This window comes from Gracilinanus agilis, chromosome 2 (genome assembly GCF_016433145.1).
Source record: "Gracilinanus agilis isolate LMUSP501 chromosome 2, AgileGrace, whole genome shotgun sequence".
Classification (NCBI taxonomy): domain Eukaryota; kingdom Metazoa; phylum Chordata; class Mammalia; order Didelphimorphia; family Didelphidae; genus Gracilinanus; species Gracilinanus agilis.
Window position 1 is genome coordinate 719580019 of NC_058131.1, and position 72089 is coordinate 719652107.

Sequence of the window (72089 nt, forward strand, 5' to 3'; positions counted from 1 at the left end):
GACCTCAGGGAGATACAGTTCAGGGTTTCAAACCTATTGGTTTTTTTTTTTTTTTTTTGCTTTAAAATTTTCTTCCCTGAAATTTAGATTCTTGGAAAGATGTCTAAAACATGGATAAAATGAAATGTACAGAGTCACCCATATCATAAGCATCCCCAGAAATAGTCCATTTTAAGGCAAGATATGTTAACTAAGTAAGATGCTATTTAGAAAAATAGAGTCCATTGGCCATTTGTAAGAAATGAATTATGGATCTCTTAACCTGCTGATTTAATCTATCCAGGAAATCTGTATATCTTTCCTCTGTGCCTTGTTTAATCTCAGCCAACCCAGCAGCTAGCCCCTTGAATACTGGGATCCTTTTCCAGGCAGTTAAAGCATAGGATGTGCACTGAAGTAAGGCTTGTTTAGGCAAATTAATCTGATCAGCATGTAATTCCCATTCATCTTCTCTGAGTAACATTTCTTTGGTAATTCTGATGCCCTGTTTCTTATTAATGGCAGCCTCTTTTTTGCTAATTCATCAAATTCTGCTTTCCAAGAAAGGTAGTCCCCTCTGGAAAGGGAACATTTTGTGGTTTGAACCCAATCATAGGGGGTCATTCAGTTCTCTCCTAAAGTGTCCGCCAGAGCTAAAGTGTATGGAGAAGCAGGACCATATGAAGCACAACCTCTCTTAATTTCTTTTAACACTTTGTAGGAAAGAGGCTCCCATGTGGGAGCTACTTCTTTTTCATCATCCAATTCATCTACTCTAAAAATAAATGGGCAACAGAATGACATATCCCTTTCCTCTGAGCATTTTGTAAGATCCCTTTAAAACCTGTGTTCTGGAGCTGGTGCTGCAGAGCTGGAGCTCCGAGTGGCAGAGGCTCCTTTCCTTTGCTCTTTCTTTCCTCTTTTGAAGAGAGGTTTTTAAGTGGGGGAGGGTCCTCTGATAGTGGCTTTTCCAGTTGAATTTTAAAGCCCCTGTTTGATTTTCAATGAGCTTCTTCCTCCTCGTCTAATTCTAACATGAAAACCTTAAAGATTTCATTCTAAGAATTCTGTCTAGATAGCAAAGGTGTATTTTCAGTTGTTGATGAGGTTTTACTAGCACTTGTTCTGGTCCATGTCCAGTGTAATAATTTCTCAAATCATGGCCAACTTTTTGACAGATTTCTAAGGGAATCTATGGGCTAAAAATTTGAATAAAATAAAGAACCTCAGTAAGCTGTTCTTTACTTATTTTTACTCCCCATTTCCTGAGGTTGTACTTAATTATATCAATGAAAAGATTTCCTTCCTTTGATTCACTGTGCCACATCCTGTTAATCTTTTCTTCACTTCTAGCATCCTCCCTTATGGGGAGAGTTCTGTAAATCCTTGGACTATCATCTCTGATAAGGAGAACTCCGAAAACTCTGGATTTCTTGCCCTTCTTTGGGCAGAAACTAAATCATTGTTATTTTGGAGTATGTCTGGGGAGGGAGTTAATCTTACCTGTCAGATCTTTCTGTCTCAAGCCTGTAAATTCCCTGTAAAGGGGTCCCACAATTGTTGAAAGCTATCCTACAGCTCCAGGAATCTGATAAGGGGCCAGTTTAGGTGAGAAAGAATGAAACTGGAGACTGTCTGTCAACTCATGGCTGCTGCTTCTACCAGCAATGAGCTTGAGATTTTATTTTATACAATTTTCAACAAAACCCCTCTTCACCCAAAACCCAAAGAAGTTTCACAGCTGTGCAGACACAGAATTACCTCATCACTGGTATATAGCAGTGACGGTCAAACTATTCCACATGGGCCAGATCTAGGCCATAGTTTGGCCATCACTGCCTTAAGCAATTCCTTAATCACTACACCCCCACATCCAGATGTAGTGATTAGGGAATTGCTTAAGGCAGTGATGGGCAAACTATGGCCTAGATCTGGCCCATGGGGAATAGTTTGACCATCACTGGTATATAGTTTTACAAAGAATTTTCTCATGAAGATAATGCTAGATGAGAAAAAGTCCCAAGGTTAAAAATGAGCCTCACTTTATCTAAAAGTGGAATTTTGCCTGAGCTTGCTACTCCCTGACCTTGGGACTCCTGGAACAGTACCAGAGATATATCTACAGCTGCAGCTTTACTCTGCTGAGTGAAAAAAGGCTGTTAACTCATTAAGTGCTGCTTTACTAAGAACTTAAAACTTCCTAGAAAATCAGATTATAATGCTTTCCAATAAGAAAAGGTGTGGATCATAAAAGGAATCAAAGAGAGGAGTTTCAGATTTTTATCTTAGATAGCCCATCCTGTCTGTGTTCTGACTTCCAGAGAAGAAAGGTCAAAGCATGGCCTTACCAGACTGCATTGATCTTTTGATGGGGTCCAGATGAAAATATCTATTATAGACTCTGTTTTTCTCAATGACTTCCAAAAAAGGATCCTTCAGGAGGGGTCAATTATTTTGTATTAACCAACCTGCTAGTAGCCCAGCCTTTTGGTCTTAGGTTACTAGAATCAATCACAAAGCTGTATCAGCCATATTGATCATGATGGGAATCCAGATAAAAGGCCCTATCAAAGACCCCATTTCTCTGATTGGCTTCCAACAGAAAGGGGAAGAAATAGAAAGTTAAGGAAGAGAAAATCATGGAAGATTCACCTGAGGTCAGAGTTCATCAGATTCTTTCTCTTGAAAAGGTAGTGTGTAGGAGAAAACTCATTGGATTTGTCATTGTAGACCTGTGAAAGAAGTGAATTTAGTTGCTTAACCAGGTTGGTAAAGTCTGTTGATGTCATCTCCTCCCAGGCACAGAGAGGAAGATGGCTACCCTCAGGCCTGGAGTTCGTAATAATGCAATCTGATCATAGTTACCTTATTGACAAGAGGTTTAATGGAGTGTAAATCAAGGATTAGGTGAGGAAAGAGGGCTAAGGGAAATCCCTAAGCTAATACACTAATCTTATCACACCAACTATGAGACTTGCAGAAGGTCCCTCTCTTCTGTGTCTTCAACACTATCTGCAAATCTGCCTTGGCTGATCTATACCCCAAAATTCCTTATTCTTACTACCTAACTTTATAGCCTCTCCAAAAACAGTCTTGGTACAAGGTCAAAGAGCAAGTGGCTTGAATAGGGTCAGTGACCAAAATGACTTGGCCATCCAGGTGCAGGCTAATGCCTGGGGAGAAAGATTCACAGTTCAGGTAAGGATGGCTTTCTCTATCAATGGATTTCAGTTTGAATTAAAATGATTTGATCAGGCTGGAATATCACAGGAACCAATAAAAAACAAAAAAAAAAATCATACACACACCACCACAAAGGATCCAAGAGAGGGAAAACATCCACCTACTAGAATTTTTTCCCACAGCTCCCACTGCTGCCCTGTTGGCAATTTTCCTTCCCAGCAGTCCACTCAGAGTTCTGTGAGAATTCCCTCTCTTCACATTATGTTTGGAACCTTTCTCCTCTGCATTCCAGTCAAGATATTTTTTCTTTTGCACTCTGTATGCCATTGCACTTTGCTTATCTGTAATTTCTTTCCCTCACCTGAAATCAGAATTTCAACTGGCTAACTTTCAAATACTGGGTAGATATGAGTTATTCTTCCTTCACATGCTTTTTTCCCTTTAGAGAAACACTTACCTCATCTTCTACATTTGCAATGAATATTGCAATAGAAGGTCAGCTCTTAACAAAAACATCTCCTACTATAGATCATTTGTATTTTCAAGATTTCTTCCAAAATGTAGAGAAGTAACTATAGGGAAGTTTTTTTATTTGTCAAAATATAGCATCAAAACTAGGTTTGGGTTTTTTTTAGGTTTAGGTTTATGCTCCTGCTTCATATGCATAATGCTTGGAGTCAGACCAGTGATGTGAAAGACATTGACTTTGCCTTGGCTTTTACTTAGCTTTTCTTCTCATGCAGATTTACTTGCATCTCATGTCAGAAAGGATATTGGATATTCAGTGTCCCTTGGAGCCTATCCTCCACAATAACCTGAGAGGTTTTTTCATAGAGATCTATGAAATGGATTTTGGGAGTTGAGGATTCCCATAAGGGTGCTAGGATTAATGACCAAGAATAACAAATTTCAATTCAGACACAGACATTAAGGGTTTTGAACAATCTTAACTTGAGATTGCAGTGCATGATTTTCATTGGGCTCCTACTTGTTTGAATGTGGTTGCTTATAGTTTTGAAAATGGTCATTGCGTCATAGAAGATGATGAAGAGAGATGAGAGATATCAGAAAAGAAAGCTATGAACACATAAAGCCCAAAGGATGGTTAAAGAGAAAAACTCATTGACTTAGAAGTGAAATTTGTAAAAACAAATCAGAAGAGAACATAATCTTTTACAATGAATTGAAATGGCCAGCCTAGCAGAAAAGAAATAAAAACAGAAGGATGGCAACAAACTGGGAAGAAATAAAATTTCATACCAAGTCTCTCTAATAAAGATTTCATTCATCAAAAAAGAAAAATGAGTCAAATTTATAAGACTACAACACATTCCTCAACTGACAAATGATCAAAGGATATGAGCAGATAATTCTCAGATGAAGAAAATAAAACTTACAGGAAAAAATTATCTGAATCACTATTAACTAAAGAATTGCTAATTAAAATAATTATGAAGTACACCCTCACACTCACCAGACTGATTAAAAAGATAAAAAAGGTTTATGATAAATTTTGGAACAGATGTGGAAAAATTGAAAGACAAATACATTATTGGTTGAGCTGTGAACTGATACAATAATTCTCGAGAACAATCTGGAATATTATGCATACCCATTTATCCAGCAATGTCACTACTATATTTCAAACCCAAAGAGATCCAGAGATAGGGGAAAAGATTGTACTCATCCAAAAAAATTTATAGCAACTCTTTTTGTGGTGACAAAGAATTGGAAACTGAAGGAATGTCTATCGACTGGGTAATGGCTGAAGACATTCTGATATATGATTGTAACTGAATACTCCTGTGCTATAAGAAATGACAAAAAAGATGATTTCTGACCCCAAATCTGGAAAGATTTTTATGAATATAAAGTGAGGTGAACAGAACAAAAACATTGTACACAGTAACAATAATATATGATGATCAACTGTGAATGGCAACTATTATCAACAATGCAAGGATATAAATCACCTCCAAGGGACTGATAATGAAAAAGGATACCTATCACAATAGAAGGAACAAATGGGAGTCTGAATGGAGAATGAAAAATGCCAGAAAGGGACTATTAAAAATTGTATCCACATGTAATCCGAAAAAAAAATTAAAAATAGAACAGAAGGATGGCTAGGATAGAAAACATCAGTGATCTTATAGTTTCAGAGGTATAAGATCTTCTAAATTTAAGTTTCCTAATCACATAACCTCTCTAAATGTATACTCTTGGCTCTTGTCCTCTGGCATATGAATATGGATTCATGGCAAATAATTTTTCACATGTAATCATTGCCTGTCTTACTTATTAGTTTAATAGTTCTTTTACTTTCAATTTTATTAATTTCTCCTTTGATCTTTAAGATTTCCAATTTGATCTTTATCTGAAGATTTATAATTTGTTCTTTTTATAGTTTTTTAGTTGAATATTCATATTTGTTAATCTACTCCTCTTTTTTTGTTAATATAGGAACTCAGGGATGTACATTTGCCTCTGAATATTGCTTTGGCTGTATCCCATAAATTTGATATGTCATTTCTTCATTGTTGTTCTCTTCAGTGAAATCAGTAATTGTTTCTATGCTTTGTTCTTTAACCCACCAGCTTCATAGAATAAGATTATTTAATTTACAGTTAACTTTTAATTTGCCTCTCCTTATGCCCTTACAAATGATCATTTTATCACGTTATGATCTGAAAAAGTTGTGTTTATTATTTCTACTTTTCTGCATTTGTTTGCAATGTTTTTATGCCTTAGAACATGGTCAGTCTTTGAAAATATACCATGTCTTGCTGAAAAAAAAAGTATATTCCTTTTTATCCCTATTCACTTTTCTCCATATATCAATTAACTCTAATTTTTCTAAAATTTAATTCACATCTCTTACTTTTTTCTTATTTATTTTTTGGTTTGATTTATCTATTTATCTATTTGGGTTTTTAATTCACTCTGCTATTGCCTTCCATTTTATAATGAGTTTATCCCATTCACATTCAGAGTTATGATTACTATTTGTGTATTCCCCATCATTTTGATTTCTTCTTTTAATCCTACTCTTTCTTCTTTCACTATTTCTCTCCATACCAGTGTCCAGTCCCCCTTTTCCCCACTATTATTTTACATTTCTTCCCACCCTCTCCCTTTTTATACCCCTCCTATTTCTCTTTAGGGTCTTTTAATTACCCCCCCACACACTTTTCCCTCCCTTTTAATACTCCCCTCCCCACACATATCCTTCCTTATTCCCTTTCAACTTCTCTATAGGGTAAGATAGAATTCTGTACTATTAATCTGGCTGTTCTTCCCTCTCAGAACTGATTCCACTGAGAGTAAGATTTAAGTATTACCTGTTACCACTTTCTTCCTCCCCTTCTTATAATAGTATTTTATACCCCACACCCATGTGCCTCTTTATGTATGGAGATCTCTTTATCATCTCTGATAATCTGATAAGAAGAGTTTAGTTGATAAGGAAATAAGGACTAGACAAGGGAGTTGTCTTTTACCTCATGCTTCCAGCTCTGGCTCCAGGAGCATGGAGTTTATTATATACATTTCAAGTCTCATTTCACACAAAAGAACCCCCCCCCCCCGAAAGTTCGCAGATGCGCAGAAGTTACAAATGATGTGACATCAAAACACAAAACATTGGCTTCAGAATAGACCAAGGCCAAGGCTGAATTTTGACTGGCTTCTTATCAGGAAGCCAAGTTGGGAGTATTTTTCTCAGGGTCAAATTGCCCCTTGCTAAGATTTTGGCCTTGGCTATACCAGGCAGCAGCATTCCTTGCTTTGTTAACAGTGGTAACCCTTTAAATTCAGGTTCGATTATTGAAGCCCTATTGAAAATACTAGAAAGTGTTATATTTGGGATGCTGTAAAATGCCAGGGGTATGTGGCAATTAAGGTCTCACTAATCTTTTGGTTTATGGAGAGAACAGGCACAAACCCACAGGCTCTCCAACAGGCTTGAGTGAAGGGAGGGGCATGATCTTGAAGAGTTCTCCTTTACTTCCCCCCTCCCACTAGGCAGTTGAAAATCAGTTACTGAAAGACAATGGTGGACAGATTTGTTAAACACAGGGCCAGTTCAGTAACTTAGGAAAGGCTGAACTCCTAATGATGACAACTTTCTCTAAATTATTTCCCCACAGGTTTGAGTAGGAGAGAATAGGAGAAGCTTGATGTCTTTGAAGCTTTAAGGCACAGAGGAGAGGTCTTACTTTTGGGCTACAAGGCAAGAGGAACTCAGCTTGAGGAAGTTGTGAGCATTTCCCTAAAGATAACCAGGCACTGCTCCCAAATGATTAAAGATTTAATGATATGTGGGGAAGGGAAGGAAGGGAGATAAAATAAGGATTGATAAGGTCTGGGAAGCCCTAAAACTGTTATGTCCAAGCAGCCCCTCCCCCCAAAGGGGAAAGGTAACTTGATTTGCTAGTTAGCTCTCTAAACCTATAAATAATCTTCTTCACTATCTAAATAACTAAATATAGATAATTGTGATGTTGATTGAAGGTTAAATCAAGGTAAAGCAGGTTGACAGCTAGGAACTAAAATGGCTTTGTTCAGATTCAAGCCTCTAGCCCCTCAAGAGCAACCAGGACCTAGGACACAGCAAACAAAGTGACCTACTTGCTTCAAACCCAGGACTCAACTGCCCTTCAGTGCCCCCTCTCTCAGAGTTCTCAAGGGTCCCTATGGAATTCTGAGCTGTGGCCTGACCCCCTATCTCTGCAGCTAGAATTCCACTCTGCAACCTCAATCTCACAAAAGCATACAAAAACAATGCCCCTTCCTTAATAGAATAGGTAGTATTTATTTAAAACCAGAAGAAAAGATCAAGAATATTAAGGAAACTAATTTAAAAAATGTGAGGGATGGTGGTTTAATGGTCCCAGATCTTAAACTGTACTCTAAAACAGTAATTATCAAAACAATCTGTTATTGGCTCTGAAATAGAAAGGTAGAAAAAGGAAATAGATTGGCGTAATGACCTCAGCAACCTAGTGTTTGATAAACCTAAAGATCCCAGGTTTGGTGATGAAAACTCACTATTTGACCAAAACTACTTGGAAAATGGGAAGACAATATGGCAAAAATTAGTTATAGATCAATATCTCTCAACCAAAACCAAAAAAAGGTTAAAATGGGTAGATGATTTAAACATAAAGAGTAATATTATTAGTAAATTAGGGGAACACAGACTAGTTTATGTATCAGATCAATGGAGAAGGGAAATATTTATGACAAAAGATAGAGAACATTATATGATGTAAAATGAATAATTTTAATTATATTAAATTAATAAGTTTCTGTAAAAAAATAAAACCAATGCAACCAAGATTGGAAGGGAAAACACAAACTGGAAAAAATTATAACAAATCTATCTGATAATGGTCTCATATGTCAAATATATAAAGAACTATGTCAAATTTATAAGAATCCAAATCATCCCCCAACTGGTAAATGGTGAAAAGATATGAATAGGCAGTTTTCAGATAAAGAAATCAAAGCTATGAAAAAATGTTCTAAATCCTTCTTGATTAGAGAAATGCAAATTAAAACAACTCTGAAGTACCACCTCACACACATCAGACTGGCCAATATGACAGTAAAGGAAAATTATAAATGTTGAAGGGTGTGTGGCAAAATTGGGACACTAATGCATTACTGAAATAGCTTTGAACTGATCCATCCATTGTGGAGGGCTATTTGGTATATTATGCCCAAAAGGCTATGAAAGAATGTATACTTTTTGGTTCAGTAATACCACTACTATGTCTGTATAATAAAGAGTTTAAAAAATTGGGAAAAGACCTGTTTGTACAAAAATATTTACAGTTCCTTTTTTGTGATGACAAAGAATTGGAAACAAAAGGGATATCCCTCAATTGGAGAATGGCTGTACAAATTGTGGCATAGGGTGGTGATGGTATATACTATTGTGTTATAAGGAAAGATGAACAGGATGATTTCAGAAAGAACTAGAAAGACCTAAGGAAACTGATTCAGAGTTAAATAAACAGAACCAGAAGAATATTATATACAGTAACTGAAATATTATGGAATGATCAAATGTGATAGACTTTACTACTAACAGTAATACTTTGATCCAGGACAATTCTTAAAAAGAATGCTATCCACTTCTACAGAAAGAATTTTTGGAGTATAAATGCAGATGAAAACATATGATTCATCACTTGTTTATTTGGGTATTTGATTTGGAGATTTAGTTTTATAAGATTATTCACTTGAAAAAATGAATAATATGGAAATGTGTTTAGTTTGATAATACAGGTATAACCCAGATTGTATTGCTTGTCAATTCCAGGAGTGGAGAGGGAAAAATGGAGGGAGACCACATGAATCATATAACGTTGGAAAACTTGTGTGGAAATTTGTTATTAAAATAAAAGAATGATAAAAAATAAAAAGGGGAAAGAGTTTGAACAAAAATATAGCAACTCTTTTTGTGTTAGAAAAGCTTTGGAAACTGAGGAAATTGAGGAATGTTTGGACAAGTTGTGAGATATGATTGTAATGAGATACTGTTGTTCTATAAGAAATGATGAGTGGAAAGATTTTTTTTTTTAAAAAAAAGATGGAAATACTTACATGAACTGACACAAAGTGAGGTCAGCAGAAACAAGAGAACATTGTACATATTAACAAAGATTTTATACAATGATCAATTGGGAATAACTTTATTCTCCTCAGCAATACATGTTCTAAGACAATTCCAAAAGTCTCATGAAAAAATACTCTTCACAATCAAAAAAAAACCAAACAAAACAAACAACAACAACAACAAAAAAAAAAAACAAAGGAGTCTGAATAGAGATTGAAGCCTATTATTTTTCACTTCATTTTCTTCTGTTTTTTTATGGGTCTCCTTCCACAACATAACAAAGATGGACATATGTTTTGCATGAATAACCAATATCAAGTTGATTACGATATTGGGAAAATGGAAAGATACAGAAGAGACAGAAAAAATTCAAAGCTCAAAATTTTGATAACCAATGTTAAAATTATTTTACATAAATTTGAGGAAAAAATAAATATTATATTTTAAAAGTTGTTTCCTCAGCTGTGTATTTCCAGAGTCAACTTCAGAAGGTTAGCATCATTCTCCTTAGTTTGATAGTTGTTGCCATGCAATTTAATGTTCCTATATGAACGAAACATGTTAGGTTGTTCTCAGCTACTCAGAAACAAGTATATAGAAATCAATGACTACTGAGGTAGACACTAATTCATTTTCAAATTACTGAAGTGATCAAGGAAACTTTCTTCTGAAATTTTAACCATGTTCAGATTAAAAGCAAAATAAAACCAAACTTCTATGTGTAGAATGTGGACTATGTGGACATTTGGAGAATACCTTGATGCAACTATTAATAGCAATTGATAGAATTCATTTAATTTGATTCTCGTAATCAAATTAAATAGATGCTCTTTCTATTCCCATTTTATTTTTTTAAACCCTTAACTTCTGTGTATTGGCTCATAGGTGGTAGAGTGATAAGGGTGGGCAATGGTGGTCAACTGACTTGCCCAGGGTCACACAGCTGGGAAGTGTCTGAGGCCGGCTTTGAACCTAGGACCTCCCATCTCTAGGCCTGACTCTCAATCCACTGAGCTACCCAGACTATTCCCATTTTACAAATGAGAAAATAGGACTGGAAGAGGTTAAATGATTTGCCCAGAATTTCATAATTTTTTAAGAATTGGAGGCAGGATTCAAACTGAGCTGTATCCTGACTCCAAGTTCAAATAATCACTGTATCTCCCAACTGCCCTATTTCATATACAAGGAAAATAAGAAACAGAGAATAAAAGAGACTTGTTCAAGGCCACACAATTTGTTAGGGGTGGAACAGGGACTAGAACTCTGCATCTGTAATTTACCACCCATGGCTCAGAAATGTTATTGGTATTATGACAGAATTCTTTCTGCCTACCAAAACTTCCATTTTGTCAAAGAACACAGCTCTCAGGGATCTGACAAACTCAAGGAAAAAGAATGAAAAGAAAACCAGGAGAGGCTTTCATTGAAATGAGCCCCTCAGCATGTACCAGCTCAGTTGTCAGTTGTCTCCCCATGAATGTCAGCTGAGTGTTGTAAAGGTTAAAATAAGGGTTTTGACAAAATGAGAACAGCTTTTAATAATTTAAGTTTTAATGAGACTATACTAGAGTTGTCAATTAATGTTATCCCTTGAAGTCAGAGAAAAGAAACCTTCTAGCAGCTTTTAACAATTAATAAATTAGTTTAATTAAAACAGAGATGGTAAAAGAATATAGTAAAGGAGGGAAAGATAGAAAAGAAGAAAGAGAGATTATTAATCTTATACCCTATAAATATAACTAAAATTCCTAATAACTACCTAAAATTTCCTAAAACTGTGTCTAGTTGTCTTCTCAAGACAGGTTCTTCTGCCTGGTACACCAGGCTTACTCTACTATACTCTGTAAATTATTCACTAACTACCTAACTCCCTAAAATAATAGACAACTACCACTCACTCACTCCTTCAATCAGTTTTCTATAACAGCTCAACTGACAGCAGATCATTGCCTATGAGACAGACCTTCTGCTCTCTAGAGATCCCAGAGGCAAAAAGCCCTCTAAGGGCTAAAGCCAAAAGCTTTCTCAGTAAGCTCAGGCCTGCTTTTATATACCAGCAACTAAACACCAACCCACATTGGCCTTTATATACCAGCAACCAATTCCCCACTGACCAACTCAACCCCAGCAGCCAACTTCCCTGAAACTGCCAGCCCTAACTGTCCACAACTGACCAACCTTCAGCAATTCCCCTAACTCTCATCAACTGACAGCCTGCAACTGACACTGACTCAGCAGGGGGCTCCTGGGTTCCTACTTCCTGTCAATGTGGGCTGGTTAATCCCTACACATCTCTATAGGATTCCTATAAAGAATTCTTTTTTTTACAGTGTTCAAAATCAGGTCCCTATCTCTGAACTAGGGAGTCTAGTCTATCCAAGAAATAATATGTATGTTCTGAAAGAGCCACAGGCAAAAGCCAAGGACTGGCTTAACATAACATAACATAAAGGACTTGTCAGCCACTTTTACTGAGAGAATTCAGGAGCACCTAGAGAATTGGCTCACCTCAAGGTTTGGGCAGCCACCCACCATTCACTCCTTAGAATCTCATCGTCAAGTCTTTTGACAGCCAGAATACTGAAGAAATTAGTGACTGATTCTCTCATGCTTCAGTTGACTTCAAAATCCTTCGTCTGACCTGGGATTCCATAAAGGGAATACATTTCCTTCAGCTGAGAAATATTTCTTGATTTAAGACTGGAGATTGTTAAACATGGAAGGGACCTCAGATTATATAGCATGACACTCCAGTTAGAAAGAAGAGAATTCAAAGACCTCAAAAAAAGTGATTTACCCTAGATGACATAGAAAGCAAACAACAGTACTGGGAATTAAATCCAGATTCTTATACATCAAACCCAAATATCTTTCACTTGACACATACCTGATACTTTGGGCCTGCTTTTCCATAGGGAATTCTATAAAGGGTAAGGATATATGAATTTGCAATTTCGACTTCATGCTCTTCAAGTTGATATTACCAGGAGCAAATAATCTGGCTCTAGTGGGAGAAAAACTGCATTTAGTTCAGGGTATCGGCAAGTCCATTTTAATGATTATGATCCTGTTATCTCATTTCCTAAACTAAACAAGTTATTGCTCTTCTGTGTTAGTGCTCAAACTCTTAATCCATTTAAACACTTGGAATCATAGCTAAATCAATGAGATGAGTGTGATTTTTCCTAATAAGGTTAACTCTCACATCACTTCCCTAAATATAAGCATGTAAAGGTCTCTGAAGATCATAGGAACTAGATTGCATTCCCAGTTTCTGGATCATAAATGTTGCCATGACAATTTTTCAGGTTTTGTTTTCACCTGCAGCATGGGAATTAATGGTACTGTTTAAACCCTTGATAAAGGAGGAGAAACGACCTGGAGATCAGGAGATGATAACTTTTAAGAACTGAATAGGGTAATAGAAGCAGATGTAATGCACTTCAAAGGTGAAAAGTGAGAGTCTGGAAGTGTCAATAAGCACCAACTGAACACTGCTCTTCCTGGACCAGTATATATGTTGAGGTGAGGAGCTAACAAAGTAAGTAAGGGAGATGGAGAGGGAGAGGGGCATGGATAAGGTGAGAGAGAAGCAGAGAGAGAAGTGGTACATATCCAATATGTCCTCATGCCCAAGGATGGAGTACATTCTGGGAAAGCAAGATTTCTTAGACTTCAGGAAAAAGGAAGGAGCAGGAGAACAAATAGATACAAATGTTAGCTTGTATCTAAGCTAAATCCTAACCTAATGGATTAGATACTGCAATCCATTCTCATTTAACAAATATTTATTAAAGATTCACTGTGTGCCAGGCATAGATGTTAGATAGATGTTATGAATACAAATACAAAGAATAAAACATGTCTCTACCTTCAGTGGACTTCTATTCTAATGGAGTGGGATTCTGAGGTAGAAATAGAAAGTGCTCTGTTAAATGGAGCATGATTAGATCAAATGCATTTGGTGAGAAACACAAGGTCATTTTGATTGCATCACAGTGTGTTTGTGTGTGTGTAGTGGGTTGTGGGGTGTAATAATTACTGAAGCTGAAAAAAAAAGATGGCTTTCTGCCAGGCCAGGATAAAAAGAAAAACTAAACATTAAGAGATTTTAATTTTTCCTAAAGCAGTTGATAATATTACCTGTGTTTAAGTGAAAAGCCTTTGGAAGCAATAAATGAAATATCCTAGAGTGGGGAGGGATTTCATCAGGGAGAACAATCAAGAGTCTGTTACAAAAATCTAGGAGATAGGTGATGACAGCATTAAATAATAAGGTAGCCTTGAGTGGACAGAAGAGAAAGGCTTACAAAGATGTAAAAGAAGAAATGACAAGATCTCACTATTGATTGAATATATGGAATAGTGGTAAGTGAGAGTCAAGGTTTCTGCTGAGCTTACAAGCCTGAGAGATTAGATGGATGGTGGTGCCTTAGAGAGAACTAGAGAAGTTTGGAAAAAAGAAGTTGGGGGAAAGGCAATCTAGATTACAACAATTAACTGTAGGTATTCTCCAAACTTCAATCCAAGCTTCTTTTCTCTTTTCTCTCTACACCCTCTCTTCACTACTTCCTTGGCTCCTATTGGTTTAATTCTCTACCCAAGTGATTCCTATATCTTCATATTCATCCCCAGCCCTTTCCTCCCAATTAATATTTGCTGATTCAAAAAAAATTTTAGATAAGAAAGTTGGGGAATAGGGAAGTCAAATGACTTGCTCCAAGATACTGATCTCCTAAGTAGCAGACTGCTATGTTATGGGATCTCAGGACAATAGGTCTACCTCAATGGCCATAAAGTTCTATTTTACAGATAAGAAGAATGAAGCTTATGGAAATCAGTGACTTGCCCAAGATCCATAGATGGGATTTGAATCCACATCCTCTGATAACAAAGTCAAAGGTTTCTCCACATTTCACCAAGCCTTCAATTTTAAATACTTTTGTTCACTTTTTCATTCTTTACATGCATTTTATCCTTTCAGTCTTTACTAAATTCAGTTTTAAAGGCTGATTTTTTTTCTGGCAGCTATGGTAATGAAAGAAATTGAGGAAAGATAAGCATGTCCTAGAATGTCATCTATAAACTACCATGTGAGTTGAGAAGGGAGTTATTTGAAAAATTGGAGCAAGAGTAATTTCACCTGAACCCTTATCTTTAGCCATAGGAGATCTTAACAAGTTTCAAAGGACCCAGAGAATACCAAATTTCTTATCTTCTCCTCAATGTGCATGAAGCATTCCCAGATCAGTCAATGGCAGCATTTTCACTGGTAGTCAAGAAGTGATTGAGTATAGATGCCACAAGAAACCCAGAAATGAAATTCTCCAATACTGAAGGGCCACTTATTGTCACTTCATGAATGGGAATAAAAGGACTACTAGGAAGCTGGAGTACTGGATTATCCATGTGCTACATGTGTTCTCTAATGTTAGTCTACTTTCCATGGACTTTCCATGTTTTTGAAGGAAAGCCTGTCAAAGACTTTTACATGTATGTTTTATAACAAGAGATCCTACTCTGCCACCTTAGTAAACTTCCTCATCTTACGGATCAGAAGGAATACTTTAATAGACATTAGAATGCCTTGGCTACAGTCCCAGTCTGCCACTAGCCATGTCCCCATGAACAGACTACTTAATCTCTGAGAACCTCTGTTTGCTCATCTGTAAAATGAGATAATAATTTTCTACCCACTTCACTGGCTAGATGTGAGAGTAAACTGAAATAATAACTGAAAAAATGCTTTGGAAGCTGTGAATCTAATCAACAGATGTAAAATATGTCATTTGCTCTCCTTTAAAAGGATATAAACTCCTTAGGACCAATTTCATTTCTTGTCTTTATTTCTCCAAGTTAGCACAGTACTGTCATACCACAGGTACTTAAGAAAGGCTTGTGGACTCAGTTTCCTCAAAATAATAATGGTTATAGGTTTGTCTCTTCCATATATTATGAACTCCTTGAGGGGAGGGACTGTCTTTTGCCCTCCTTTTAAAGCCCAGTACTTAGGACAGTGTCTGGAACATGGTGAGTGGGTAGTAAATGCATACTATTGTTTTCATTGATGACTTGAATCAATAGCACATGTGTCCGTGCTTATCCTAAGAGCTGAAACTATTGAGCCTCTGGCCTCTGAATAACCCTGTCCTTATTATGAAAGCTCGGATTATATTAATTGCTCACAATCCTTGCTACATCTTTTCTCATTGGAGATTGTCTCCTATGCATCTTGTCTGCCCCTGATATTCTATGGATTTCCTCATTAGTTGTCATATATACATATTGTGCTTTTATCTCTTCATAATATATGGGGAGTCGGAATGCTCTAATGTTTGTTGCCAGCCATATGAAGGGTTGCCTTGTCATCCATTTCTCATAAGTTATATTCATGTTTTTTTAGTATTATGGGCAATAAAATGCAATTAAGACCAAAAGGTATTAGTAACAAAGAAATATGGAAATGCCTTCATGGAATAATACAAAACATGATAATGAAGAAATAAAGGCAGAACTAGAAAAATGGATTGAGTACAACTAGTCACCTGAGGGTAAAATATAAATGAGAGGGGAGGAAAAATTTACAGTGGAAAAAAATAACTAGCTCCAGAGTCTAGGAATTCTATAGGCTATGCAATCCTGAGCAAGTCACTGAACCTCCTTGGGATTCCATTTCCTACGCTCTTCCAATCTCTGGGCACACTCACTCAATAAAATGGCCATTTTTCAGAGAAGGTTTTCTAAGTGCTCACTTCTTATTAGAGTTCTAGAGGGTCTCTCTTCCACAGCTTTGATCTTTTATTTAAGGAAAAAAATGCCCCCCCATCCATTTGAAAATCAAAAAGAAAAATCTAATCATTTTCATATATGAACTCCTAGAATTTCTTAGCATTTAGTGACAAGAACACTTGCTTCTTCATCCAAGTAGACCCCAGATCTATTCTCCATCCAAACATCAGAGCCTGCTCAAGTCAGAAAGAAGGTCAAACTGTTGTTGGGAAGATTGAAAATCCTGCTTCTGATGGGTAATAACAAACATTACTATAATTATGCAATAGGCTTCTGACCAGAAAATAAAATGGAGGGAACTTGGGTTACATTATTCCTTCCAACTAGGCCATTTTAAATATTAATTAGAAAAAAATCTTTTTCTAATGAGTAATCGTTTCTTTGTATTTTTGTATCTACCAGAAGCATTCTGATTTTTTTTAAGTTTCTTGAAAAATTAAAGTTGTGAGTTCCTCAAAGGCAATGGATAACATCATAGTGAGAATGTAAATGGGTGGCAGAGAACTTGTGAAGAAGATAGATTTAGGAAAGGAAACATAATTTTAGGAGATGTACCAATACAAAGGGGTGTGGGCCAGATATGTAACCAGATAAATAAAGAAAGGAAGTTATACCCTGTCAGAGTTGTGTGAAAGGTAAATACCCAACCTGAATTAGTTGCCTTCAAAAGGGTGTGACATGATAGGGTTAATCCTAGCAGAATACAACATATCACCTATAGCTAAGTGGCGCAATAGATAGAGCATTAGCCTGGAGTTAGAACATGAATCATCCAACCTCAGCCACTTACTAACTGACGTTGTGATCCTGGGAAAGTAACAATCTTGTTTGCCTCATTTTCTCATCTGCAAAATGATCTGGTGGCAAACCACTCCATTCTCCTTGCCAAGAAAATCCCATATGGGTTCAAGAAGAGAGCTAGACAAGATTGAATGACTTTACAACTTTCCCTTACTCTGTATGGAAACCAGTGGATGAAGTAGAGAAGACACTAAGTTCACTGCAGATACACTTCAAAAGATGAGAGGACACTAGAGAGGATGGCTTCAGATATCTTCCACAACTGTAAAATTAAAACTAAGAAATATAATGAATTATAATTCTGAAGAAGAGGAAGTAAATTAAGTAAATTTGAGCACATACAAATCATAAAAACTTGGTAGGAGAAGACCCAAGATAATAATATGGCTCTAGAAGGAAATATATTACAAAGAAATACAATAGGTAAAATGTCAAGAGAGGGAGTGGCAGTGTTGTTATAGACTTATGCCAAGGTTTTGGGGTCCAAGGTAAGGATTAAGTTGTAGGATGTGAATGATTTAAAGCATGACTACCCCAAAGCAACACTGAAAGAAATCACTTAATCAATCTGGCCTTCAGTGTTGTTGTTGCAAAAGAAATAATAGGGTTTACCATCACAAAGAACCATAGATTAAGTCTACTGATTACTGTCTCTGGGAAAATTTTATATCAGTTAGAGTTAAAAGTCAGGGTAGTATGTTAGCATGTAGTTGTTACTAATATGAATGAATCTTAATGGGTAGGAAGTCTGGAGAGAGATTTGGAGGCCTGCATCTGGATGTCTTTGCTGAACATTCACTTGTATGTCTTTGTAAAGTTTTTGCTTAAATTTAGTAAAAAGAGATTTTATTATTCTTATTTGTATCACTCATTCCTTATTTCTATATATTATCAAGGTAACATAATATTGTCATTACAAGGAAGATAAGAGGAAAATAAAAGATAATACACAGTGGATAGAGCACTGGACTTGGAATCAGGAAGTCTCATATTTATGAGTTAAAATCCAATCTCAGATACTTTCGACTTGTTTGACCCTAGGCAAGTCACAACCTAGTTTGTCTCAGTTCCTCATCTGTTAAATGGATATTATATAAGAAAAAGAGACTCTGATGTAGGAGGACGAGGAAACATTTCTTAAGGAAAGGGGAAGTTCTAAGGAGGAGCCCACCAGCTTCCCTGAACTGCTAAAAGTATCCACGACAAAAAGATGGTCAAGAATCCTTGATCTGATTAATAAGGTAAATGAAATTCTAAAGAAGTTAAATATAGATGTCTGAATAAAACTGAATGGGAACATAATGAAATATAATTTTTTCTCAGCAATATGTGACACCTTCACAAAAATTAATCATGTAATAGTGCATAAAAACTTTATAGCCAGAAGCAAAAAATATTAAATTACATTTAAAAAACTACAAAAAGAAAGATTAAAAGATAATTTGGCAACTAAATAATCTTATCCTAAGAAATGAGTGGATCAAAGAATAAATCATAGAAAAAGCAATAGTTTCATTAAAGAGAATAATAAGAAGGAGATAACCTACCCAAACTTATGGCATGCAATAGCAAAAGCTGTACTTAGTGAGAAATTTATAATAAACTTTATACTTAACCTATTATAAATAAATCAATAAAATAGAGAAATAACAGGCAAGTGAATTTGGTATACAACTAAAAAAATAACAAATTGGAAGTCTACATTTAAACACTAAATTGGCAATAAACTTTACACCTGATTCCTGGCCTAAAATTAACTAACTAACTCAGTCTCAGGTTTCAATTCAAGGCAATCTCTCTCAAAAAAATTTCTAGGAATATTCTTAGGGAGGAAAGAATGATTACATCTCATGCTACTGGCTTGAGTCCTTATAAGTATGATTCTGCCCCTTGAAATAATAGGGTACACTGAAATGTACAAGATATCTCAGTGGCCCTCAGTGAAGTAAGGCTGATGGCCTTACCTACTGGGACCAGTGCAACCAGGCCTCCAAGCACTTGTAGGTATAAAAGTAAAAGATTTATTATTAATAAAACACAAGGTTAGGAAGGGAAGATTAAGGAATGAAGTTTCCCTGACCACTATGAAGTCTTACTTCCCTCTCCCTTTATGTTCCCTGCATGGGTTCATTTTTCTTGATGCTCCCTAAGCCCTTCCTGTCTATTGCTATTTTTTCCAAGCCCTCTCTGAATCTACCTGACTCTATAAAATCCCCCCTATGTGGTTTCTTAAGAGGTAACAGTATTTGAAGATGGAGTATGGATGAACCCTAGATGACTGAGTTCAACCCAGCTGGGCTGGGCCATGACCTTGGCCTCAGCCCTCACACCAACACTGACTCTTGATAACAAGGTCTTCTTAAGATGTCTCTATTCTTGTGAGGAAAGGCATTTCCAAGAAAGTTCAAAGGTTTCCCTTCAACCTCACTGTTAGATTTTTGTATCTCTAGGATCAACAGAGCTCAGCTACCTCCTCTCCTCTCAGCTCCAAGAAACAGGAAGCCCCCTTCAGTTGGTTGGTGTCCCCTCAAATCTTCTCTCCAGACTCTAGAATCTCCTGTCACAGCATTCCTAGCATGTGGCCAGACCAACCTCTGCAAAACCAAACTCTCACTATATTTAAACACATTTCCTTCTCTGTCATTTCCACATTAACACCGTACAATATGAATGGAGAATCACTTTAGAGGGTGAGCCCTCAATAACTTTTAGAAAGAGATATTTACTAAAGTGTTAGTATTGGAACAGTTGGTATAAAACATGTCCCTAAATGTCTGGGTCATCATCTACCTTGACTACATAGAGAATCTAGGGGAAAGCAGAATAGCAAAAGAGAGCACATGTAGCAGAGGGGCAACCCAGAATACCTGGCTACCAGAAGTTCTTTTCCTCTATTCATAAAATGTTCAGCAATTGGCCCTTAGATATAGTAGAGTTTCACTTCTCACTTCCTTGATGAATTTAGGCCAAGTCTGTCCTTAGTTGCCAATGCACACATCCTACAATTGACTGATCTGGGATCTGGGTACTTTCCACAGACACTGATGGGAATACAGGAAGTCCAATATTCTCCAGGCCCTTTAAAACTTGTAATGACCTCAGTTGGACAAAGGTAGGAGTGGAGAGAAGAAGACCACAACCGAGATTCCAGGAAGATGGAGGCTTAAACTGAGCAAATCTTAAAACCTCCCCACCCTTACACACTGAGATAGAAAACAATGAGCTTCAAGAAGAAAGAGGAACAAATCTAATAATGAGACAGAGCAGGGGGAACCCTACTGCAGCACAACTAAAGAGGTACGCCAAGAAAAAGTCTTTAATTCTTGAACTGTTGGGTCTGAGGGCATAGAAGGGGAATCCAAGGACACCTCCAACACGTGCTGTGTGGAGTCTCCAGCAGCCTGGGAAATCTCAGGGTACATGGACCAGTGGTCAGGAGAGAGGGCCTTGCTGGCACCTGACTCAGGGAGTTAAACACAGGCACTGGAGAGGTGACTGGAGGAGAAAACCAGAGAAACACAGCAAAAATGCCTGGAAGATCGTGGCTTAGAGAGAGCCAAACCCCAGACCACAGACAGCTTGGCTTACTCATACCAAGATAGAGAATGCAGGGCTTCAAGGGGAAAGAAAACCAGATCAAACACAGTGGACAGCACAGGGGGACTCCACTGCTGGAGAGCTCAGGTCACTGAAAATGCTCCTTCTTGTCCTCCCATGGTTTTTTTGTTTGTTTGTTTTTTTGTTTTTCCTTCCTCTTGAGGTTTTAGCCTCAAGGCAGATAAAGCAGTAAGATTAATTCAATCAATACAGGATAAAGCCCAACTACTGGACAGACAAGAAGTCTTCAGAGGGCAGAGAAAGTAACTATAAACCTCCATTGCCACCTGAGGGAAGATCTTTCATCAAAGATCATTAAATACATCTGCTCAAATTAGCAAAACAAGGAAGGGAAAAAACATGAGTAAGCAACAGAAAAAGAGAAAAGAAATAACAATTGACAGCTTCTTTCAAGGAAGTGAAAAGAGAGCAAATGAAATAAAAATAGAAGAGGAAGTAGCTCCAGCAAATTGGACACAGGCTTTGGAAGACCTCAAAATTCAATTAACTCAAGAACTTAAAATTCAATTAACTCAAGAACTTCTGGAACTCAAAAAGCAATCAAGAGGGGCTGAAGACAATTTGAAAAAGGAAATACATGAACTAAAACAAGAAAATAAAGTCTTAAAAGCCAGAATTGGCCAGCTTGAAAATGAAGCAAAGAAGGAAAAAGATAATCTACAAAGAAAATCAGACCAGAAGGAGAAGGATGACCAAAAAGCCAGAGATGAAATTCAGTCTTTAAAAAACAGAAATCAACAACAAGAAGCAAATGACTTCACAAGGCAGCCAGAATATATTAAACACAATGAAAAAAATGAAAAATTTGAGGAGAATATGAAACACCTCATTATTTCAACCAAAGAGCTTGAGAACAGAGCTAGAAGAGACAACTTAAGAATCATTGGTTTACCAGTATATCATGATAAAAGAAAAAGTTTAGATAGCATCTTATAAGAAATTATCAGAGAATATTGCCTTAAAGTTCTTGAACAAGAGAGAAAAGTGGAAATTGATAGAATCCACAGATCACCTCCTACATTGAATCCACATCTGACAACTTCCAGGAATATTATAGCCAAATTCAAAAACTACCAGACCAAGGAAAAAAATATTACAAGCTGTTAAAAGAAGTCATTCAGATATCAGGGAACCACAGATAGGATAACACAGGATCTGACTACATCTACATTGAAGGACCAGAAGGCATGGAACACAATATTCCGGAAAGCAAGAGAACTGGGTCTATAACCAAGAATCAACTATCTAGCAAAACTAACTATATTATTGCAGGGGAAAGTATGGTTATTCAATAAAATTGAAGACTTCCAAACATTCATCAAGAAAACTTAGACTTAAACAGAGAGTTTGCTGCCCAAACCCAGAACTCAAGAGAATCAGCATAAGGTAATTGAGAGAATGGGGGGAGGAGAAAAAATTCTTTTCTTTAAGGGACACAATAAGATCAATCAATTTATATCCCAAGAAGAAAAGAAGATATTGGCAAATATTAAAAATAGTTATTCCCACAGGGTAACTAGAAGAAGTTTACATAGAGGGAACAGTGACAAAATGTATAGGATGAAATGTCAAGCAATATATATGTATGTATGTATGTTGGTAGGTATAAGTATATTCAAAATGGGGGGGAAGATGATAATAATAAGAAAAATAGGAAAACAAACAAAAAGGAATAAATTTTTATTCCATAAAGAAGTGCATGGGACCAACAGGGGAAAATAACAATACACTGTAAAGGTAAAGAGGTTAGAGAGAGGAAATAAACAATACTAAAGTGCATTGAAATCAACTTAAAGAGAGAAGAACAATCAGATCCATTGGGGCAGAGAATTGATTCATGACCTATAGAGAAGAAGGAGGGTAACAAACAGACTGGTGGGGAGGGAAGCAATACTAGGAAGGGAGAGGGTTTTGGGGGAGTGCAGTGTGGCTTTAAAGAACAATGAGAGGGAAATAAGAAGGGAGGGGGGAGAAAGGGAAGTACAATAAGGGAGGGGATTAAAGGAACTGATTAAAAACAAAACACTGGTATAAAAGGAAACAGTGAAAGAAGAAAGGAACTAGGAGAGAGAATCAAAATGTCTGGGAATGCAGTTAATAACTATAACTCTGAATGTGAATGGGATGAACTGGTCCATAAAATGGAAGCAAATAGCAGAATGGATTAGAAACCAAAATCCTACCATATGTTGTCTACAAGAAACACACATGAGACAGACAGCACACATAGAGTGAAAATGAGAGGATGGAGCAAAACCTTTTGGGCTTCAAATGAGAAAAAGAAGGCAGGGGTGGCTATCATGATCTCAGACAAAGCAAAAGTAAAAACAGATAAGGTTAAAAGAGATAGGGAAGGTAACTACATCCTAGTAAAAGGCAGTATAAACACTGAAGAAATATCACTACTCAATATGTATGCACCAAATTGTATAGCTTCCAAATTTCTTTTCTTTTTTAAGCGGTATTTATTTTTTTTAAACATTTATTTATATTTTAGAAAAGTTAACATGGTTACATGATTATGCTCTTACTTTCCCCTTCACCCCCCGACCTCCCCACCTTCCCTGGCCGATATGCATTTCCACTGGTTTTAACATGTGTCATTAATCAAGACATATTTCAAAATTGTTAATAGTTGCATTGGTGTGGTACTTTCAATCCCCAATCATGTCCTCATCAACCCATGTATTCAAGCAGTTGATTTTCTTCTGTGTTTCCTCTCCTACAGTTCTTCCTCTGAATGTGGGTAGCGTTCTTTACCACACATCCCTCAGAATAGTCCTGCGTCATTGCATTGCTGCTAGTACAGAAGTCCATTACATTCTATTTTACCACAGTATATCAGTCTCTGTGTACAGTGTTCTTCTAGCTCTGCTCCTTTCACTCTGCATCAGTTCCTGGAGGTCTTTCCAATTCACATGGAATTCCTCCAATTTATTATTCCTTTTAGCACAATAGTATTCCATTACCAGCATATACCACAATTTGTTCAGCCATTCCCCAATTGAAGGGCATGCCCTGATTTTTCCAGTTTTTTGCCACCACAAAAAGCACAGCTATAAATATTTTTGTGCAAATCTGTTTATCTATGATCTCTTTGGGGCACAATCCCAACAATGGTATGGCTGGAACAAAGGTCAGGCATTCTTTTATAGCCCTTTGAGCATAGTTCCAAATTGAGCTTCCAAATTTCTAAAGGAGAAGCTAGTGGAGCTCAAGGATGAAATAGACAGCAAAACCATACTAGTGGGGGACCTCAACCTTCCCCTATAAGATCTAGATAAATCAAAACAAAAAATAAGAAAGAGATAAGAGAGGTGAATGAAACCCTAGAAAAATTAGAGTTAATAGACATATGGAGAAAAATAAATAGGGACAAAAAGGAATACACCTTCTTTTCAGCAGCACATGGAACATTCACAAAGATAGACCATGCATTAGGGCATAGAAACATGTCAAACAAATGCAAAAAAGCATAAATAATAAATGTAACCTTCTCGGATCATAATGCAATGAAAATAGTTATTACTAAGAATACATGGAGAGGCAAACCCAAAAACTAATTGGAAATTAAATAATATGATTCTCCAAAATAATTTAGTGAAAGAACAAATCACAGAAACAATTAATAATTTCATTGAAGACAATGACAATGATGAGACATCTTACCCAAACCTGTGGGATCCAGCCAAAGCAGTTCCAAGGGGAAAATTTATATCACTGAGTGCATATATTAACAAATTAGAGAGAGCAGAGATTAATGAATTGGGCATGCAAATTAAAAAACTAGAAAGCAAGCAAATTAAAAATCCCCATATGAAAACTAAATTAGAAATATTAAAAATCAAGGGAGAAATTAATAAAATCAACAGTAAAAGAACTATTGTATTAATAAATAAGACTAGAAGCTGGTATTTTGAAAAAACAGATAAAATAGACAAAGTACTGGTCAATCTAATAAAAAAAGGAAAGAAGAAAAACAAATTGACATTATCAAAGACGAAAAGGGAGACCTCGCCTCTAATAAAGGGGAAATTAAGGCAATCATTAAAAACTATTTTGCCCAATTATATGGCAATAAATATAGCAATCTAGGAGATATGGATGAATATTTACAAAAATATAAATTGCCTAGATTAATAGCAGAAGAAATAGAATACATAAATAATCCCATATCAGAAAAAGAAATTGAATAAGCCATCAAAGAACTCCCTATGGAAAAATCGTCAGGGCCTGATGGATTCACAAGTGAATTCTATTAAATATTCAAAGAACAATTAATCCCAGTACTATAAAAGTTATTTGATATAATAAACAAAGAAGGAGTCCTACCAAATTCCTTTTATGACACAAATATGGTACTGATTCCAAAGCCAGGTAGAGCAAAAACAGAGAAAGAAAATTACAGACTAATCTTCTTAATGAATATAGATGAAAAAATCTTAAATAGAATACTAGCAAAAAAACTCCAGCAAGTGATCAAGATGGTTATCCATCAAGATCAGGTGGGCTTTATACCAGGAATGCAAGGATGGTTCAACATTAGGAAAACCATCTACATAATGGATCATATCAACAAGCAAACCAACAAAAACCACATGATTATCTCAATAGATGCTGAAAAAGCCTTTGACAAAATGCAGCACCCATTCCTATCAAAAACACTAGAAAGTATAGGAATAGAAGGCCCATTCCTAAAAATAATAAACAGTATAAATCTTAAACCATTAACAAGCATCATATGCAATGGGGATAAATTAGAAGTCTTTCCAGAAAGATCAGGTGTGTAACAAGGATGCCCATTATCACCTCTATTATTTAACATTGTACTAGAAACACTAGCAGTAGCAATTAGAGAAGAAAAAGAAATTGAAGGTATTAAAATAGGCAATGAGGAGACTAAGCTATTACTCTTTGCAGATGATATGATGGTCTACTTAAAACATCCTAGAGAATCAACTAAAAAGCTAGTAGAAATAATCAACAACTTTAGCAAAGTTGCTGGATACAAAATAAATGCACACAAATCAGCAGCATTTCTATATATTTCTAACACATCACAGCAGCAAGAGGTAGAAAAAGAAACACCATTTAATTAAAATAACCCTGGAAAATATAAAATATTTAGGAATCTATCTACCAAACCAAACACAGGAATTATACAAACATAACTACAAAACACTTTCCAAACAATTAAAACTAAATCTAAACAATTGGAAAAACATTGAATGCTCATGGATAGGATGAGCTAATATAATAAAAATGACCATACTACCCAAATTAATTTACTTATTTAGTGCCATACCAATCAAACTACCAAAAACCTTTTTTTTACTGAATTAGAAAAAAACAATAACAAATTTTATTTGGAAGAACAAAAGATCAAGAATATAAAGGGAAATAATGAAAAAAATGAAGGAAAGTGGCTTAGCAGTACCAGATATTAAGCTATATTATAAAGCATCAGTCATTAAAACAATATGGTACTGGCTAAGAGATAGAAGGGAGGATGAGTGGAATAGATTTGGGGTACGTGACATCAGCAAAACAGCGTATGATAGACCCAAAGAGCCCAACTTTTGGGACAAAAATCCACTATTTGACAAAAACTGCTGGAAAAATTGGAAAACAATATGGGAGAAATTAGGTTTAGATCAACATCTCACACCCCACACCAAGATAAATTCAGAATGGGTTAATGACTTGAATATAAAGAAGGAAACTGTAAATAAATTCAGTGAACACAGAATAGTATACTTGTCAGATCTCTGGGAAAAGAAAGATTTTAAAACCAAGCAAGAGTTAGAAAAAATTACAAAATGTTAAATAAATAATTGTGATTATATTAAATTAAAAAGTTTTTGTACAAACAAAAACAATGCAATCAAAAGCAGAAGGTAAACAACAAACGGAAAAATATAACAAAAAATTCTGACAGAGGTCTAATTACTCAAATATACAAGGAGCTAAATCAATTGTATAAAAAATCAAGCCATTCCCCAATTGATAAATGGGCAGGGGACATGAATAGGCAATTTTCAGATAATGAAATCAAAAGTATCAATAAGCACATGAGAAAGTGTTCTAAATCTCTAATAATTATAGAAATGCAAATCAAAACATCTCTGAAGTACCACCTCACACCTAGCAGATTGGCTGAAATGATAGCAGGGGAGAGTAATGAATGTTGGATGGGATGTAGCAAATTGGGACATTAATGAACTGCTGGTGGAGTTGTGAACTGATCCAACCATTCTGGATGGCAATTTGGAATTATGCCCAAAAAGCGATAAAAGAATGCCTGCCCTTTGATCCATCCATACCATTGCTGGGTTTGTATCCCAAAGAGATCATAGATAAACAGATTTATACAAAAATATTTATAGCTGCGCTCTTTGTGGTGGCAAAAAACTGGAAAGCAAGGGTATGCCCTTCAATTGGGGAATGGCTGAACAAATTGTGGTATATGTTGGTGATGGAATACTCTTGTGCTCAAAGGAATAATAAACTGGAGGAATTCCATGTGAACTGGAAAGTCCTCCAGGAATTGATGCAGAGCGAAAGGAGAAGAGCCAGAAGAATGATGTACACAGAGACTGATATACTATGGTAAAATCGATTATAATAGACTTCTGTACTAGCAGCAATGCAATGACCCAAGACAATTCTGAGGGATTTATGGAAAAGAATGCTATCCACATTCAGAGGAAGAACTACAGGAGAGGAAACACAGAAGAAAAACAACTGCTTGAACACTTGGGTTGATGAGGATATAATTGGGGAATGTAGATCTGAAAGGACCACACCAATGCAACTATCAGTAATATGTAAATAAGTCTTGACTGACCACAGATGTTAAAACCAATGGAAATCTTAGTTAGCTATGGGGGGAGGGAGTTTGAGTGGTTGAAGGGTAAAGTAAAAACATGAGTTATCTAACCATGGAAAATTTTTCTAAAAATTAAAAAAAAAAATTAATTAAAAAAAAAAGACCACAACCAAGGCCATAGCCAAGAGCTCTCTTTTCTCCCAAGAGAGTTCTTCCTCAGATGTCATAAGGACTTCCCACCCTTGCACCAGTTTTTTCAAGTTATTCCCTTTGCAATTCACTTGCTAATTCATAGATGACCTTCTGGGGTATGATCACATGTCCTCAGCCTGGACTTTAGGAATAGCATTTAGGCAACTGGTGGCTCTTTGTTTCTAATTATTGGCTTGCTGTCAGGTATCCCCAAGGTCTATGTTTATTTAGTTAGTCAGCAAGCCTATATATTGTACTAATTCAGCCTAAAGCCTATAATTGATTGAAGCTGAATCTTATGACCTTCATTGAATGGTTGATTTCACCTGGTTACACTACTAAGGCATCTTATCACTTACTTTAAATGGGTCAGTGATATAATAAATCAACCAATACCTACATCTTTGTGTTGCCAACACCTAGCACAATCTACCCCACAAAGTGAGCACTTCATAATTCTTACTAATTGATTGGATGGAATATGTAAATTATCTTTTGAGAGGACATTTTAATAACCTAAAAGATAACAGAGAATGGAACACAAGACAAAAAGTTTATATTTATTTCTTGGATGGACAGGAGATTGGGTTATGCTACCCAAAACTCATTTTGATTCAACTTGTAGGTAAAAGGCTAAAGTATTGTGTTTTGTTCTGGGGGCCCAGGGCTAAACAAAGATGGAAAAGATGAGGAACTTGCCAAAAAGTCACAGAATTTAACTCTGACCTACTTTCCTAATCATTTTCACCCAGCCCAAGGGGAAAAATATGAGGAAAGGTATAGTCTCTTAAATTGAGTCATAGGGCAGATAGATAATTTTTTTCAAAGCATTGTTAACCCATTCCTTTTAATTTCATGCCTCAATTTCTTGTGAATTAAGCAGAGGATATCCTTTATTGATGTGAACATGTGATCTACCTCATCAGTATTTAGAGAGTTTCTGATCTGATGTATTATCACTGAGGACCAATGAAGGTATTTGAATTATAAGAACTTTGGAGACATCTTTTTCCTGCCTCCTAAAAGGTACTGATCCACATTCCTTATGAGCTCTCTCTTATCTCTTTAACTTCAGGCTCCCAGTACAATACTTTGCCATATCCTGCTTCTTTGTGTCTTCCATTTCAAAATTCTAAGAGGCTTCCAAGGACTTGCCAAGAAGATTCAAGCTGAAGTTTCCACTCTTTCTATAGCACAGGGAGCTCTGCTAAGGTAAGCTTCCAAATACTATGAAGACCATGAAGCCTTATTAGCAAATTTTTTTTTCCATTAAGTAGCCCAGAAAACTGCAGTATTAAATCAATGATTGTACTCATATGAAAATCAAAAGTTGGATGATGTTACTTATCACTGTGCTATCTAAAAATAATAAATCTCCCCAAAAGGAATTGAAGTTAGATTTAAGAAGACTGAAAAGATGAAATGCATGTAGAGAACAAAATATTGATTTAAGCTGTTTAAAACTGGAGACATTGTGGAAAAGTGCAGAAATCATTAGCTTTGTAATCAGAAGTTGTGGGTTCAAATCCCACCACTAGAACTTCTTTGTAATCTTGAACAAGCCATTTAATTTCCATTAGCCACATTTTTCTTATCTGTAAAATGGAACTGGATATCCATTGAGGTCCTTTCTAACTATTTCTAACTTTTCATTTCATTCACATGGTGACTCTACATTTGTAATGAAATCCAAAAATGCTCTCTCTCTGTTTCTCAATCCATAAATCCCAACTTTGGGATCTCTTTCTTCCTTCTTGACCCTTTGGTTAACTGGTTCCATGTTTCAACATCATCTACCCTTGAACCTTTGACTGCTTCTTCTGCCACTGGGCTTGTATTTCCAAACCCCAGATTTGGATATCAACAAACCCACCAGCCTTTCCAATCTTACTCCATAACATTGAACAATAATGGAGGAAGACCCAAAGCTCTTTCCTAATTGGCTTTTTATCATAATATCCACAGCAACAGTTTCAAACTTTCCTTTCTTTCCTTCAAGCTGCTAAAATTAACCACACTTTCTCCAACACACACTTTGTACAGGACCTTACCTCATTAATAAAATGAATACTCTTGTATCCCACATTCTATGCTCCATTTCCACTCAGTGTCATCCTCAGAATTTTGCTTGATTTTCTCATCAAGGTCAATCCCTCTACTTGTGCCCTAGTCCACATCCTCTCTAGATTCCCTGGAGAGTCTCCTCTGTGAACATCCCCGCTTCCTCTCTGCCTTTCATATTTTGTTATCCACTCACTCCTGATCCTGGTGTCTTCATGTCCCTTCATCTTATTCTGCAGTCCCAATAACTTACTATATTTCTCCATTACTAGCATGATCTTTTTGATCTATTCTTCTAAAACCATTGTCCTCAATATTTATGTAATGGCTCTCATTCTCATGCTGCAGGTGGAAAAAATAATGTGGAGACTTATCCTGATATTACTTGTGATCCAGGCAAAGGGAACTGAATGTAGTTCTCATGGTCTTTGGAGAGCTGTAAATCCTGAAGTTCATTTAGATGTTGTAAGTTTTATTCTTATTAAGAAAAAGTTAGACTCAACTCAATCATATATCTATGACCTGAAGTGTTGGGGTTAGTCTGACCTAATAAAGAAGGAGCCATGAATAAATCTCAAAGGAGATACTTCTGTGCTCTGCCACAGGTCATATGCAAGGTTCAGCCTGTTACAGGAGCTGGAGGTGGTCATCTGGGATGAACTCTTGGTCCCTTGAAATGTTTGGCCTTCTGGTACTGCCTCTTCATAAACAAGATTCTTTGGATTATCTGATAGACAGAAACACTTTTATGAGATGATGTTATGACACAGTGACTTAGCAGAAAATTTTCTATAAAGATATAACTCTAAGGATTATTAAACTGAGCTGTGTAAACCCTCTTTCCTGGCCCCAGCTTCATTCTCATCAGCACTTGCACCCTGACAAAAGTCACTCAGAGCTGGCACTGACATGTTTAAAAAGTTTAGGAGCTTGAGTAATAACACACAGGAGCAGTTACATGTTTATTTGTGAAATGAGATGCCAGGATTTTAACTAAATTGTAATGTGTGTGTAAATTGTAAATGTAAAATTGTAAAACATAAAATTGTAAAATGTAAAAAATGTAAAAATTGTCTGTGCCAATACCCTGAACTAAGTGAAAGTTTTCCTCCATCCAGAAAGGGATCATTCAATTCTGGTCATACCCTGTGGAAGATCACGAAGTTGTAACTGAAGATTCATATATCCTTACCCTTAATAGAATTCCATATGGAAGAACAGTCAATAAAGTATCTGGTATGTGTCAAGACAAAGAAACTCAGGTTTGGAGTACAAAGATTGGGATTGGAATCCCAGCCCTCTTGTTTCACTAGTTATGTGACCTTGAGTAATGGCTTCACTTAGGAACTACGTATTCTATTCTTTTCAATGAGAGGGTCATGACGGAAAATCTAACGTCCTTTTACTTCTCAGGGCCTCTGTTCTTAATTCAAGAGATATTTCTCAATTGAAGACTTTGTCTTCCCTTAAAGTCAGGAAAAGAACTGAAGCATGGAAAAGGGTTAGAAGTCTCATTTTTTGAGAGAAGTACTCACCAATTCCTGGGAAATCCTGGTCACATCACAGAAAGACCTGACAATGAAGTCCAAAGAAATGGAAAGTGGGTGGCTGCCCAAACTGTGGAGTGTGCTGATTCTCCAAGTGCTCCTGGGTTCTTTCATTGAGTAGATGACATGTCTTTTCTGTAGATCAATGCTTTACTTTTTCCCATGGCTCTTTAGGAACATGCTCAATATTTCCTTGATAGCCTGGAGCCCCTAGCTCAGAGCCAGCCACCTGACTCCACATTCAGCAGATCCCCTTGGAAAGACAACTGACAACTGAGCTGACGCAAGTTGAGAGGCTCATCTCAATGAAATCCTCTTCTAGGTTTCTTTTGTTTTTTTTTTTCCTTTAGTCTGCCAGATCTCCATGAACTGTGATCTTTGACAAAGTACAAGTTCTGGAAGGCAGGAAGAATTCTGTCCTTCTGCCAACATAACTTGAGACTTATAGGTGGTAAGTCACAGAACCACAATGCCAGTCTCAGATCCACCACTAAGAAGTTGGGTGGTCTTAAACAACATCTTTCTATTTTCTGTGCCTTATTGTCCTTGCCTATAAAATAGAGCAGCTAGGTCATACAGTGGCTATTGAATGGGAGTCAGGATAGATCTGGTTTTGAGTTTCTGACTCATTTACTTAATAACTATGTAATCCTGGGTAAGTCACTTAACTGCTTCCTCATCTCTAAAATAGGAATCATAGCAACTACCTTATTGGGTCATGAGGATCCATTTAGATTAACTATATAAATTGTTATTGCTATTTGCATCAAGCTATTCTCAAAAGCTATTCTGGTTCTACATATATAAGCTTTGTTTTATTTAATTTTTAATCTGAACATAGCTAGAATTTTAGAGGAAAGTTTCTTTGGTCACTTCACTTCCTTGAAAATGTGCCCATGCCAAGTGAGCTGCTACTGATTTCTGTGTGAATGATTCTAAATAGCTGATAGCAACCCAATATCCCTCATTCATAAGAGAACATTGGATTGAATGGCAATGACCATCAAACTAAGGAGAACCACCCTAACTTTCTGAAGTTGGCTGGGAATGCAGAGCTCAGGAAACCTTCTTTTTGAGAATATTTTCTCTTTCCTCAATATATATATATGTGTGTGTGTGTGTGTGTGTGTGTGTGCGTGTGTGTGTGTGTGTATGTGTGTGTGTAGAATTTCTAACATTAATAACCTAAAAAGTTGGAGTTTCAAACTGTTTCCCCCCGATCTTCCATGCCTAAGACAATAATCAGTTTGATTTAAGTTGTGCTTTTGTGATCATGGAAAACATATGTCCCTATTGGTCATTTTGTAGAAGAAAACTCATTTAAAAAAGGAAAATAAATGAAGAGAAACATAGAATGCTTTAGAGCAGTGATGAGCAAACATTTTAAAGAGGGGGCCAAAGGAAAGGAAATGCTCATCTGTAAATCTGTTTCTAAGACTCTTTCAAAGTTTCATTGTATTTTATCCTACTCATTGTATTCATCAGATTAGGAATAATAAGCATTTCAGGGGGCCACATCTGGCATGTGGGCTGTAGTTTTCCCATCACTGCTTTAGACTGTAGCCAGAGTCCATCAGGTCTTCCTCTGGAGTTGGGTGAAATATTATGTCTTATTTCCTTCAGTATTGTCTTGGATCATTATATTGCTCAGAATAGGTGTCATTCACAGTTGATCTTTGTACAGTATGGCTGTTATTATACAAAATGTTCTCCTGGTTCTACTCATTTCACTTTGCATCTGTTCATGTAAATCTTTTTGGGGATTTTTTTCTGAAATCCTCCTGCTCGTTATTTTTTAAACCCTTACCTTCTACCTTAGAATCAATATTATGTATTTGTTCCAAGGCAGAAGAGCAGTAAGGGCTAGGAAATGGGGGGTTAAATGACTTGTTCAGGGTCACACAGCTAGGAAGTGTCTGAAACCAGATTTGAACCTAGGACCTCTTGTCTGTAGGCCTGGTTCTCAATCCATTGTGCTACCCAGCTGTCCACTACTCATTATTTCTTAATGCACAATAGTATTCCATTAAGACAATTTAACACAATTTGTTCAGCCTTTCCCCAATTTATGATATTTCCTCAATTTCAAATTCTTTGTCACCACAAAAAGAGCTGCTATAAATATTTTTTTGGAAAAATAGGTTTTTTCTTACTCCTCTACTCTCTTTTTTCTCTTTGAAATAATGACCTATTATTGGTATTGCTAGATTGAAAATATGAATAGTTTTACAACTCTTTGGGAATAGTTCCAAATTGCTCTCTAGAGTGTTTGGATGAGTTCACAACTCCATCAACAAAACATTATTTTTCCAGTTTTTCCAAATCCCTCCAACATTTATAATTTTCCTTTTCTGTCATGTTGTCCAATCTGATAGATATGAGTTGATACCTCATTTTGTTTAAATTTACATCACTCTAGCTAATAATTATTTAGAACATTTCTTCTATCTTTCAGATAGATTAGATTTCTTCACCTGAAAACTGACTTTATATCATACCATCATTTATTAATTGGGAATTGATTTGTATTTGTATAAATTTGACTATTCTCTATATATTTGAGAAATTAAGCCTTTACCACAGACAGATTCTATAAAATTTTGTCCCAGCTTCCTGCTTTCCTTCTAATCTAGGTTACATTGGTTTTGTTTACCCAAAACCTTTTTAATATAATATAATCAATATTAACCCTTTTATTTCTCACAATGCTCTTTATTGCTTATTTACTGATAAATTCTTCCCTTATCCATATATCTGACAAATCAAATATTCCATGCTCTACTAGTTTGCTTGTGATATCACCCTTTATGTCTAAATCATGTACCTATTTGATATATACTGTGAGGTATTGATCTATATCCTGTTTCTGCCATATTACTTTCCAGTTTCCCCTGCCATTTTGGTTAAATAATAGGGAAACAGTTTCTTAAACAAATCAGTCTTTTTTTTCTGATGGCTGGCTATAAACCCACTTCTTAAATTTTGTCATCTATAGAGTTCAAAGGGAATCAAAAGCTCACAAGTCCAAAAAGCAATTTTTGATGTCAGTGTGGCAAAAATTTGGTTATGAGTGTTCACCATGCTTCTGTTTTAGGTCGTCAGCCTGTTGTGTTTTTGCAGCATGGCTTGTTGTCCTCACCTGTCAGCTGGATCTCCAACCTTCCCAACAACAGCCTGGCCTTCATTCTGGCAGATGCAGGCTTTGATGTTTGGATGGGAAACAGCAGGGGGAGTACTTATTCCCTGAAACATGCAACGTTGTCAACAAATTCCACAGAGTACTGGGCTTTCAGGTAGAGAAAATTCAAATGTGGGCTTCATGTCCCTTTGATTTTTCAATCAAATAGGACCAAGAGATGAAATAATTGTGTTTAGTTTCATTCAGTAAGAATTCTTTAAAAGTTTTACCTAGAAAAGCCATCCAGTCCTGTTGACATTCCTTCTAGGTATCTACTTTTCTGTGACACCTTGACTATTTGAAATGAAGTTCTAGATCAATGACATCAAGCTCAAAGAGAACCAGATCCCTGATGTTGTACATTGACTTAGAAAATCATAGATTAACATTATCTGTGTTGAACTGTATTTTCAATTATTTTAGTAAGCATTTCTCAATGACTTTTTAATTTGATTGTGGCTATACTTAAGAAGATTATTGATATAAGGCAGACACATCTATTAGACCACAGAAGATAAGGGAAGTTTGAAGAACAAGAATCAGATTTTCTTTTCACCTAGACAAAGAAGGGATGCAGTTAATATTGACATAGCCCTGATGTAGATCTGACTTTGTTTTTATTGTTTGTTTTTTGGCAGTTTTGATGAAATGGCTAGATATGACCTTCCAGCCTCCATTGACTACATTGTGAAAAAAACTGGGCAGAAGATATATTATGTGGGTCATTCTCAAGGCACTCTTATTGGTATGGTCAAACTGGGATCAGAGAACTTTCACCTAGTACTTCCTTCATGAAGTCTAAGTAAATGGGCCCTGGATGTAAGACTGGAGGAAAGAGGATGAAAGAGATGAAAGTTAAGGAGATGAGAGGAGGAATAGGATCCAGTCGCCATCTTTAGGTTTTTGGAGGGCTTGAGTGTGCAAGATGGAAAATTTTTCATCTTGGCACTAGGGGTGGAAGAAGGAGCAAAGTGAAAAATCTGCAGAAAGACAAACAAAAAGACTTCTTTAAGGAGGAATGGATTGATTCAGGATGTAACAAGTTCCCCTTCACTGCAAACCTTCAAGTGGAAGAAAGATGACCTTCTTTTCAGGGCTCTCAGTGTTGTCTTCTAAGGCTAAGTAAAATTGGTCTAATATGATTTATATATGAAAGCCATTAAAATAGTTGAAGGCTTCTCTTATGTCTCTCCTAAGTTTTCTCCAGGCTAATAGCTCCCTTCAGTCTTCTTGAGGAATGAAGCAAGGTCTTTTACCATCATGATAACCCTCTACTGTCGGTGGGGCTCTCTAGCATATGCATTCTCTTCCCCTAACATTATATTACAAATGAAGATGTGTTTCCAGGTGTGGTCTAACTAGGGAGGAGAAGCTTGTGATTATTTTATTGCTAGTGCTAGATTGTAAGCCTCTCAAAGACTGCACTAGTTTTTTGTTTGTTTTTCTTTTTTTCCTGATGGCCATATCAAATTGTTGCTTCCCATTGAGCTTTCATTCCATTAAAATTCTCAGATGTTTTTTCATTTGGATTAAGTCATGTTTCACCTATATTGTACATATGGACTTTATTTTTTGAACTCCCATTGCCAATTACATTTTTATTTCATAAATGGCAGATCCAATGACTCTTTCTCAGTCCTTATACTCCTTGACTTCCTTGGAGTTTTGTGACTCTTACCTTGTTTTGTTCTGTCCTTCTGCCTTTCTCAATCATCCTTTATCTCCTAAGTTGTATCATCATCCACATCATAGTACCTAAAGGTGAATGTTCCCCAAAGTTCACAATGTCCTTTCTCTCTTTGTTCTCACTTGGTGATCTCATTAGCTGCCATGGACTAAGATACGTATCCCTCCAATATATTCCCAGTATTCATCTTTCTCTTAAGAACAAGTTTAACATCATCAAACATTCATTGAACTGTTCAAATTGGGTATCCCATAGACATCTCAAAGTCAATGTCTTCAAAATGGAGCTCCATATCTCATAGCCAAGACTAATCCCTCTTTTTAACTTCCCTATTTCTGTCAAGAATGCCACTGTCCTTCCAGAATCCCAAGGCCATATTTTCACATCATCTTCTCTTCACTGTGTCTTAACCTGCCTATCCAAATAATTGCCAGTTCTTGTTTCTAATTTCATACTATTTCTCACATAAATGCCCTTCTCTTGCCTTGTCCACCCAACAGTAAGTTCAATCTCTTATCACTTCTTACTTAGACTATTAGGACATCATTCTTATGTTTCTCCTTCCTTTCAGGCTGTCTCCTCACCAATCCATCCTCTACATAGATACCAAAGTGATCTACATAAAGCACAGTTCAGAACATGCCTCATGCCATCCTCTGCTCAATAGAGGTTATTGGTTAATCTAGGATCAAACAAAAATAAAAAAAAACACTGATTGGCATTTAAAACTTCACAATCAGACCCTTTACTTCCTTCATAGCCATATTAAGCATTTTTCTCCTTTGTGAACTCTACAATTCAAACAAACTGGTCTTTTTGCCATTCAATAGACCACATACACCTTCTATTACTCTGCTTTTTCAACCATTGTCATTCAGCCCTAGAATGAGCCCTCTTTTTCAACTCCATCTCTTGAGATTCCTATTGTCTTTCAAGACACAGTTCAAATGTCACCTTCTCTATGTTCCTCTAATGGCTAATGTTATCATCCCCAAGTTTACCTCCCACATTTCCAATTTGAATATAAGCTTCTTGAGTACAGGGACTGATTAACATTTTTCATTCCTTAAGATCTGTCCTAGTAATTGATACATCATAAACATTGATTAAATGATTCTTGGTTGATTAATTAGTAAATATTATTTTGGTTGAGTCATTCAACCAGTCATGAATAAGCATGACTTTACATTTGTATTACCCATTTATCCCTAAATCTTCTACTAGAAAAGTACAAGAGATTTAATCTAACTCTTTGCTCAGTGCTATAAAGGCCTGGAGCACAGGCTGACAAAAATTAATTAAACAGTATCAGTGAAAATATTCATTTCAATTGAGAAGAGAGTGAATTAAAATGTCCCAACACTCACAAGATCAATAAAGAGGAACAGGAACATTTGGGCTATGGGGAAATACTTGGGCTACTTGTTGCTGAAATCAAAGTCTAAGACAATAAATAGGTGATCTGAATCATGAAGACTACCATTCTTCATGCTTTTCTCATTATAATCTTTTTCAACTTTTCATTGCTTAGTAGTCACGTCAAGGAAAAAGTGGAGCAACATTATATGGTAAAACACAATGAAATCAATAAAGAATTACTGTGGCTTCAGGAATCTTTCCTACATAGTTTCTATTTGAAAAGTGCATTATGGCTCTAGGTTGGTTTTGTGATTAAAAGAACTTTGGGTTTGGTATTAAAAGTTTAGGTTTAAATCCTGGCTGCATTAAAAACACTCATGTGACCTTGGGAAAAATTATTTAACCTCCTTTTAACTCACTTTTCTCAACTGTAAAAGAAAGGGTTTTGATTAGATGGCCTCTAACTCTCCACCTACTTTTTATCTGGTGGTTCTAAGTGACAACCTCTTAATCACCCTTGAGAGGTGATTTCTTCCCTTAATATTTTACTTTTAAAAGGTTATTTAAATCAACTAAATTGAGTGTATTTTAGATTGGGTTGACTGAATTGACTAGATCTTTCCTTATGAAGGTATTGTTCAGACATCAGATGGTGTTGCAGAGTGGGTGGGACTAGATGATCCCTGAGGGATAACTAGGAGATTCTTTAACCCTGTGATTCTCCCATTGGTGAATATGATTCCTAGGGCTGTTCTCCAAGGTGCTAATCACTCTCTTGTGACTTCTGGTCTTCAGAATCCCAGGCCTGGCTTGAAAATTAGAAGCATCTTTGCAGGTGATCTAGCATAAACAAGTCTCTTGTTGTCTTTCAGGCTTCCTAGCATTCTCCACCTTACCCAAGCTGGCTCAGAAAGTAAAAGCATTTTATGCCTTAGCTCCAATTTTTTATGTTCAGCACATCCAAAGCGTTCCATTTCAAGTGCTTTTCCAGATATCCCCAAAACTACTCAAGGTAAGTTATTCCTTTGGTAATTTAGAAGTGAAAAGCAGATAAAAGAGCACTTGAACATTGGCCCAGTCAATATCTATGTGACTTCCAGAATGAGTGGAAATAAGCACAATGCCATAGGTGGTCCATTTGTCAAGAGACAGAGGAAAAAGACGAAATTCCTTTTTGCTCTAAGATTCCATATTCATTATATCACATTAAAATGAAAAAATTTCAGACTTACAGTGAACTTCAGGTTGATCTTGTCTCATAAAGTCTTAATCCTGACTTTGAAGCTGAGTCCTTGTATAAGAAGCCCAAAATTAACTTGGCCTGGAGGGAAATGAAATTATATTTAAGGAGATATTTGTCTTGTCCCCTCTTCAATCAGAAAGACTAAAGGTGCTGATGAGGTGTGAGTATCAAGTTCAATGGATATGGCCAAATGATGAAAAGTTCCAATGAAGAATCTGTTAGGGGACATGATATGAGAAGTCAAAGAAGTCCAAAATGAGTGTAGCTTATGGAAAATGAGATATCCAAGTTCCAGCATCCAAACAATTAAGAAAGTGAAGATCATATTATGTGAGCATGAGTTGAGGGAATGATCTTGGAGAAAGGAATTAGAGGGTGCAAGAGAGAAATGAGACTTATCTTTCAGTTCCTGAAATTCTATCATTTGGAAGGAAGATCAGATTTGTACTTCTTGGTACCAAGAAGCAAAAGATAAATTGGTTGGAGGATAAGCATGGTATAATAGAGAGATTACAGCTAGTAAATGATAATAAAAATACCTTGCTTTTATATCATGTTATAAAGTTTGCAAAGCACTATCTATCTCATTTGATCTTCACAACTCTGAAAGCATGTTTTTTTAAAATTATGTATAGGTTAAATTCAGGTTAAGAACTGGCCAATTTAACCAAATCTTTAACCCAGAGATGGAAGAGTTGCCTTAGATCAAAAAGCTATTTAGGGGGGCAGCTGGGTAGCTCAGTGGATTGAGAGCCAGGCCTAGATACAGGAGGTCCTAGGTTCAAATCTGACCTCAGACACTTCCCAGATGTGTGACCCTGGGCAAATCACTTGACCCCTATTACCTACCCTTACCACTCTTCTGCCTTGGAGCCAATATACAGTATTCACTCCAAGACAGAAGGTAAGGGTTTTTTTTTAAAAAGCTATTTAGTCTCTGAAGCAGGATTCAAAATTAGGCCTTCCTGATTCAATTCTAACATTCTGTCTCCTGTATCACCAAAGCACCATATAGACAGAGTGCTGGACTTTGACTTCAAATTCTGCATCAGAGAATTATTAGGTGTATGACCCCATTTCAGACACTTAAGCTCTATCTGTCTCAGTTTATTCATCTGTAAAATGAGGATAAATAATACTACCCTCCCAGTTATTGTGTGGATCAACTGAGATAATATTTATAAAGAGTGATTAGTACAAAGCTTGGCACACAGTAGATGCTTTCTTGATGTTTATTCATTTTTAATTTTCCCCATATTTGAAACTTTCGGAAAAGGTCTAGTTGGCCATTTTTGAGAGACATTGTCAGGAGCTTTGTGGCCTCTCTTAGCCCACCCCCAAATCTGAGATTCTGTATCTTATATCACATGGACTATAATGCTCAGGGACTTCCACATTATGTCTCTTAATATCACAAGCAAGAATGGTAGGCAGTGGACCTGGACCACCTCTTGGTAGTGGGGTTGGCATTGAACTGTCTCCATATCAGTGGCTGCTATATTTCTGTTTACTTTTGCCTTCATAGTACGTACTGGGTGACAAGGACTTTCTGCCTGAGACTGAATTAAACAGGCTTCTGGCCACCAAAGTATGCAACAATGAAATAATTGGTTTCATCTGTGGCAAAGTCATCTTCAGCTTGTTCGGATGTGAGCCACAAAACTTGAACATGGTATGAGTGTTTCATTATCTTTTTTTTTTTATGTGAGCAGCATGTCATACTTACATGAGTGATGAAAAGCTTTTTGGTTTTTCTGAAATTATAATATATAAATTGTCTGTCTCCCTCCCTCACTCCTCTCCCCCATCTCTGAGATGCTAAGGAATTTCATCTGGATTATATATGCATTATTGTGTAAAATATATTTCCATATTAGTCACATTGTGAGATAATACTTTTATATATAGCACCAAAATAGTACCACACACAAATAAAGTGAAAAATAGTATGTTTCAATTAAGATGCCATCAGTTCTTTCTCTGGAGGAGAATAGCATTCTTTGTCCTAAGTTCTTAAGAATGGCTTAAATCTTTCTATTGCTCAAATGCAGGTGTTAAAAAACTCCCACAGGTCTAGGAAATCTCAGCGGTGGAAAGCATCAGCAATATGATTGAGACAAATGAGAGTAATTGAGTTTTCAGCCAGAGCCAGGCATCATAAAGATTGCTCTGGTTGGCCTTTGGGCTGTTTATTTTATACGCTTTGAGATCACACATAAAGTTGGCATGGAAATCTGTTCTCACCATCCATATTTTTCTTAGAGACAATGTGTTTGATGTATAGTGGCGGGAAAGTAGAAGCTTTTTCATGGAAGACAATTTCTCCATATTTCATTCATTGTTTTTTATATTAAAGTACTGTATTAAATTAGGTCTGGGAGGGGGGAAACTTGGAGACTGTTCTGGCCTGTTTTTGCAGGTGCTTGTGTATGGGAATCTGAGTTAGAGTTTTAAAATCCTTAACATTATCTCACTATATGCTGGTTTGTTGTGAAGTGGCTTCTAAGAGAATTTCTGTATTACTGTATGTAAGGGTGGGAATTTCTAGGAGTTATAGGGGACCTGTGTGGGACTCTGCCGTTAGCCTGTATTGTTTTTCTGTGTTTCCCTGGGGCCCAGTAAGGATACTGATTTCAATTATTTCAGTAAAAGGGAATGCTAGGGAGAAAAGAGTCACATAGGGGAAACTGACTGAAAGCATCCATCCTTATGACACCTGCTGTGTGGGTTTTCAGAACTAGTGATGAGCTGGGCTAAACATCACGGGCTTTGATGGCTTTCTGCACTCAAAATAGCTAAGTCTTTCACAGTTGATATTCATAAAATATTGCTGTTAATGTATATAATATTTGCCTGATTCTATATTCACTTCATGCTTCAGCATTTCATGGAGGTTTTTCCAAGTTTTTTTTGCTAAAATCATCCTGCTCATCATTTCTTATTATTATTATTATTATTGTCATTATTATTCAGATATTTTATTTTCCTAATTACATGTATTAACAATTTTCAACATGTTTTCTGAAAATGTAAGATCCAAATTATTCCTCTTCCTCCCTTCCCTACCCCTCTTAGAGATGGTAAGAAATTTGATCCATATTATTCATGTATTATCTTGCAAAACATAATTCCAAATTGGTCATTGTTTTAAGAGAATACTTATATAAAACCAAACACAAAATCATGTGAAAGATAGTATGCTTTTCTCTGCATCAAACTCCAATAGTTCTTTCTCATGAGGTGGATAACATTCTTTACCTTAAGTCCTTCAAAATTCTCCCAGATCATCTTATTGCTAAGTCTTTAGAATAGCTAAATCTTTCACAGTTAATCATTGCACAATATTGCTGTCAATGTTCTTTTGTTTCTACTTATTTCATTCTACATCTGTTCATGTTTCCAGCTTTTTCTGAAGTCATCCTATTTGTAACTTTGTATTTTGTCCATCATTTATCATAGCACAATAGGATTTCATCAAAATCATATTCCACAATTCATTCAGCCATCCTCCAGTTGATGAGTTTCCCTTTAGTTTCCAATTCTTTGCCACCACAAAAAGGGCTGCTATAAATATTTTTGTATGAATAGGACCTTTTCCCTTTTTTTAACTTCTTTGGAATACAGATCCAGTAGTGATATAATTGGATCAAAAGGTATATATGGTTTTATAGATCTTTGGCTATAGTTCCAACTTCCCCTCCAGAATAGTTGGATCAGTTCACAACTCAACCAACAATGGAATAATGTCATAATGTTATCATATCCCCTCCAACATTAATAATTTTCCTTTACTGTCATTTTAGCTGATTTGATAGATATGAGATGGTACCTCAGAGTTGTTTTAATTTGCATTTCTTTAATCAATAGTAATTTACAATATTTTTATATGACTAAAGATAGCTTTGATTTCTTTAGCTGAAATTTGCCTGTTCACATACTTTCTCCATTTTTCAACTGAGTAATTACTTATAATTCTTACAAATTTGATTCATTTCTCTATGCATTTGAGATATTAGCTTTATATCAGAAAATTTTTGTAAAGATTTTTCCCACTTTATTGTTTCCCATCAAATCTTCATTGTATGGGTTTTTATTTGTGCAAATATTTTTAAATGTAATATCATCAGAATTATCCATTTTACAACTTGTACTCTATATTCCATTGCATTCCCTTTTGTTCCTGCTCTTTCTATTTCCCTTCATTCAGTCCCTCCTCATAGGTATTTTGCTTTTAACCACTACCTCTCCTGAATTACCCTTCTTTCTATTAGCCCCCACACCCTATTTCTTATACCCTTTCTTATTCCCTGTAAGGCAAGATAGATTTCTATACCCAGATGAGCATGGATGTTACTCCCTTTCTGAACCAGTTCCAATGAGAGTAAGGTTTAAGTATTTCTCATTACCACCCTCATAATCCTCTCTACTTTTGTAGATTTTTCATGCCTCTTCATGTAAGATAATATAACCCCACTCAATAGCTCTCTTTCCTATTCTCTCAGTGAAATCCTCTTTTCTACCCTTTGATTATTTTAGGGAGGATATCATGTCATCCTAGCAACTTATTGCTACATTGTCTATGTATGATCCTTTAACTGTCCTAATGATAAAATTCTTTAGAGTTCTGAATGTTAGATTCCCATAGAGCAATGTAAATAGATTGACCTTATTGTATTCTTTAAGTTTTCTCTTTCTACCATACCTTTTTATACTTCTTTTGAATTTTGTATTTGAACCTCAAATTTTCTGTCTAGGTCTGATCTTTTCATCAGAAAAACTTGGAAATCCTCTCCTTCATTAAATGACCATTTTTCCCTAATAGGATATATTCAGTATTGCTGGATAGGTGCTCTTTGGTTGTAAATCTAGTTCCTTTCCTTCTGGAATATCATATTGCAAATATCTGATACTTTGATGCAGAAGCTACTAAGTCCTGTATAATCCTGACAATGGTTCCATGATATTAGAATTGTTTCTTTCTGGATGTTTGCAGTATTTTCTCCTTGGCCTGGGTGCTCTTGGCTATAATATCCCTAGAAGTTTTCCTTTGGGGATATCTTTCAGGAAGTGATCATTAGATTCTTTCAATTCCTATTTTACCCTCTTCTTCAAGAAGGTCAGGCAATTTTTCTTTGATAATTTCATGTAATATTATTTCTAGGATTTTTTATTCATAGTTTTAAGGTAGCTCAATAATTTTTAAAATATCTCTTCTGGATCTTTTTTCCAGGTCAGTTGTTTGTCCAATGATACATTTCATATTTTCTCCTATTTTTTTCATTCTTTTGAATTTATTTTATTATATTTTGATGTCTCGTGAGGTCATTAGCTTCCATTTGCCTGATTCTAATTTTTCATGCTTTATTTTCCTTAGTGACCTATTGTACTTCTTTTTCCATTGGTCAATTCTATTTTTCAAGAAATAATTCTCTTCATTGGATTTTTGTACCTCTTTTATTATTTGCCCAATTCTGCTTTTAAAAAATTTCTTCTTTTTAGTGGATTTTAGTGGATCTTTTACTATTTGACTAGTTCAGATTTTTAAGATAAACTATAATTTTCTTATTGTATCACTTTCATTTCTTTCCCCCATGTTTACTTTGTCTCTCATGCCTAATTCTTGAAATCCTTTTTGAGTTCTTTCAGAACCTGAGATTGTTGCTCATTTTTATTTTATCTTTTTCCAAGTGACTGCTTTGACTTCATTTTCCCTTTCTGAGTTTGTGCCTTGCTCTTCATTGTCTCATTCCATTTTCTCTGGCTGTGTGTGTGTGTTTTTAAATGTTTGCTCATTTTCTCAGCCTTTTCCTTGAGTTTTATGTTTAATTTAAAAGTGGCTTCATCAAAAGCCCAAGGGATTTGGGATGCAAAAAAGTCTAAGAAATCATGCTTGTAGCCAATGTTTTAATGTGCTAAATAAAAAGTTTTTTATGTACAAGAAACCAAAAAAATGAGATATAGTTTCCTCTACATATTGCATTTGTCTTAGGGGTAAAGATGTTCTATACTGCTGAAAAATGGAGTCTATTTGTAAAAAAGGTCTATTTTCTTCTAGTGTCCTTATCAAGTGTTAAATTTATTTTTAATTGTTTTGTGTATAAGTGAAAGCTATATTTGTTATTCACAATTGGCATTTTCTTGATTGCCTTTTTTTGTTAATATGATTTGGAGTTTTCATCTTCCTATTTTCCATATCCCTTAGGGAATTATTCCTTAGTCCCTTAAGGACTTATTTCTTAGTGTCTTCTACTTTCTGTGTACACCAGGAAAGATAAGGTCTACTCCATGTACTTTTTTTCATACTTCTTCCTTCAGAGTCACATCTACTTGTATAGGCAGCATTTTATTTGGTCTCATAGATTGTTATTGTGACAGAATTTATGACCAAATGATCAATCTAATGGTGGTGAGCCTCTCTCTATATAACCAGAATGATCCTAAAAGCTTCTTCCCAGCAGTGGTCCTGAGACCTTTCCAGAATAGTTAAATCTGCCCAAAATTGAACTTCACTGGCTTCACAGCCTTCAAAGGCTCAAGATCATGCCATTATGTGGCATGAGATCAGATTTTGTAAAGAAAATCAGTTATTGTATTTTTTCCTCCCAGAGTCGAATTGATGTCTATGTGGCACATAACCCTGCAGGAACATCTGTCCAGAATATTCTCCATTACATCCAGGTACTAATTTTTCAATACTTCTTCAAACTGAAGTTGAAGATCTTTTCCATTCTTTTTATCTTCTTCTTGAAAAACCTTTAATAATGTGAAAAAGTCTTGGAACTCATAACTCTTTACTTTGACTGCATAGATTCCTCAGCTTTATGTAGATGGCTGCCAGGGAAAGTCCTTTGTGGTTGGTTTCCTATTCTTAGTGCTAAATCTCATCTTTTCTGGGCTTGACTGAACTTTTTTTATATAAGAGTTTGTATCTCCAATGGAGAATAAGCTTGTTATAAGTGGCTTCTTTTTCCTGGATTTTCACCTTTTATATCAAGAGAAGATTGCATGTTTTCAGCACAGACCAAAATCCTTTAATGGAAGCTATTCTGGGGTTTGAAATGGTTTGGCTACAGTAGAGCTATGCTCAGGAGTGGCATTCATTGCCCTTTGCAGCCACTCTTGGACTCCATGTCTTCTCCATATGACCATCAAGCTATCTGTCCCCTGTGCATGTACCCTGTCCTGTATGGAATGTCAAAGGTAAGGCTGCCCAGGTTGGAACTGCCTAGGGAAAATCCCATTTTTGCAGTTCACCTCCTCCCACAACCAAGAAGGGCAGCACCAGCTTCCTGTATATAACCTAAATTCCAAGAATTTTTCATCAAAGGATCAGAAGGCCAGCAGTCATCTTAGGGGACCTTGAACTCTAAGCATACTAGTTCATCCATTCTCAGGTAACATATTTTTGGCTTTCTTAGTTCACCAGGCACAGAGACTTAAAAACTCCACTCTCCCCCAAATCCACCTATTATTTCCTCTCTAGCCAAGGACATAAAATAGAGTAAATCAAAAGAACTATTCGCTCTATTTTTATTTTAGGGGGAATAATGATAAAAATACATTTTTGTTCTTGGGATTATTTTTTTTACCAAGTTGCTTACTGTGGGCTTTTTATCTTTTGAACTTGGAAATGGACATTGTTTCCATTCCTAGGTGCATTCTTTTTATTGTTTCAATTTCAGGGTATGCATGAAATTCAAAAAATTCTTCGAGCTTATGACTGGGGGAGCCCCAGAAAGAACATGGAACACTATAATCAGGTAATTTTCTTTAAATAAATGTAGCATTTTCTTTTTAAAGAGTGAATTAATGAAGATAACCAAAAGACTACCTCTGGGCACAGCTTATCTCAGTGACAACTTATCTCTGTGATAAGTCATTTGACATGACTCACTGCCTCAATTTCCTCATCTAAAGAATGATATAATTGTCCAGATAGTGATTTTAAATCATATTTTCCATTGTAGACTCTTTCTGTAGTTCAGGGAAGTTGATAAGGTCTTTCTCAAAGTCCTACTTTCTTAAATAAGCAATTTCTAGTCTTCCTAAACCTAAGACCCTCCCCCTGACATTATCTCCATGTATTTTCTCTCCATTTTGTCTGTGTACAACTGTTTGTATGTAGATTTTCTGTATTCTATTTGTCCTTTCCATTAGAATGTGATCTCCTTGAGTTCAGCTTCTGGGCTTCTGCCCTTCTTTAAATTCTTACACTTAGCACATGACCTGGTAATTAGTAAGTACTTAATAAATGTTTGTTGGCTGACTATATAGACTGATTTACAAATGCAAAAATAAGACAAGTATGATTATAAAGGAGACAAATTATATTGAAATAAAATTTTAAACACATTCATAGAATTGTAGATAAATAATTGTTGTAGATGATCTTTAGGGGTAGCTGGGTGACTCAGCTGACTGAGAGGCAGGCCTAGAGATGAGAGGTCCTAGGTTAAAATCTGGTCTCGGACACTTCCCAGCTGTGTGAACCTGGGTAAGTCTCTTAATCCCCATTGCCTAGCCCTTACCACTCTTCTGTCTTAGAAACAATACACAGTATTGATTGTAAGATGGAAGGTAAGGGGTTAAAAATGCTCTTTAAAGTTTCTTCTAGCTATAAAGTTCTATGATTTGGTATTTTGGGGAAAGATACCTTATAAAAAACATTACCGTGCCTGGCACATAGTAGATAGTATATATTTGTTTGACATTGAGCAAATACTTAAATGTAATAGACTTAGTAAATACTTAATCTATGTCCATGTCATGAATAAAAATATTTTATGGGGCTTATTCAAGGACAGATCATAGATTAAAAGCAACAGAAAAACCTTAAACATCATCTGTGGCAATCCCTTTACTTTAATATTTTGAACTTAAGGTCCAGAAAGGATAAGTGATTTGCCTTAGAGCAGAAAAAGAGTCAACAGCAAAATAAGAATCAAACCTAGGTCTTCTGACACCTAATCCAGTCACTTTTTTCTCTCACATTACCCTCTTCCAATATTCTTTAATGATGATCACTGAAATAACTACAAAATCACCTCATTATTACTGTTTTTTAGACTACAAGTATCTAGTCAGGGACATGGCAGGAAAACATGATCCTGCACCTGGCCACAATCCAAATCACCTGAGCCTAGAGGATCCATCTATCTGCCGATCTCATGACCAGATTAAAAAAAGAGATGAGTCATTTTACTGAAATGTTGATCAAATCAAAGTCTTACTTGGATTTAGTATGTGTAATAGAATGGTTTTTAGATACATAGACAGATGAATGGATGAAATTCATATATATAAATTAATATATGTGAACGAATATCTTCAGTATAACATATATGTGAAAGTATATCCTATGTATTCACATATATTAAATATTTATATATACATATATATTTAAAATATATGCACTTTATTTGAATTAATGATTACTTACCAAGAAATAATGCATTCTTCTGTCCCCATCATAATGGTACATTTCCTTTTAAAAGGTTAAACTGAATTATCTATTAGAATTTGGGGATCCAGAAGTCCCACTTAGCAGAAAGAAAGAAGAAAGTCAATCATTTTTAAAGAATAAGAGAATTAGCTCACTCACAGATGTGATAGCACTTTGAATTGTAGCCCTCTGTGAAGACTCTTGCTCTCTTTTGTGTTCATGCAGCCTACTCCCCCAACGTACAGTCCTTCAACCATGAGAGTGCCAACTGCCATCTGGAGTGGTCAAAAAGATTTGTTGGCTGACCCAGTTGATGTCTTCAACTTACTCCCCCAAATCTGCAACCTGATTTACTACAAGAACCTGCCTAAATACTCTCATTTGGATTTCATTTGGGGCAATAATGTACAGAATGATATTTATGATGAAATAGTCAAGATGATAAGTAAGACCCTATAGAGATTGTATTGATGATAATATTAACTTCCCTTTTCTTAGGACTGGAGATTTGGACATTTTTTCTCCTCTATAATGTGGTTTTGGGAGGGATAATAGGACTGTCTACTTCATTTAATTTTATTGAGAGAAATAAATCATCCTCATCCTCATCCTTGTCATTTGTTGCAATTTATTTCTATCAGCAGTGCTGTGTTCACCATCCCTGGTAGCTCAAATTCTCCCAAATTCTTATGCTACAGTAAGAACTTCCTCTAATTATTTTTGGGAAATGTGAGTTATCTTACTGTCTCTTTTCTCTTACTCTGCTTCTAGAGAGAATAAGTTTTATTACCTTAATAATATTGTAGCTAAAAGTCTGAATGAATGAGGCAACTAAGAATAATAAAAGACCTTTTTACTAAATCTAAACAAGATTTTACTAAATCTTATCTAAGACATGCAAGTGAACTTTCAGCAAAAACATTCTCTCTTGAGAACTTCAACCTTTCACACCCTTTCATGGCAGGAACAACCACATCATAATAAGTTACTCTCCCTTTTGACTCTAGTTGGATGGTTCTACCAAAAATAGTCAGCAGTAAACTTTTGAGGGCAGCTGGGTGGCTCAGTGTATTGAGAACCAGGCCCAGAGATGGGAGGTCCTAGGTTCAAATGTGGCCTCAGACACTTCCTAGCTGTGTGACCCTGGGCATAACTGTCTAGCCCTTACCACTCTTCTGCCTTAGAACCAATACACAGTGTTGATTCTAAGATGGAAGGTAAGGGTTTAAAAGAAATTATGGTTTGGGGGGCTCTAAATCCCATCATGTATTTTATATATGAGAAAATTGAAGCCTAGATCAAGTCATCTTTCTAGGGATGCAGAGCTGATAAAGGCTAGGTATGAGCTTCAAATCATCAACCCCTTATGGCTTAATCCTTACCTTAATATCCAAGGCCTGAACATAAAGATTAAAACAACACTGTCTCTCTTGCCCTTTTACCTATTCTACTTCCTTAGACTACCATATTTCCTTCTAGAGCTATATTATAATCATGGATCTTCTCCCACCAAGTCTCCATGTATTCCTGCATACTTGAATTCACCTCCTTCCATTGAGGACTCTAGTTCATTATATGTATTAGTCATAATTTTGAAATTGTAGGTAGATATTTGAAGCCATAGTCCTTAGAGATCTCTTCTCTCCTGAGTCTACAGTGAATTTACTTTTGTCCCTACATCATCCATTGGTTATAATACAGTGTGAAGAGATATTCTTGTTACTGCTGTTAAATCAATCAGTCAGGCTAGACTAATCATGATGCCATCTGGAGTTTTCTGAGCAAAATTATTGGAGTGATTTACCCTTTCCTTTCTCATTTTATAGATAAGGAAACTGAGGCAAACAGGATTCAGTGGCTCACTTAGGGTCATGGAATTTGAAAGTATCTGAATCTGAATTTGAACTCAAGTCCTCTTGACTACAAGGATTCTCTGTCCACTGGATCACCTGGCTGTTGGGATATATAGGGTATTCCAGAAGATCTAGCATCTCTCTTGTGAGGCTTGACTAATCCTTTTTAGGACTTCTCATCTACCTTTTGTATTTACCATTCACTCAACTCTTATTTGTGGCTCCAAGAAGGTATAACATTCCCAGAAACTACACTATTATATAACTATTTCAGCGGATGGACTAAGCCAGGCTAAGAGTATCCCATTTCTTAAACCCATTAGTGACTTAGGGGAATGTTTACTATCCCAAGCATGCAAAGACTTTCCCCAGTGAAATAGGTGTGTGAGAATAATTTTCTTCCAAGACCATAAAGGCAGATAAAGCAAGTTCTGTGGATCACTTAGAGCTCAGTCAGATATTAAAGATGTCAAGGCCATGCATTGCATCGCAATCACCAACCATCCTGATTTTTCTTGCCATGGGATTTAGATAACTCTGGAGTATGGCTGATGACTTTATGCAACTATGCCTCACTCAGATACAGTTCACACACAAGTCAAGACATTATCCTGTGATGTCATTAGTCTTCTTCAAAATTGAAGTATAAAGAAAACAAAAACATTTTATCTATTAAAGCTTCTCTTTTAGGAGATTCTGCTTGATATATATATATATATATATATATAAATTTACTGGCTGTCTTCTCCTTTCCCTTCATTTTAACTTAAATTCATTTCCCTAAAACTTATGTCTACCTTCATCTATATCTATATGTAGGTTATTTATCTATAGGATTTATAATTATAATTTATATACCTAGCTTATAAGCAAATATTTGCATATATTTAATGTCATATATAGACATACAACTCTATAACTATATAATCTAGTCATTTAGATATATGTCTAGATGTCACACATAGAGATAGAGATAAAGATAGATGATAGATATGTTTAAAATCTTGATATGGATCAGTTGATAAGAAGATTATGTTCTATTTTTGGACATAGAGAATTTGAGATAACTCTGGGATATCTAATTTAAAAGGACTTATAAAGAGATGATGATGTGGGAGCTGAACTCAGAAAAGGGATTTGACAGATACCCAGACTTGAGAAAAATCAGTTTATAATTCAGTATAAAAATCATTGAAGCTGATGAGCTCAATGAAAGAGAATGTGAAGAGAGAGGAAAGAAAAGAGCATAGGACAGAGCCTTGGGACACAATTAGAGTTTTGAGGCATTATATAGGTGATGATCTAGCTAAAGAGACTGAGAAGGAGTCATTAAACAAGTGGCATAAGAGAGAATACTTTGATCACAACTCAGGAGGAAAGGGTTAATGAAGTAAATACACATGCAAGATTATCAATCTTTGAAATTTAAAAGTAGAAGTATAAAATACCTCTAGTGTTTGTCAAGTCAGTGAAGGAACTCTGCTTTTTCATGTGAGTAACTTGATATTATTTTCAGATTCCTTCCGAAATAAATGTCTAATATAACTGATTGCTTTTCTCAAGTTAAATCTTGACTAGATAAGAATCACAACCCTAGCATTTACTGACCTCTGTCAAACCTCTTAATCTCTCTGGACCTCAATTTCTTCATCTGCTAAAAAAAGAGGGATAAAATTTTTGAGTTAAAATTATTATCTTGCATATAGGAATATAAACAATTTGACCTTATTAAGTACCTTAAACTTTTTATCTTTCTTATTTGCCTCTTTATGCTTCCATTGGATTTTGTATTTGGAATAAAATTTGCTGCTTAGGCCTTATCTTTTCTTCAGGAATTCTTTGAAATTTTCCATTTTATTAAATGACCATATTTTCCCCTGAAAGAATAGAGTTGGTTTTGATGGATGGTGTTTCTTGGTTGTAAACCCAATTCTCTTCCCTCCCAGAAAATATTCCAAGCCTTCTGAACCTTCAGTGGAGAAACTGTCAGATCCTGTGTAATTCTGACTAGGGATCCTTGCTATTTAAATTGCTTCTTTCTGGCTGTTTGCAGTATTTTCTCCTTTGCCTGGGAGGTAACAGACAGGCAGATGGATGGATGGATGCACCGGCAGATAGGTAGATAGATAGAAAGATAGATACATAGATAGATAATATGCTTTATTTGGGACATGGAATAGTTGAAGTGACTCTGGAATATCCTTTTTAAAAGGTCCAATAGACCGTTGGTGATATAAGAGGTGAGCTCAGGAAAGAGTAATCAATTTAAAGAGGAGATTTAAAGTCATAGGAGCTGATGAACTCACTGAGCGTGAATGTATAGAGGAAGAAAAGAAAATAGCCCAGGAAAGAGCCTTTGGAAACACCTAGAGTGATGAAGCATGGTATGGAGTATTCCAGCAGGCAGCAGAAAAAACAAGAAGTAACAATCCAAATCAGAGAGAATATTTAGGAAGAGAGCATGGTCAGCTGTATCCAGTGCTATGGAGAGGTTGAAAAGAATGAACTCAGATGTTCCACACTCTAGGTCCAATGCTCAATCCATAATACCACATAGTTGCCTCTATCAGAGTTAGGGGAAGGTATGGTATTAGAGACTTCAGGAAAAAAAGAAAACACTTTAGAATAACCACTGTAAAAAGTGTGACAGAATTCATTAGGGATAATTAAAAGGCTTACATTTATGCAGTGAGAGCCCAAATGAGATCAGATAACATGAATTTGTAGTGGACCTCCTAACTTAGGGGAATGAATTGTTTAGCTTTAATCAGCAGCAGTTGAATAGAAGTAAAGGAAGCAAATGGTGGAAGTGATCCAGGAATCAGTAGGGCATGAGTAGCAATGGAAGAAGGAATAAAGAATTCAAAAGGAGAGGAGAGGAGAGCATTGAATTGGTTAACTAAAGGATAAAGATTGGACAGTAAGAAGTGAGGCCAGCTCAACCCTAATAGCTTAGAAGTCAAGGTGATGCCAATGAGAGTCAGAATCAAAGGTGAGATGATTCTGGATATAGAAAGTACATGAGAGGCACAACTAGATGACTCAGTGGACAGAAGACCTAGATCTAGAAAGAGGAGGTCTCGAGTTCAAATTTGACCTCAGATACTTCCTAGCTGTGTGATCCAGGAAGCAAGTCACTTAACCCCAATTGCCTAGCACTGACTGCTCTTCTGACTTTGCACCCATACTTAATATCAATCCTAAGACAGAAGTTGAAGGTTAAGAAAAAAAAAAAGAAAGTAAATGAGAAGGGGCAGCTAAGTAGATCAGTAGTAAGAGTGCCACACCTGGAATTGGGAGGACCAGGGTCCAAATCTGGCCTCAGACAGTTCCTACCTGTTTAACCCTCAATAAGTCACTTACCTCTTGTTTTTCTAGTCCTTGTCCTTCTGGCTTAGAGTTATTACTAGAACAGAAGGAGAAGATGAAAAAAAAAAATTACCTGAGAATACAGGTGGAGAAATAGTCATTACTCTTAACTAGACCATTAACATAATATAAATGATAATTCTTCCTAAATTAATTTACTTATTAAGTGTCATAGTAGTCAAACTAACAAGGAATAATTTTGTAGATCTCAAAAAAAATAATAAAATTCATCTGGAAGAACAAACGGTCAAGAGAATTATCAAGGGAATTAACATATAAAAAAAACATGAAAGAAAATAGCCTAGCAGTACCAGATTTCAAACTATACAACAAAGAAGTAATCAGTAAAATAATCTGATATTAGGTTAAAAAAATAGAATGGTATTTTAATGGAATAATTTAGGTATATGATATACAAAGGAAAATTACCATAGTAATCTAATGTTTGATAAACCTAAAGATTCAAATTTAAGGGCAAGTACTTACTATTTTACAAAAATTTTTTGGGAAAACAGGAAAGCTACCTGGTAAGAACTACGCATAGATCCACATCTGACACTATACAAAAATAAGGTCAAAATGGATACATGATTTGAACATAAAGGGTATTTGATAATGAAATTAAACCTACCCTGCCCATTCTGTAAGGGGGAAAAAGGGTTTTGGGATTCAATATATTAAAAGATGGTCACCAGAGGATTGAACTATTATCAATCCTCAATTAAGAATAATCTCCAGTCAAAATAGACTTTTATGGAAGTTTATTTACAATTAAGAAGAGAGAGAAGGGGGCAGCTGGGTAGCTCAGTGGATTGAGAGCCAGGCCTAAAGATGGGAGGTCCTAGGTTCAAATCTGACCTCAGACACTTCCCCAGACTCCCCTGGGCAAGTCACTTGACCCCCATTGCCTACCCTTGCTACTCTTCTGCCTTGGAGCCAATACAAAGTATTGACTCCAAGACAAGGAAGGTAAGGGTTAAAAAAAAAAGAAGAGAGAGAAGAAATAAAGAAATAAGAATCTAACCCAGTAGATAATTTATTACAATCCTCTAATTAATGCAGGTTGATCTTAACCCTCAGCTGAGAGTTAGAGAGCCAGAGGCCCGGAGGTGAATGGAGCAAACTTCATTCACAAATTCTACTAAAAGAAATTTTTTAAGAGAAGTTCAGGGAGATTCAGTCAGTCTTTAAAATCACCATGTGGAATTCAAAGAAAATATTTAAAGTAGTCTCATCAGGGTCTCAGCTTTCCAACACTCTTCCATGAACCAGAAGAGGTCCATTACCAGCCGCCCTCTTCAGCCAAAGACCTCTCACTCACTCAACTCCCTCTTTTTAAAGGAGTCACTTATAGGTCACTTCCTGTGCCTCCCTCCTAATTTGCATGTCCTATCACAATAGACGATCCTTATTGTACTGCCTTGGGGGAAGTCTTATAGTAAGGCCCAGGGGGCAGTCAGTTGATTCTGATTCGTCACCCACTCTGGCACAGGTGGGTTATGGACCTCCCAGAATTAGAGGTGCTCTCACCTTTGGTGATTAAATCTAAAGATGGGCAGTGTAGACTTAATCCAATTATCACTATTCTTAGATTTAATCACCAAAATGTAAACAACACCTCTTATTTCATAAGGGGGGGGGGAGTCTGTAAAGTCTGTAACCCATGTGTGCCAACGTGGGTGATGAATCAGAATTGACTGACTGCCCCCTGCATCTGTTGTGATTGGACACATAAACTAAGAGGAAGGTACAGGAAGTGAGGGTAAAGAAGCACCTTTATAAGGGAGTGACAACTTTCTGTAACTCTCTATTTGTTTATGTCTTAGACCTGATGGAGCTCTGGCTGTCTGGCTGAGAGTTTGCATGTGGTGAGACAGCTCTTAAATCTCTCTCTTAGAACTACATGTGGTGAGTATAAAGACTGAGCTTTCCTGTATTTACTGAAGGAACTCTCCTTTTAAGAGAGGCCTTGTGACTGAAGCTTTTGCTTCATTCATCCTTGGACCTAAACCCTTGGCTCAAAGCTAAGCCTTCTCTGACTGAGGACTAGTTAGTCCTACCTGGGTTGAACAGGGTGTGATCCACTGACAGGATTATATGTGGAAACCAACAAGATTCTCTCAAGTGATGGACCCCCACCAACTGCCTAATCTTAATATGATGAAGGATTCTTTTCTAGGCTAAGAGATGTTATGATCAAAACAACTGTATATACCAAAGGTTATAGTAACTAAAGGTAACTTCTTTTAATTAATCAGAGATAAGGTATAAACAGGGAAAGTATATGGAATATAGGTTAGATGGGTGAGGTAAGAGGAATGAAGTAATCTCTATCAACTAAACAAGATGGATAAGAGTTAGGCCTCCCCCATCAGGGTTAGGCCTCTTCATAGAGTTCCACTCTCTACCTTACTTCTGTTTCAAGTATCTAACTAAATAGATTGATGAATATAAGGTTAGCAGGGTGATATCAAGAGTTGATTGTAGATCTTCTGTATTGATTAGATGATATAAATCTTGAAATCAGTTGATGGGATATATATGTATGTGTGTGTGTGTGTGTGTGTGTGTGTGTGTGTGTGTGTGTATTTGCAGCAGAGAACAGGCTATAAAGGGGACTGATTGACACAGCTAAAATCAGCACAGTAGAATAGGCAATGATATTCCTTATATGGCCCAGCAAGGGTTCAATGGAGTGTCCTATACAGTCCTCCCTCCACCCTTGACCCTAACTCAGTACTGACTTGAATTGCCTGGAACTCACTCCCTTATATAGTGTTGTTCTAACTGCCCCCCAACTGCCTTCCAGTTTCTTGGGGTTCCAAATTCTGAACCCCATATCCTTGCCAATTGCAGAAATGGTTACAGTAATACTGGTTTTCTCTTGTCAGAATTTTAACCTATAAATTCTGCTTAAATCTTGTTTTTAGTGTTCTTAATCTACTCTTTTCTAGCTAATTCTATTCCCTTTATGTTCCCCAACACAAAAAATCTACCACTTATGCTATCTCTTAGCTAATTCTAACTACCTACAAACTAAGATGGGTAAAGGAAAGTAATTTACAGGGAAGAATGGGGTTTTTGCAGGTATCGCATACATAATATATAATAAATAATCAAACACTTAACACAAATATGCAACCATAACTTTGTGAACAAAACAATGTGTAAATTTGCAAAGCTGCAATGAAGTAAGTTAAGACATGCATTTCAAAACAAAGCAATAAAATAGTTTTAGAGTTCTACCATAAACAAAGTATAGTTCTAAAACAATGCTATTATTTAAACAATGAAATCAAGTAATCTAAAATGTTAATTGTGTTAGTATTTCTTATTCTTGCTACATTGATATTGTTAATTTCCTAAGTTCTAAATTATTAGTAACCTTAAACTTATTCTGTTGGTAATAATTATGTACACTTCTATGTATGATTACTTATGTCTATACATATTACCTCTTTCCCTCATCTGACTCTTTATTTCAAACTTCCCTAATTATATCTCTTCCTGAGTTGTTAGTAATTCTAAGCTATCTATGCAGGTTAGTAATTATAATACATATGTACAAATATATACAATTTATATACATTATGAAACTTTTTACAAGCAAGAATAACAGAGTGCTGTTAGCCACACAAAGAAATCAAATGATTCCTTGATATGGTTAAAGTCACTTGAAACTCTCAACTATGTACACTATGTATATATATTTACATGACATTTGAAGACACTCATTCATTTATGTATGAGGTCCATGTGAAGAATCAGTTGTGAGTCATGTATTATGCTCTAATATGTCCTAAGGCATGCATATACTCACCTGTGCTGCTTGATGTCCTTGTCAGCACTGGAGAATCACAGTTCTCCTTCCATTCATTTGTGTAATGTGGCATGCATTCTATCATGTGATGTTCAATTTGTGCATAGTGTGATTGTGTAACCAATGCCATAACCTTACATTATCCATTCTCAAAGTTTTCTTCTTGCAATTGTATTTAATAAAGTTCACATTTCTGTCCAATGTCCATTCTCTTTTGTACTGCTCCAGCTGATGATCCTTGCAGTGTGTAGGTATTGTCTTCTAGCCTTCATCTGTACTTCATACACATGTTGGCTGTTGTCCATATTTGACTGTAGGTTGGCTTGTCACCTTCTTATTCTAGAACTGTAGTGGTTGTGTAGCTGTGGTTGTGTTTATTGTGTTTTATAATTATTTTTGTGTTGCAATGATTTTTGGAATGATTTTTGTTGGTTCAATCTTCATCATCTGTGGTATCATTAGTATGTAGATCTATTTCTGTATCTACTATTAGTTGATGTTAGTCTAATTCAGTTATAATCTCTGGGTCTTCATCATTTGGTGCTGATATCAGTATAGATCTGGTGGTACCCATGTCAATCAGAGCTGGATAAATCTGGTTACCTATTTGTACCATGACCATTGGATCTTTGTCTTTGGTAGTTTGGTTGACAGAGATCAGAGGTGCTTCAGTATCAATGCAACCTAAATCCCACTCATGTTGCTCATGGGCTTCTGTTTGTTCTGGTTCAAGACTCTCAGATTGTGAAGCATTTTGATCTTGTACTTCAGATGTTATCTCTATATGATTGAATGTTATTTGTTTTTGCTGTGATCTATCTGTTTCTGTTTTGCAGTAAAGTTGCTTATGGACTCATTGCTGTTACTTTGCATCTCACTTGTCACAGATCATGAGTAAGGTAAAGTGCTTTTTTCCTTTCCTGAACTCACTATGCTCCGTGCCTGCGTAGCTATTCAGGATAAGTTTGCATTAGAGGAAATTCTTCTTTTGAATTGGGAATGTGTAGCTAGTCATTGATCACATCCCAATTCTGTGAGTCCATGCCTGTTCTTTGAGCATGACTCATAGACTTCATGTCAGTAGAAGGAAACATAATATCACTTACATCTTCCATAGGTAACAAGAGTTACTGTTTTAGATCTATGCTCTGTTCCTACAGTTGTTATTGTGTTCCCCTCTATGGTTCTGACAGTCTCTATATTGAATTCCCCTAAATGCATGAACTCAGAGCTTACTCCAGAGGCAGCCCTCTCCGGATTGACACAGACTTGAAGATGTGACAGCTTATGATTTAACTCTCCTTGCAGATGTGCTTGTGGTTGGAACTCATCAGCTGTTGGATTTAACTTCAGAGTCCCTTTGCTCTGACAGTAGCCTATCTTTTTACTTTCACTTTAAGTTTTTCTAACTATTGAGGAGAATAGCTGGTGTCAGCTGCTGAGTACTTTTCTCTTCTCTTCTCAATGATCAGTGTAAGGTCTTTTGTCTTACTGGCAATGTCTTTCTCTACAAGATGTTGTCCAGAGCACCTAGTCAAGTTCATGTCTTTTACAGTGTTGTATTGTTTCACTAATGATTGTTCTAATTGATTCTTTTGACTACTATCCATTGATTCAAATTGTTGCATGCTTGGAATAGATTCATCAAGTATTGTTGAAGATTGAACCTTATCATTTGATGTTTGCAATGTTCTTCCTTTTGCAAAGCTATCACTAGTCATCAGTGCTAAGTCCTTCAAGTTTAAATTAAGATTTTGTGTAAGTGCATGTGAATTCCAATTATTAATTTCCAAATCATTGTTTTCTATCTCATAGATTTTGTTTCTCATCTCTTTAATACCTTTTTCTATCTCCAATTCTTCCACAGTCTTTCCCCTACAAGCAAGTTTACCTACGGCAAGCCCATTATTCATTAATATATTTCCTAGCTACTCTATTTTAGTTCCCACTGCCATTCCACATTCATAGTCCTTTTCTCCAGCTTTGATTGTCAACACAGCTTCCTCAGTTCATAAATCCATACTCAGTCTTACTCCTTGGGCCATGTATCTCTCCATCTTTGATAAACTAGGAGCATTATTGGAAAGCGAGCAAGTGTGCTCACAACACCTCGATTCACGGTTGTGGCTATACTTGTTGCTATTATTATTGTTCCATTTAGAGTTATAATGAGTATTTCTACTATTATTGGTGTTGTTGTTGTTATTGTTCTTGCCACTGAAGTTGATCTAGGACTTAAAGCAACAGTATTTCACTATGCGCCCAAGTTTATGACATTGGACACATCTCTTCATGGTGTTGTTATTATATTGTCAAGGTCGGTTTTGATTTCATTGGTTTTGTGTCTGGAGTGCCAAGTTCTTAATTTCCTCTAACTCTTTTTGTTCTTTGCTTCCTTGAGCTGTTTTTTCAAGTCAGCTATGATTGTGTCTTTGTCTTTTCATTATTTCTTAAGATCTTGGGTTCTTTGTCTTGTGAATCATGTACATAAGAAGCTGTCTTCCTCAGGTCTTTGATTGACAGTGATTCCCATCCCAGGCAGTGCAATCTAAAATAAGTTTGAATATGGACTGCACTTCCTTTTATGAACTGTCTTCTTATGTGTTGAATATTATTCTCAAGAGTCATGTCTTAAAAACCTAAAGCCATCTCTCCAGTTTCCTCTAGCCTGTCAAGGAAGGTAATTAGGTTTTCATCTTCCCCCTGCCTCAGTTTCTCAAAATGTCCCCAGGAATATGGGCAACATGCATGAATCTGCATTGCTTCAGACATATCCTCTCCATAGTGCCTTAAATAAGCCATGTTGGCATGTGAGGATAGCCCTACGTCTTCATGCTGTTCTGACCAGAAAGCTAGATTTGGGTTGCTCCTTGTTTCAGCAATAAATTTGCCTTTTTCATTTGGGGGTATACAGCTCTGATAGAAGAATCTCAGTGTCACAGAAACTGGGATAATAAAGTCTGATTGCCCTCCAAAATTATTTGATTGACTTATGTGGGTCCAAATAGAATTGTGGTAAATATCTCTAGGTCTCATCCAGAAAAAGGCTTGTACCCCTTCACATATAAAATTCCTAAGTCTGGCTGGACCACCATTTGGTCACAAATGGGTAAAATAGTAACTGTTGCTTCTGCCCCCTTGTGTCTTTTCTTGTTTGCACTGGTCTTTGGTCTTGCCCAGATTTGTCCCTTTAATTAGTTCTAGCAGCATGCTAGTCTTCGCATCTAGATCTTTACCTTCTCCTATCTGTTTGTTAATTTCAATTAATTCCTTTACTTGCTTTCTCAGAGCTTCAATCAATTGTGATGAATCGTCACCCTTGCCAAACAAATATCTGATCAGTTTTCTGATAGCCCAGTATCCTTGGAGCAGTGATAATAAAATTGCCCTACAAGTTGGAATAAAAGCTAAAACTTGGCCCATGCTTATCTTCAGCCATTCATAAGTGTCTTAGCCTTTCAATAACTCTAACAAATATTGTGGAATTAATTTGACCCAAAGATTGTAAGCCCCTTTCCACAAACTATATAGTAATAGGGTACTACTGATTAAGATAAAAGCAATTCTCCTGAAGGAGTACCCCATCTTCTTCTTTGTCTCTCTAACAAAAAATGGCTACCTAGCTGTTTAAGGTTCTGAATCCTAAGCTGGTTCTGCCAAAAATGTAAGGATGATTCTTACCTGAGGTTGGAAAGCTGTCACTCTAAATCTCCTGTAGGGGATGGGCTGTCTTTGGTCAAGCTACTGTTAGTTCCCACAAGAGGTCAGTTAAGAATATCCTTACAGAGAGGGCTCACTACAATGGCTCCTCAGAGGGAATATAGCCAAATCTCTTTCTAACTGATGCTTATGATGAGAGATGGAGTTCTTCCAGTAAAGAAGATATGACAGGCTAACAGGGTATGATCCACTGACAGGATTATATGTGGAAATCAAAAGGATTACCTCAAGTGATGGACCTCCACCAACTGCCTAACCTTAATATGAAGAAGGATTCTTTTCTAAGCTAAAAGATGTTATGATCAAAACAACTGTATATACCAAAGGTTATAGTAACTAAAGGTAACTTCTTTTAATTAATCAGAGATAAGGTATAAACAGGGAAGGTATATGGAATATAGGTTAGATGGATGAGGTAAGAGAAATGAGGTAATCTCTATCAACTAATCAAGATAGATAAGAGGTAGGCCTCCCCCATCAGGTTTAGGCCTCTTCACAGAGCTCCACTCTCTACCTAACTTCTGCTTCAAGTATCTAATTAAATAGATTGATGAATATAAGGTTAGCAGAGTGATATCAAGAGTTGATTGTAGATCTTCTGTATTGATTAGATGATATAAATCTTGAAATCAGTTGATGTGATATATTTTTTTTCAGCAGAAAACAGGCTATTAAGGACACTGACTGACAGCTAAAATTAGCACAGTAGAATTGGCAATGATATTCCTGATATGACCCAGTCAATTGAGTATCCTATCCAGACCTCCCTCCACCCTTGACTCTAACTCAGGACTGAGTTGAGTTGCTTGGGACTCACTCCCTTACATAGTGCTATTCTGACTGCCCCCCAATTGCCTTCCAGTTTCTTGGGGTTCCAAAATCTGAACCCCATATCATTGCCAATTGCAGAAATGGTTGCACACAGAAGAAGGAATGCTTGGCCTAGAGTAAGAAGACTCATCTTCCTAAGTTTAAATCTGGCCTCAGACACTTCTTTGTTGGGTGACCCTGAGCAAATGACTTTATGCCATATACCTCATTTTCCTCATATGTAAAATGAACTGGAGAAAAAAGGCAAATCACTCCAGTATCTTTGCAAAGAAAACTCAAACTGGGGTCACAAATGGTCGTACTTAACTGGAAAAGACTGACAAACAATAAAAGTACCACACAAATTCCTGCTACAGAATAAATAGGAAATGACTCACTAAGGGAAGGCACTAGAATTCAAAAGGGGCTGAAAAAGTTTACAATAAATATAGGATTTTGGTTGAGGTTTATAGGAAGCCAGGAGATGGATTATTGTAAGGATTAAATGAGATAATATATAAAAAATGTTTTTCAAACCTAACAGTGCCCAATAAATGCTATTGTTATTATTAATAGCTGAGGGAAGATCAGATTTGCTCCAAACTGATTTCTTTCTGCCAGAACTACCAAGGCGAATAGATATTGTGTCATAATATGGAGCTGAAAACCAGTGTATCCAGTAGCATGTGACATAGTCTGATTGCCAGTAGTGGGCTGGGATTCTTGACTTTGGCCCTTGGTCTTACCTCCCTTCTCTTATGACTATGAGTGACCAAGGAACTAGGGACTGGGAGGTTCTGATCTGGCTTCTCTCCTCTGCCAGTGGAGTACAAACCAGCAGCCTTTGGGCTGCCCCTGTAACCTTGTTCTTTTTCTGGACCCTGAGGAACTAGCAGAAGCATTTGTAGCGTGCCCTCCACTGCTATCTCAACTTGGCAATTCCATGGGGAGCTAGTCCAGCAATGCCAGCTGGGACTAGGAGAGGTAACCCATTTCTTTCCTTATTATAACAATAACTAGATGTCTTATGTTTCCAGGACTGTTCTTAATGATTCTCTTTTTGTTATGTAGAAGTTATTAGTGATAAATTTGCATGTTCTTGAGCTAATGATCCCTCTGTTGGTCCATGATCTTGGATGTTCAATTTATACTAGATGTAGCTAGGTCATACAAAAATTCTTGTTCCTTCCCTCCCTCTTTTCCCAACTGAGACCATCTGATAACCATGGAGGGATCATAGATTTGCCACTTGTTATGATCTTGGAGGTCACTGAGCCCAATCCTTTCATCATCATCATCATCATCATCACATGAAGAAACCAAAGCCTAAAGAAGTTAAATAACCTACTGAAGACATGTGGCAAAGGGCAGATCTAGGATTTGAACCCCATCCTTTGATGTTAACTCCAATATCCTTTGTGTTGCACTGTGTGGTCCCCCTTCACACTGATTCTTTTGTTAGAGGAGATGAATACAGGTCCTATTCATGACACTTCCTTCCAAGTAACCTTGGGCAAATCACCCAATGTCCTCATCTGCAAAATAGGGGATTTGTATTTAACATTTATCTATTGTGAAACTAGGAGGTGATATTGTGAGTTATGATTGGAGGGTGGAGCTGAGATCTCATCTCAAAAATCTCTTCATTTTTCATCTGGTTACACCACTTGGGACTTCTCTGACTATCTACTCTACCTCCCATTCCCGCCTTCCCCCTTCCCTCTTCTTCTCTACATTTTTCAGTTTCTACCCCTATTAGATTATCAATGCTTTAGGGGCAGGAACTGTCTTACTTTTATTGATATTTGAGTCCTCAATGCTTAGCACAATGCCTGCCACATAGTAGGTGCTTAATAAATGTTTATTGCATTAAGCTTTCCTAGGATGCTAAGACTAAGGTCAAAAAGAGTAAGGCAACAAGCTTTAAGGCAGTAATACACTTAATAGCCAATAAAAATGTTGGGGCTTCTCCTTTAACATTTAACCACCCGAGCAATTCTTTTACATTTCCTTTGCTTTTGACAACAGATAGAATACTAGAGACCTCTAATACATTGGGTATAATCTTATGGAGAATTAGAGAGGAGACACTGACTGGGGATTGAGGTATAGGGAGAGGGTGGCTATATTCTGATTTCTTTCTACCATTAGAGAAAGGACCTCCATGAAGGTGATGATGGATATAGTGCAATATAACATGGAAATTAAGAGAGATTTTTTTCAAGCTGCAAATAATTGATGTAATGATTTAAATTGCCACATCTACCTTTAATTATTGATGGTTTGGGGCTACTTCCAGTCTTTAAGATGAAAAAGAAACATAAAATGACCATATGCAGTGTAAAAATAGATATGGGGCACTAGGGATGTTAAAATATAATCTAAATGGTTGTCAATATGAACTATAGCTGCCCTACTTGTGTCTGAAAGTATTTGTGTGTGTGTGTGTGTGTGTGTGTGTGTGTGTGTGTGTGTACACATGCACACAACTGGGCATATCTCCTGAGTATTTAAAGATTGGTGAATTTATACCAAAGAAGTCCTTCAATGTAGGATTTTCAAAGACCAAAATGAAACATTAACTCTTACTGAAGGCATTCATGCTATCCACACACAATGGTCCCTGGAGCATTGAGAAGTAATATGATTTATCCAAAGTCACACAACCATAAAGGCTTTGTATTTATGTTTTACTGCCTTAACTTGACGTTTAGGCTTGAGAGCCATAAGTGAACTTGACTATTGAAGGTGACTTTTTTATCTTGGGTCTGTTAAAATGTTTACATTTTATTTTATAATAATTTTCAGCATTTCTTAAGCAAGACAATTCAGGGGCAGCTAGGTGGGATAGTGAATAGATACCCAGGTCTGGAGTTGAGAAGATTTGTATTCAAATATGGCTTCAGACACTTCCTAGCTGTGAGACCATGGGCAAGTAACTTAGCCCTATTTGCCGAGCCCTTGTCCTTCTGTCTTAGAGTGTTACCAAGATAGAAAAGATAGATTGTCTTGAAAAAAGACAATTCATTTTATTCCTTGTAATGCCTTGGATCAATGTGTATGATTTTCAAAGGTAAAGATGCAAACCTTGTGAAAACTTAAAAGTGTGGATTAATAAAATATTTGGTTATCAGATTTATCTTTCAAAAATAATTGGATTATTTTGAGATATGAAGTCTCTATTATCAACAGATGAATAAATCTAGCTAAGAAACATTTTTTTCATATGAGGAGAATGGAAGAGAGAAGTGTACAAAGTCCTGAGCCTCTGAGCTACTAGCTCCAAGACATCAAACCACTAGACAAAAGCATCTATGATATTTCTGGAGTCTCTCTAAGTTGAACTTGCTCTGAGAAAAGGTATGATTAGAATTGAAAAGGTGTTCTGATGCCTTACATTTAATGTAATATCTTACACTAAACATGTTAGTCTAGAAGAAATAAAGTAGTTTTCCACGAATGAAGGTCTCTCCACTCTATTTTTTTTTTTTTGCTTTTTCATTTCTTTTACTTTGTAATTGTATCAGTTGTACATTTGGTCAGGTACAAGTGAATGAACATATTATTTCCAAAGACTAGGTGCTAGACTCTGTATTAAGTGAGCTAGTTTTCCCCTTTGAGGAGGGCAATACAATTGCATATATTGAATGTCTTCTCTTTGCTCCCTGACCATGTCTCTCCTTGGCTCCCCCTGAGCTGGTTCCCTGTGTGGAAGCAGCATCTTCCTGGACAAACTGAGATAGTTTTCAGTTTTTATGTCTTGCAATATATTTCTTCCACTAAGTTGGAAGAGTTCCCCAGTCAGAATTTTTTGGATATGCTATGTGACTATTTGTTCTAGGTGGGGTGTAAAGATATAGGGTTCATATAGAAGAAAATGAAGTTCCCCCTCTGCTCCAAGACTCCTTTCTTCTGTCTATTGTGAGTTGAGAAAATGAGGAGTCAGTAGCCTAGTATTTGGACTTGTAAGAAATAAAATGGATATAAAAGGATAGATTTAAAAATATTAGTTTATTAAAGTATCTATTGGTAGCCATTAAAAAAATGAAGCCATGTGCCATGTTAAGAGTCAATTTAAACGACCCACCATTACTTCTACCACCATGCTGCTTCAGCTGGAAAAGAGACAGTGCAAGCCCAACCACTCATTTTTAACCTCTGGTCCAAGTCATTATGTAACTGCCTATGTCATTACATAAGCCAGGAATCATGGGAAATGTAGTTTGAAAGACCTTCAAACTTCCACAAAAAGTTTAGATCAGAGACCTCAAAATTTCAATTATACAGACTAAATTAGAAAAGCATTCATTGGGTTTCCTTGGGTAGAACCATGATGACAGAGTAATCCAGAGCACCTCTGTGCCACCATCAGAATTCTCTCTGACAAATATTAGAATATTGCCACAAAATGAATACAGGAGTGAAAGAACCAACAAGGAGATACAGTGAAACAACTTTCAAGAAAAGAAAAACCCAAAAGTTAGGCAACAAACACCTGGGGCACTAGGGTGAGAGGAGAGAAGACCTAGAAAGAATCTGTAGCAAGGAGGGAAGCACAAGACAAGAGCAAGTCACATCCCTCCACCCCACATTTGCTTCCAAGGTTTGGAAATCTATGCCTGAGCCAACATTCAGACCCTGAGACCCTGTCTGAACAAACAGAGGTACAAGCTAATCCATACCCCTTGAAATTTCAAAACTGTAGAGAAGTCCAGAGCCCCATCCCAGGGAATTCTAGTCTGGGATTGGGACAAGGACTTAATTCACACTTTAGAGTGGATGATAGTACTAAGTTCTAAGTACCCATCTTTTTGTCTAAAGCTCAGGAGCTCCGAGACAGGACAATCAAAGGTGTGCCTGATTGGATCAAGTACATAATGAGACCAAAAATTGAGACTAAGCTTGAGGCTAGAATTTGATCAGCCTCTGACCTGATCAGAGTGAGGTCAAAAGCTTACACCTAAGCCTGAGGCAAGTCTTTAAGCTATCAGCATCACAAGGGTCAATCAAATCGGCAGGAGAAGGGGGTTTTCAGAGCTCTCAGCCCTCAGACCATCACATCATCCTTCCAAGTCTATCTATAATTAGAGGAGGGAAATGAGCAAACAACAAAAATAGTACATAACTCTAAAGAATTTTATGGAGACAAAGAGCAAGGTACAGACACAGAAGGGGACAGTGAATGCAAAGAAAACTCACCCAAAGTCCAAAAGAAAAATTAGGAATAGACATAGATTCTGGAAGAACTCAAAAAACAACTTCAAAGACCAATTAATAGAGGCAGAGGGAAAGTGGGAAAGAGAAATGAAAGTGATACAAGGAGAAATGAAAGTGATGCAAGGAGAAATGAAAGTGATGCAAGGAGAAAGGGCAGTAATACAAGAAGGAATGGGCCAATTGAAAAAGGAAAACCAGCAACTGACAGAGGAAAATCAGGTCTTAAAAATCAGAAATGACCATCTAGAAACTAATTATTTCATGAGAAATCAAGAAACAATAAAGCAGAATCAAAGGAATGAAAGAACAAAGGACAACATGAAATATCTTATTGAAAAAAATGACTGACTTAGAAAATAAATGTAGGATAGGCAATTTGAGAATTATTGAAAGCCATGATCAAGAAAAAACCTTGGATATCATATTACAAGAAATTATCAAAGATAACTGCCAAGAGATCCTCAAACAAGAAAATAAAATTGAAATTGAAAGAATTCACAGATCACCTCCAGAAAGAAATCCTCAAATGACAATTTCCAGGAATATAATAGCAAAATTCAAGAGCCACCAAGTCAAGGAAAGAATACTTGAAGCAGCCAGAAAGAAACCATTCAAATATTATGGAGTTGCAATCAGGATCATACAGGACCTAATGGCTTCTACATTAAAAGCTTGAAAGTCATGGAATATGATGTTCAGGAAAACAAATGATTTGGGGTTACAACCAGAGTCACCTATCCAGCAAAACTTAGTATATTCTTCCAGGGAAAAAATGGAAATTCCATAAGATAGAAGATTTCCAAATATTCCTGAGGTATAAGCCAGAATAAAGGTGGTGATGGACAGTACTTAAACTTTATTCTCATTGTAAAGGGCTGAGGGTAAAATGAGTATACTCAGTGGAGTATAGAATTCTATCTTACCTACAGTGGAATAGAATTCTATCTTTATCCCACAGAGAAGTAGAAAGGGAATAATACAAGGGAAGAGGGAGATATTTGGAGAAAAAGGGAAATTAGAAGCCTTCCCAAAAGGATCAGGAGTGAAGCAAGGATGTCCATCATCACATCTATTATTTAATATTGTACTAGAAATGCTAGAGGTTTATATCTAGTTTAAATAACTGGAAAAACATTAATTGCTCATGGATATGATGAGGTAGCATAATAAAAATGACAAACCTACCCAAATTAATCTACTTATTCAGAACCATTCAGTGCTATTCCTATCAAACTACCAAAAAATTTTATAGCATTAGAAAAAATTATAGCAAAGTTCATCTGGAAGAACAAGAGATCAAGAATATCAAGGGAAATAATGAAAAAATGTGAAGGATGGGGGGCCTAGCACTACTATATCTTAAACTGTACTATGAAGCAGTGGTCATCAAAACAATATGGTACTGGCTAAGAGACAGAAGGGTGGACCAATGGATTAGGCTAGGGGTAAATGACCTCAGCAAGCTAGTATTCAATAAACACAAAGACCCTAGCTTTTGAAACAAAAACTCAGTATTTGACAAAAACTGCTGGGCAAATTAGAAAACAATTTGGGAAAAATTAGGTTTAGATCAACATCTTACACTTTATAGCAAGATAAATTCAAAATGGGTAAATGACAACTATAAAGAGTAAAGTCATAAATAAATTAGGTGAATATAGAATAATATACATGTCAAATCCGTGGCAAAGAAAGGAATTTAAGACCAAGGAAGAGATAGAGAACATCACAAAATATAAAATGAAAGACTATGATAATATATGATATGATATATATATGATATGATATATATATGACATATATGTATGATAATATGAAATTAAAAAGGTTTTTAAGACCAAAATTAGAAGGAAAACAACAAACTGGGAGAACATTTTTGTAACAAAACTCTCTGAAAAATGTTTAATTTCCCAAATATATAAGGAACTAAGTCAAATTTACAAAAAAACTAAGCCATTCCCCAATCAACCACCTTACCCTAGCAGTCAATATGGCAACAAAGGAAAGTGATAAATGTTGGAGGGGATGTGGCAAAATTGGGACACTAATACACTGATGTTGGAGTTGTCCTACCATTCTGGAAGGCAATTTGGAATTATAGAAAAGGACTTTAAAAGAATGCCTAATTTTTGGCCTAACCATACCACTGTTGGGTTTGTACCCCAAAAGATAATAAGGAAAAATATTTGTACAAAAATATTTAAGCCAAGCTCTTTGTCATGGCAAAAAATTGGAAAATGAGAAAGTGTTCATTGATTGGGGAATGGCTGAATAAATTGTGGTATCTGATTATAATAAGATATTATTGTACCAAAAGGAATAATGAACTGAATTCAATGTGAACTGGAATGACCTCCAGGAATTGATGCAGAGTAAAAGGAGAAGAACCAGGAGAATATTGTACACAGGGACTGATAACATTATAGCACGATTGAATGCAATAGACTTTTCCACTAGTAGCAGTGCAATGGCTCAGAACAATTCAGAGGAACTTAGAAGAAAGAATGCTAGCCATATCCAGAGAAAGAACTGTGGGAACAGAAATACAGAAGAAAAACATATGAGAGATCATATAGTTTGATATTGATATGATTAGGGTTTTGATGTTAAAAGATCACTCTGCTGCAATTATGAATAGCATGGAAATATATTTCTAACAATGATACATGTATAAACCAGGGGAATTGCTTGTCATCTCTGAGAGGGGGGAGGAAAAAGGGGGCAAGATTCATGAATCATATAACGTTGGGAAAATATTCTAAAGAAAAAAAAAGCAATTATTGTTTTTATTCATACATTCCTAATAGAAGTTTTGAGGGTTTACTACTTTTTTCCTCTTATATTTCTTCCCCAATTATGTGAAAAAATTTAACATTTTGTTTTTGAGATTTTGAGGTCCAAATTCCCTCCCTCCCTCTTCCTTCCTCTCCCTGATATGGCCAGTAACTTGATATAGGTTATACAATTTCAGGGATGCAAAATATATTTCTATATTAATCATGTTGTAAAATAAAACAGAGACAAAACCCCTCAAATAATAAAGAAAATAAAGTTTTTAAAATATTCTTTAATTTGCATTCAGACTCTATGCAACATGGAAAAATGGCAGGGTGGAATTTCTGTAAGATACAGGGTCAAGCCTCACCCAGAATTCTGGCCCTCCCCCCCCCCGGAGAACTCTGGGTGAGGGAACAGTTTGAAAGCAGTTAAACAGTTGATTCGTGGGGGTTGACGTCAGCAGGTCACTTTGCTTGCTGTTCTCGGTTTGGGATTACCTTGGTGTCCATAGTGGCAAAAGCCATTTTGGTTTCTTCACAGGAGTTTGCCTGTCTAGTGGAATTAGACCTTTCTTGCAATAGCATTTCATTATTCATTTAGTTATTTTGGATATTAGAAGTGATAATTACAGGCTTGAGGGCAAGCTAGCTAAAAGTCTGCCACTCCCTCCTGGGGGGTAGGAGCAGTTTCTACCTAACAGTTCAGGGCTTCCCAGATCTTATCCAAATCCTTGAAGCCCCTTCCTTGCCTTCCCTTCTTCTTTTATCAGTATAAACTTTATCTTTTGGGAGCAGTGCCTGTTTATTATTCTGGGGATACTTATATCCAACTTCAGCTAAGTTTCCTTCAGCTGTCCTGTCCATACAAGTTAGATTCGTCTGTCCCTGATAACAACAAGACATCAAGCTTCTCCTATTGACCCTCAGTCAAACCTATGGGGAATATAAGTTGAGAAAGTGAACATCATTAGAGATTTGCTTTCCTGAGCCTTGCCAGAAGACATCAGTCCTTCCTCCATTTCCAACTGATTTCCAACTGCTTGGTGGGAGGGGGAGAGTAAGGAGTACCAACCCCTCCCTACTCACTCTAGCCTGTGTGTGGGGGAGGAGTGAGTCCTACAGGTTTCTAGTTTCAGGCCATCTCTTCAGTTTCCCAAACATCACTGTTAAGATCAACATAACAATTTTGCTTTGACCCTGTATCTTGCAGGAATTCCACCCTGCCATTTTCCATGTTGCACTCTATCAGTCAGTTCTTTCTCTGGAGGTGGATAACATTTTTCATCATAAATACTTCAGAATTGTCTTGGATAACTCTATTGGTTAGAATAGTAGTAATTTATAATTGATTGTTGTACAATGTTAGTATTACTGTATACAATGTTCTCCAGGTGCTCCACATTTCACTCTGCATCGATTCGTATGAATTTTTCCATGTTATTCTGCAAGCATCCTGGGGAGCCAAGCTGGCAGCTTAGTAGGAGTAAAAGTTGGCATTCCTCTGAGAATCTTCTCATACCAACCATGAAATAACGCCTCAAAATGACTTAAGTCACAGAGCCAATTAGGGGAGAGAGTCAAGTGGCTCTCCTGCAGTGGGCAGCTTGAAAGGTAATCAGAAAGAGTCTGTTTTAATGAGATGGGGGCAACTGGAAGCAAAACTGTGCACAGAGAAGTGCATGCCACCCACCTCCCAACTAATGCCCAGGGTTTGAAGTCTGGTTCCAGGCCAACTTCAAGACCCTGGAACCCTGCCTATGCTATCAACAGAGTGACACACACTCACTCTTTGAATTCCCAAGCCCTGACACAAGCCTTAATAAGTCCCCAACATCTGTAGAGCTTGGCCTGATCTAGCCTGTGGTAAAGACACTGGCTCCAGAGCAAAATAGCTCACAATGCACAATGCTCTGAATCTTTCAAGCCATCTATGGTTCCTGGAGGAGAATGAATCAGTAGCTTTCAGAGTGATCAGCCCACAGGCCCT

General features: G+C 36.4%; 1 protein-coding gene across 1 annotated transcript; it reads left to right on the forward strand.

Annotated features, from left to right (window-relative positions):
• The first annotated feature begins 30353 nt into the window (after positions 1–30353).
• On the forward strand, positions 30354–48995 carry LOC123234441 (lipase member J-like). Its single transcript, XM_044660341.1, has 10 exons — positions 30354–30549; positions 31203–31316; positions 34722–34920; positions 35444–35550; positions 38724–38863; positions 40620–40766; positions 45701–45772; positions 46208–46294; positions 46777–46854; positions 48762–48995. The coding sequence occupies exons 1-10, from the start codon at positions 30354–30356 to the stop codon at positions 48993–48995; spliced, it is 1374 nt and encodes a 457-aa protein (XP_044516276.1).
• Positions 48996–72089: the final 23094 nt, after the last annotated feature.

Excerpts from the sequence above, each read along its gene's own strand:
- LOC123234441 (XM_044660341.1), top strand. The coding sequence starts at position 30,354 with ATGATCTTTTTGATCTATTCTTCTAAAACCATTGTCCTCAATATTTAT. Across the intron at positions 38,864-40,619 it reads TATCCCCAAAACTACTCAAG|TACGTACTGGGTGACAAGGA; the intron begins GTAAGTTATTCC and ends TTGCCTTCATAG. Across the intron at positions 46,855-48,761 it reads ACATGGAACACTATAATCAG|CCTACTCCCCCAACGTACAG; the intron begins GTAATTTTCTTT and ends GTGTTCATGCAG.